This window comes from Diceros bicornis, chromosome 23 (assembly GCF_020826845.1).
Source record: "Diceros bicornis minor isolate mBicDic1 chromosome 23, mDicBic1.mat.cur, whole genome shotgun sequence".
NCBI classification, from domain to species: Eukaryota; Metazoa; Chordata; class Mammalia; order Perissodactyla; family Rhinocerotidae; genus Diceros; species Diceros bicornis.
This window is the reverse complement of record NC_080762.1, coordinates 40804559-40876647: the sequence shown is the minus strand read 5'-3', so window position 1 is coordinate 40876647 and position 72089 is coordinate 40804559. Positions and strand designations below refer to the sequence as shown.

The window sequence follows — 72089 nt, the reverse complement described above, 5'->3', positions numbered from 1 at the left end:
AAAATCTCACTTTAAACTAGAATATAACTTTTAAAATCCATATTCACTAGGTATTAAACATTTTTATAACAGAAATAGAAAATGACTTCCTTATACTCTCAAATTATTTTTTTCTTTTGATAGCAAATTGATCTGCGAATGCAATTAGCCGCACAAAAAAATCTGCTTTTAAAAGCCTCTATACACACGTTTTTCTATTTGATGTCCTCAGAAGAGATTATCATGCTTTATTACAACACTTTTACTTCCCTTGTACTTTCAAGTCTATTATCTAATTTTATCTAAAGCACTCCTGATAGGTAGGTAGAGAAAGGTCATTTAATCTCCATTTTATAAATGAAGAAAGGAGAGTACAGAGAAGCTAAATGACTTGCCCAAGGCCATGTACATCTCTGCGGTAATTCTGTACCAGAATGACTTTGGAAGAACCAGGCACGGTGCAGACAATGGTTAATCTAATCCCCCAGCAGGGCAATGGACAGTTAAGACTGATGACTAAAAATAAGCTAAAACTAAATATTTCATAGAAAACCAACCCTTTACGTATCATAATTTAATAAAGCTGACTAAAGAAGTGCCTCTCTAAATACTGTCTGTCATTTGCAAATAAATGGCTGCAGAAAAAACAACAAAAAACGGTTGTGATAATAGGTATAGAAACAGCACAAAAAGATGACTGACAATGCATAAATAGTATATGAAATTCTCAGTCATGTAAAACTGCATAATTGTCCTCTGACTTTATATTAATAAAGCAATGTAAGATTTTTTTAGGATTTAAGTTTAACATATTAGAATTCATTTTCAACTCCCAGCAAATTAAACATTTGAAATAGATTAGCCTTTTAGTACTTTATCTGTATTTCACTGTAAAGACAGAACACAAAACAGCTCCCATCTCTATTTTTATTGTCCTATCTGTATGCTTTATTTCAAAGAAAAATCCTACAATTTTGTTGCAGGTAAGAGATATTAGATGTCAATTTTTTATGTGTATCAAGATGCTGGGAAGAAATAGCTCCAACACTGGGTGAGGAATATATATGGAGATGACTTACCAATGGCTGATTTCACAAAATAAAGTGGAATAAACAAAGGTTCAATAAACAAGGGGAAAAAATCAGTAGTTACATAATATTTAAAAATGTGATGTTTGAAAAATTTTGTTTACCTTGAGAAAACATGAAGCATGAATCAAATAGCTTTGTGCTTTTGTAATATGGAAAATCAAAGACAATATGTGATTAAAGAAGAATAAATCTCTTCATTGTTTTTACTATGTCAGAACACTTCTTCCTGTTCCTCTTGGCCTCTTTCAACACTCTAAGGGAACTTGAGGAGTAACAAAATTTAAAAAGGTTTAGGTGGGAAAAAAATCTTGAGACTCATAAAAGCTATCACTAACTACTGAGCGCTCTGAATTTATTAATACCACTAAGTCAAATAAGAATCCTAGAAGACTTAAATTATTCATTCAGCAAATATTTCGATGTCATAAACCATTAGATGTTAATATGACACTTCCAAAATTGAATGTGAAGCCTACTCTCACAGAGCTTAAAATCTTTTTGGATTAACAGAATGAAAAAAATAATGATGTACATAATTAAATGTTAAAAATTGTGATAAGGCTATAAAGAAAAAGTTCAAGTGCTAGAAAAACATAGGACATGAAACTAATCTTGACTGAGGAGACAGGAGTTACAGCAGGCAAAGAGGAGAAGGATGGGGAAAAGGAGAGTGATTGAAAAACCTTTCCAGTAAAGGGAAAGCATATACACAAGCCCTACATTTATAAGGAGCTTGTGTTTGGAACACTGGAAGAATCTTAGGAGATGAGTTAGGAAAGGGTTATAAGCAGGTTGAGTGGCAGAGTCAGATTTCGTGTTTAAAGATCACTTTGACATCCTTGTTAACAGTGAGGGTACAAGGATAAGTGGGAGACCAGCTAGGTGCCTCCTGCAATAGTCTACATGAGAGATGATGGCCTTTTGAACTAGGGGAGGAGGTAGTCAAGACAGGTTGAAAGAAATTGATTTGAAATCTATATTGTACATCTTTTGACAAAGCTGGCCTCATAAGAAAAAGGAAATTTTTCTTCCTAGAATAGATGAAAAATGACTAAAAGAAAAAAGTGTGGAAATTTTAATTCAACAAAATAAGTAAAAGGTGAGATATACATATTACAAATTTTGAAGTACTCTAGATATTCTGAGTATGGAATTATATTTTTTTAAAAATATCATGGGTGGCCTACTCAAAATTTTCATTCATGAGCACTCTTCACTCCTATGTTCCTTTCTCTACTAATTTTTTCCTGGGATGGAAGCAAAAATTGATGCTGGAGCAGAAGAGGACACTGCATTTACAGCTCCTTTGAAAAAATAATATTGATCACCAAGATTTAGGGCACTTTATCCCACACACAAAGCCTAAATGTGTAAGAACTTTGAGCTACTTCTTTCTAGCATTGATGGTGCCCTCTCCATTTGTAAAGTGCCAGGCATCTTTCCTGAATTTTAGGGCTTTCTCCAAAGTAGGGGGCAACCTCTCCTTTCATCTCTTTTTACTCTCCCAATACATCAGCGCTCTGTGTGCAGGCATTACACAGGGGCCACCAGCCGCACCACACTCTGTGAGTGGAGCTATGGTAAGATTGAACAGAGAATCTGCCCAACAATGTAGGCTTTTTGCATGACAATTTCAACAAGCACAGGAAAGAACTGTGCAGAAATGCAGTTCTGCTATTGGAATTGTCCAAATACCAGCTCCTCTCCAGATCCCTTAGGCTAATGGATGACAGAGCTGATAATATGCAAATCTACATCAACCAACCATTCAGATTAATAACTGAGAACAATAATAATTCACATTTATTGAGTACTTTGTTCTTGGCACTGTTTGAAGTGCCTTGTCTGTATTCTTCCTCATGGCAATGCTATGAGAGAGTTACTATTATTCCTATTTGATATGTGGAGAAACTGAGGCAGAGAACAATTAAGTAAACTTCTACAGACACATAGGTAGTGAATGGTGGAGCAAGACTTTAAATCCAGTGGTCTGGTCTGAGCCCCACTCTCCACCAGCATCAGGAAATGCCTCTCTGAGGAAGGTTCGATGAGCATCCCAGAAAAGGTAAAAAAACATGATGTGGGGGGGGGGGAATAGACTACTGTAGATTTTAAACAGTATTTGGTAGTGGAGTGGGAGAGGAATGAATGAAAACATGAACTCAAGGAAATAAGAATCTGTTATTTGTCAGAGTTCTCCAGAGAAATAGAACCAATAGGATATATATAGATATGTGTATATAAGAGGAGACGTATTATAGGAATTGATTCACATGGTCTCAGCCTCATGGAGGCTGAGAAATCCCACGATTTGCCTCCTGCAGGCTGGAGACCCAGGAAAGCTGGTGGTATAATTCAGCCCAAGGCTGAAGGCCTGAGAACCATTTGGCTGCTGGTATAAGTAAGTCCCTGATTTAGAAGTCCTGAGAACCAGTAGCTCTTATGTCCCGAAGTCTGAGGGCAGAAGATGGACAATTATTATTCCTTCTTCCTGAAACACCCTCACAGACACACCCAGAGATGTTTTACCAGCTATCTGGCCATCCCTTAGCCAGTCAAGTTGACACATAAAATTAACCGTCATAGAGTCCAACAATAAAAACACTAAGATCTTATTAAGAACTAAAATTTAAGGTGACAGAAATAAAGAAAATGTGTATGAAAATAAATAACAGAGTTTAAAATATTAAAAACCATACAGAGCAGCACATCAAATCAGCACTGAGGAGGCCTTTGAAAGGTTTGTTCAGAATATAGAGGAAGAGGGAAAATAGATGATAATGTTTTAAGATAAGATGACAGCTTTGGAAGGGAGATAATCGAGATTTGATATTCTAATAATTTTTATTATAGTGAGGTAACAGAACAAATGACATAGCATAGAAACAATATTCAGAGATACAATAGAAGAAAGGTTTGCTGAACTTAAGAAGCATCTAAATATGTAGATCACAAGAACTCATCATACATGAGGCAAATTTAAAGTAAAGATATATATATATAATACGACATATATACAACTATGTTAACAGTTTTAACATTTCAGGAAATAAAAGATCTCATAAGCACTCAGGCAGAAGAAAAGGAACAGATTACTGAACTAACAAGAAAAACCAAATGGTAAAAATGAGTTTAAATGTTCATGTTCTGTAGAGCCATTTTTCAAAGAATGATTTTAGAAACCAGAATGATTGAGCCTTTATCCAAAGGACATGTCATCAGAGAAATGTGCCCGGCTTTACACAAAGAACTTTGGGGAAAGACAGCATACGACACTCATAAATCTGGCCAGAAGAAATATATTCTTTAAGTCTGTGTGAGAAGATTTTTTGAGCCAACCTTCTAGTTAGATTATCTTCTTATTTATGGGACGTGCAATTCAGGCCAAATTCTGACATTCAACACTCACAGAAAGTTCTCATGGGAGATAGGAAGGTGCTTTCTATTTGTAACTGGAGCAGAATTTAGCAGAACTGCTTTGTAAGTTTGTAAATACTGTATGCAAAGACAGAAAGTAAAGGGGTGTACTCACAAAACATGGAGTTGCCTATTTTTAACTGTACATCAGTCAAATCTTGTTCCCATTCTATTAAAATCAATAGCATCTAATAAAATTGCTTACTCTTAAAAATGTTTACAAATGCTTAATACATAAAGACTCACTGAAAGAAAACACTATTTAGGCAAAAGTTAAATGAATCAACGTTATGTTTCAATCTATGAAGAAAACAGGAAAAGGAAACAAGTGAAGGAATACACATTCTACTCCATCTTTTTGGGCTGGGAATTTGATTCCATTGTTGACTTTCCTGTTTTTTTCCCATCCCAAACTCATGTGGGCGTTTTTTAAGCTTCTATGGCTGTTCCTCCTCTGCTCTTTATAAATTCTCTTCTGCGCATATCTTTATGGCTTCCACCATTAGTACTGTAGACACACAGACACACACACACACGCACCACACATCAGCTCCCTTAGATCTAAATAGCCATTGGAGATCTCCATTTGAGCCTTTTACCATCAAAATAATGTACATTGACACAACTTAGTTCACTTTTTTCCCCCTGTCTCCTCCTGTGCCTAATCAACTCCCTACCACACATATGCCTAGAAATATATTTATTTTAACATTTTTAAAATGATTATACCTCTTAGAAAAAATTGAAACTTTTTCTTATCCTTCCTTCCTAAGAGGAATCAAGTTAAACAAAGTAATGATTTAACTTGATTTTTTAAAATTCTCCTGTCTCTTCCCATCACCACCATTTTGCATTAACCCACCGTGTGTTCCTTTTTTCTATAAAAAGAATTTTATGGCTTTTGGTCTCTAGAAATTCCAATGGATCTCAAAATGATGGACTCACCCTCTAAGCACCTGCATATGAAGCTAAGTAGAATCTATCCCTTGCGCCAGGTCCAAATTCTCCACTTGACCTTCATCTGCTGGCCCCATTTTACCTCTCCAATCCAAATCCTCCCACTACCCCTTAACAAGTAGTCTCCTCTTTGTCCCCTAAGTCCTTGTGACATTTTCACGTTATGAGAGTTCTATGAGACAACAAAGGCAAGCTGCTTAGCAATGGGCTTGTCACATAGGAAGCACTTAACTAAGTTTAGCTTTTATTTTTCCTTAGAGTTAGTGCCAAAAGGACTTCAGATATGCTAGGCTTGTTTCCCCACTTACTTCTTGACTGAGGTCGTGTCTCACCACACAGTATCTTACTAAACACATAATAGAAATTTATTTTCAATTTCTTCCCTTTATAAAGAATCTAATTAGCTAGATTTAAATGTGATTAATTTTTTGATCCTCTAGAGTCTAAAATTTAAAGACTGAAGGGAGGTGACTTCCAATTTCCCAAAGAAATAAAATTAAGTCTTTGTTGTATATGACGTATATACACACACACACGTATACACATATATACATACTCTCACATTATAAAATATATATTTTATATCGACATTTAGTTACACAATCTCATTTAAGATTTTTCCTTTTTCAATCCCTTTTTATTACTATTTTCTCCTTTAAAAAAATGAATACATCTCACCCAAAGATTCAATACACATTTTCACTAAAATACAGTAGAAAATGGGATTTATCTTCCCTAGAGATTACAAATCATGTTCATGTCTACACTAGAATGTTTTGATTTATAACTGAATTCAAAGAAATAGATTATAAATATACAGTAAACAATGAGGAAGAATCTAAGCAAATATCATAAAACTCTAAACCCTTAAAAAACTAATGACTGTCCAAAGCATTTCAGAGTGGATAAATGTAATCATACAATTACATTGATGGGCCTTTAAAGCACAGCTCTTTGTGGACCATAAACATTGAGAATGAAAGAAAAACATAGCAAAAACATTGCATCAATAATGAATGATGAGAACCAAAAGGCACTGGAGGATTGCATTCACAGTATCATTAGTATGCAAGTCAGTTTCCTAAACTAAGAAATGGAATAAAATAACAACCACAGGCAAGGTCTTTGTGAGTGCTACAAAATATAAATGATTTTTCTGTGTTTATTTCATTTGAGGTATGTAAGTAATTTTATTTTTCTGACTGAAGTTATGAAACAAGGCCATCAGCAAGTTATAAGCAATATATATGTATACAGTATTTTATCAAGCTATTGTTATCACTTTCTATGTATTGTGTTGGTATCACATTCCTCATTATTCAATAAAACAGCAGCAAAATGAACAGATTTTATACAGGTACAGATTTCAGTTTAAAAAAGTGGTTTATGTAATGATGGCTAGCTATGACTAAGGAAAAATAGTAAACAAATGACCAGTTAGTGACATGTTGCATCTTCCATAACTGGATTGGTTTTGAGGCAGGTTAATAGAGCGTGAGAAAAAGGTAAGTGGGTTCTGAGGAGAATTTTCTCCTAATTTAATCTTTACGCCTTACTGTTTGACCTTGGGATAGCCACTTTCCGTCCCTGGGACCAGGATTCTTCATCCATAAGATAAATCTGTTAGAATGGATGATCGTGGGATTCCCTTCTATGTAGAATGCCTTATTTTGATGTGGATAGTATATGATAGAAGTTTCTAATAACTATGGATTTCAAAAACTTGGGAGCTTAAGGCAGACCTACAGAGCCTTTTTTTTTTTTTTGGACACGTGACTTTTAAAAAATGAAATACATGAAAACACTTTAAAATCAGAGCACTTTACATTAAAGAAATGCAGATTTCATAATTCCTTTAAATAACTAGATCTGGAAACGCAGAACACACAGTCCATCACTCCAGCTCTCAGCTTTAGGTGATGGAAGAGAGACTTTTCCTATAAAATGGAGGTAATAGTACCTACCTGGCAAAGTCACTGTGTAAAAAGAAATAAGCACAAAAATCTCTTAGCACAGTATCTAGCACATATGAGTTCAACAAGTAACAACTTCTTCCTATTATTATTATTATTATCATTCCCATGAATTAATAATAAGAAAGTGTAAAAACGTTTGGAGTTTGGGGCCGGCCTGGTGGTGCAAGCAATTAAGTGCGTGCACTCCACTTTGGCAGCCCGGGGTTCACAGGTTCGGATCCTGGGTGCGCACCGATGCACTGCTTGTCAAGCCATGCTGTGGCGGCGTCCCATATAAAGTGGAGGAAGATGGGCATGGATGTTAGCTCAGTGCCAATCTTCCTCAGCAAAAAAAGAGGATTGGCACTGGATGTTAGCTCAGGGCTGATCTTCCTCAGAAAAAAAACAAAACAAAACATTTGGAGTTCAAGTCTTCCATTTCTTTATAACTACTATAGTACTTATAGAAGCAGTCATGTTTACAGAACACAAATGTGATTTGCTGCAGATTTATGTTTTATTATGATTAATTGGTAATATTGAAGTAGAAACCCAATTATTAGAATTAGCTTCATATCTGAATGAGGGGTACATACATCCTAAACTTTGCATAAGCATTAGAGGAATATGTGATACTATGATGTATTTTATGAAAGAAAGATAACTTCTCAGCTAAAGATGGCAGGATATGATCTCTCTTAGGCAATTATTCCACTGGGGAGTCTGTCTCAATGCCCTCAGGATGTCTTTCTGGTTTCTGATGCATAGTATTTTTCATACGATCCAATTAAAAACACAAGAGAAGGAATCCTCTAGAATTTAAATATAGGAGAATAGTTCACAGCTACTCAACTCCTCCAAAAGAACACAAACTAAGAAACACCTTTTGTACGTCATAAAGGGAAAATGTGAAATGGTAAAGGGTAATGGGTCCAAAGAACTTTTGAGAAGTTTCTGATGCCTGAGGATTTTTATTTTTTTGGATCATACATCTTGCCTGGCTCTTGCTCTTCTGTATCCAGTTTGCATTGTGTGATAAAGGTTCTGTGCACCTCGCTCTGGCTCCTCATCCTCATCTGAGTACTGAGGCATTTGGGAATGCTTCCCTGCTGCGATGCCCTACTTTGCCTTGGACCCCCTCCACTGCACCAAATTATGATAAGTTGAAGGAACTTAGGTGCTCCTGTTACACTGGCCAAATGAATAGCTTAAAGGAAACCACACGCCACTAATTGCCATATGCTGTGTTTTAGTTCACTAAGTTATGGCTTAACAGCTCATACCACGAAACCTCCTGAGTCTCAATTGCCTGAGGTTGCTTGGCACGAACAAAAAAGGAAAGAAAAGCTTAAAGTACCCCCTGAAAAACTCTCAATTCAACAATTTTCTAATAACCCATACCCTTATACTTAGTCACACCATTAAATATTTATTTTCATCAATTCTAGCATTTAATTATCAGCTGATTCTTTTTATTCTTTTCTTTTTCCCATTTGTTTTTCTGAAGACATGGTAATTTATTAGAAAATAATGGTATAAATAAAACAACTTCTCACACACGGAACATTGTGAGAAAGAGAGGTACACGTTAGGTTGATTAGACCTTCAAAAGTCCTTTATAACTAAGAAAAAGGTCACATGGTATTCCATTAGCTTACAAAGATTTTCTTTTCTACGTGTTTATGATACCAGACAAAAGATTTTTTAAAAGAATCTGTTTTTAAAATTCAAATGAGCTACTATGAAAAGCTTCTATTTAGTGATATCCCCTAGAATGTAAATTCCACAAGAGCAAGGGCTTTATACGCTCATTTCCCACTATGTCCCTTGAAGAGTGCCTTAGTCCATTATCAAAAATTATTGAATGAATAGATGAATATATGAGTCTTTCTGGCCTTGATGCTCAATAATATGTTAAATTATGATCAAGAAAGACTGATTTTATTCTGCTCTTGTATTCTCTAGTCACTGTAGTTGCGAGCAATTCTGGTAACCTCTGGTAAATTCACTTACAGAAAGAAATTTAACCTCTTGTAATAGTTTCCTGTGAATGTTGTAACAAACTGGGTGTCTTACAATAGAAATTTATTCTTTCACAGTTCTAGAGGCCAGAGGTCTGAAATTAAAGTGTCAATAGGGCTGTGCTCCCTCCCTCTAAAGGCTCTAGGAGAATGCTTCCTTGCTTCTTCCAGCTCCTGAAGGATCCAGGTGTTACTTGGCTTGTGGCTGCTTAACTCCAATCCCTGCCTCCGCCTTCACACGGCCTTCTCCTTTTCTCCCTGTATGTCTCTCCTCTTTGTGTCTCTTCTAAGGACATTTATCATTGGATTTAAGGTTCACTTGGATAATCCAGGATATCTTGAGATTTTTAATTACGTCTGCAAAGACCCTTCTTCCAAATAAGCTCACTTTCATGGATTCCAGGGGTTAGGATGAGGGCATATATAGGGGGCCACCATTCAACACATTACACTAGCCTAGTATCAAGAATAGTAAAGCTGTGCTTCAGCTAAACAGACAGTAGGCTTGAAACAGCACTCTAATGGAGTTCTAGAACTTCACTGATATTGTCTCAGTGCTAAGCTGGAGATGGAGAGAGAAGGAAAAGCCCAGTAGCTGAGCTCGGGGATCCTACTCTGCCTTCACGTCCACATCACACACATCTCATCTGTCTCAGCTTTTCATATTTTAGGCTTCTTTTTAAAATCTGGTTTGGAAGGTTCTAATCAACAAATATTTTGAAAACTAAGAATAATAACTTTATGGAGACAGAGTTGATACTCCTCTTTTCTTTGTCCCAGACCATACCCATGTCAAGTGACTCGACAATTCTGAAATATGCAGGGGCTTCTTGTAGTTGAAGAACAATTTTTTTTCCTTGAAGTAAAACAGGTAACAATGTTTAAGTACACTGACATACTCTAAAGTTGATTAACATCCCTAGGGATTTGCAGATTTGTACCTTTAGGGAAGCTGGAAATACTTTTTTCAGCTCCATTTCCCTTAGAGTCTACAGAGGTACAAAAGACTTATGAAAACACATACAGTGATTAAGGTCTTAGCCTCCATTTTTAAAGGGTATGGAGGAGATAAGATTTTTAAATTGCTCTTTAGAATCCTTCATCACCATTCCCTGGCAGCAAAGGTATCAGTTTCCCATGTGGAACATGCCTCACTCACTAACAATGCCCAAGGCAGCCAAGAAAGTTATCGTAATCAGATAAGAATCCTTCCTTTCAAGTGGCTTTAGAATATTATAAAGTGACATGGAAAAATTACCAAGTCAATATCCACCACAGAGATGTAATAGAGACCATATTTTCTGATAAAAATGCAATGAAATAAAATGAATACCAGAAATAGAAAACAAACAAACAAAATAAAACACATAGTTTGGGATGAAAAAAATCTCTATCATTTAAATTATGCTTGGATTAAAAAGGATATCAAAACCAAACTTTTAACATGTATAAGAACTGTGTTTAAAACATTATAACTCAAAAGTTTCTTATTTTAGAGAAGACTTTTCAAAGTAAGGACTAAAATCCAGAAGCCTAAAAAGAAAAATAAATTTCGCTACATGGAAACCAAAATTTTTTATATAGAAATATTAAAATAAATACATAAATATGTAAAGTCAAAACACAAATGGCAAATGAGGGAAAAATAATATAACAGACAAATGGCCAGTTTCCTTATTACATAAAAATCTTTTGTAAGTGTAAAAAGATCAACACACAAATTAAACAAAGAGGAAATAGTATGAACACGCATTTCATGAGCAAAGAAATAGAAATGGTTTATAAACATATGAAAATAAGCCTAATTTTAATCATAATTTTAAAATGCAAATTAAAATCATAATGACTAGTAAATTTTACTTGTTTGACTGACAAAGATTACAATGCCTAATGAGACACTGTTGATAAAGAATATGGGTATTGGGCCGGCCCAGTGGCTTAGCAGTTAAGTGCCGGGGCTCCGCTACTGGCGGCCCAGGTTTGGGCCCGGGGTTCGGATCCCAGGCACCCACAGACGCACCGCTTCTCCGGCCACACTGCGGCCACATCCCACATACAGCAACTAGAAGGATGTGCAACTATGACATACAACTATCTACTGGGGCTTTGGGGAAAAAAAAAAAAAGGAGGAGGATTGGCAATAGATGTTAGCTCAGAGCCGGTCTTCCTCAGCAAAAAAAGAGGAGGATTAGCAGAGATGTTAGCTCAGGGCTGATCTTCCTCACAAAAGAAAACAAAAGAATATGGGTATTCCCTAGGTAGTAATGAAAAATAACCCAATGCCTTTGGAAAGTGATTTGGCAATATCTAAAACACGCAAACTTTTTGATCTAACAAGTCAAGTTGTTGGCATTTATCTTGAAAATATGAGTATGCAAATATACATATTTGTGCATCAATATATGCAAAAATATCTTTCTCTGTGGCATCAGTGAGATAGGTTTGGGGGCAGGAGGGAGATTGACACATTTTTGTTCTCAGTTTAAATGTTTTTTACCAACTGCATGCCTTATTGTCGTGGTATAAATAAACAAGCAATTAAATGAATAAGCAAATAGACAAGTAAGTCAGAAAAAAGTGAAGAAACAATAACTGCATCTCTTGTGTGTGGAAAGCAAAGTAAGACCATACATTCAGTGAATTTCAGGGAAAAGGCTAGGGCAATATAAAGTCAGACCTGGCAGGGCAGTAGGAAATAGTCTCCTCAACTGGAGTAGCTTAATGGAAAAGATGGAATTTCACAAGCTATTTAAATAATCTGAGAGAGATTTGAAGATTCTTCCCCCACCACAATACACACACACACAGTCATGATGTCTTAAACACAGAAAAGACATGTAATCCAAATTAATGTATAAATGTCTATAAAAATTATATTTTTTTGTGAGAGTTATAAAAGCTGTCATTCAAATAAAAGAGGAATGTGCTTGGATTATTGAAGATTGTCTCCTTTCCTCTGCCCCATGTCCAACACACAAAACAAGAATGACTGAACTTGACTAATACTGGCCGTATAGAATTTTCCATGCTAAACAAGCCTTTGACAAATGGCATGTCTTTCAAGGTAGATAAATCTAGACCCAATGTTAGCAGGCACTAAAAACATCAGCCCATCTTTATCTTTGATGGCTCTATGTTCAGCAGGAAAACGTTCTTTTTCAGTTGAATGCATTTAAATGATAAATAAATAGCTGTGAACTGAATCCTAGAAGGAAAAAGAAAAACAAAATCAATCACTTTTGATTTTTTGATATGACATATTAAAGATTTTCTTGAACTTCAAAACAATATATACCATATGCTTTATAAGCTATAGCTGTGGAGACGAAGTTCTTAGTAAATAAAAATGAAAAATAAAATAAAATAATGGAAATAAGATGGCTTCTAAACAGTGAATTTTCTATTCAGAATCAGAGTTGAAAGTTACGTTAAAGATTAGCTAATTGCATATCCGAATTTTTCTGTTGAAATCTACGCTGAGTTGATTGTCCAGTATGATTGAATGCCTAGTGATGATCAACAATCAGGGCCCTACATGTAACACAGTAGAACCACAGGTAGCCCATGTTATATAGATTACATATGTTCCTTGATCCCAACAAATATAGAAATTCTGAAAATACTAATAAGGGTTAACATGAGAAGTAATATAAAATTAGGGACTAGAGTCTGTAATTTACTTGTCAATTGATTTTCCTATTTACTTAGCCCACATCAATATATTAATTTATACATTTAAATATTATAATAGCTTATTATAGTTTCAGCAAAAAGAATCTCTGTTGTTAATAATAACAGATCTGTTGTGTCTTTTGTATAACTCTGCAGGGAGTCCAGATGGAATTGGAAAAAGAAATGATGGAGATGGATTTAATAAAAAAGGGAACACTGAAGATGACTGGTGGTACTGGACAAGGGAAGGAGAGAAAAAGAAAGAAAACAACAGTGAAATAACTAGATAATTTTATCAACTACTCATTTTGGAGTTGAAGGAACAGCCTCTTCAACATCATTTTTTCATTTCTTTGGCCTCAGTTTTCTTATTTGTAAAATGAGGGTGATCACAATTTTTGTTATCGTTCTTGTTAGTAATTAAATTACACGTCCCTCAAAATATGTTGTGAGCTTCTTACAGGTATTGAATACTTGATAATAAATTAATTCTTCTTATTATCATTATCATTATCATCATCATCATCACTACTGAGAATCTCTCAATCTTCTCCCTCACTTAAACATAAAATATCCCGAAAACCATTGAAAAGTTAGTTTATTCAGTCCAGCTGTCCCCAACTTGTCCTGAAATACTCAACATGGAATGACCATCTACACTAAACAAGTGGATTAATTTTAAAAACTCAAAGGAAAAAAAACCTAAAATTTCATTTTTTCTTATTCTGCCCTAAATCCTCCCTAGTCTGCAAACAAATCTCCTAAAAAAAGTCTGCTTTTCTACTTATTTTCCTCTTCCTTTTCATTGATTCTGACCAAATGGAATGTGCCGTTTTGTTTTTTTTCAAGAATCAATGCCTAACACTTCATAAGTTTGTGAAAAAATATCAACTGATGAAGAAGAGCACCTTTTAAATTTTTCAATAAAAATGCAAAAGGACAAAGTTGATCCTTTCTACAGGCCGGCTGATCTGACCCTGCTTATTTCATAGGAAGTGTAGGAGCCCATATCCTTCACCCATTCTTTCACAGCACGCCCAGGAGACAGGCAGCAATTACTGAAACCATGTGCTGGTGCATTTCATGCACTAAAAGAAAAAATTTAAAAGACCTGTTTTTATTTTTTCAGCCCCCTCCTTCAAGATATTTAAACATAAGCTCATAGTTTCCTGACAAAAGTTCAAAGTTTGCTTTAAAATGACAACATAGTAGAGCTGGCCACGTGTGTGTAACATTTTGAGTCCTCTTCTTCCAGGTAACCTCTGGTAACCTCTGTCTAAGGTCCTGGCTCAGAGTCCCAGACAGGGTTTTCAATAGCAAAATGAGTCAGTGTGGCTTTCCTGCTCCCCACCTTACCTGTCAGGGACAATTAGACAAGAAGTAAAATGTATACTCATGTGGAAGAGCCCCTTGGATGAGGTGCCCCACCTAAGTGCCCTCAGACCTGGTATCTCTTCCCTTGGAGGCATTTTCCAGGGAGTCTCAGGAGGGGACAGTTCTGCTGGTATTTTTTCCAGAGGAATATTCTGGCAGTTTTCTCTGAATTCTCCCTTTTAAAAGCTCTTTCAAGACTTTGAGTTACATAGGGGAGAAAATTCAATTAGATAATAATGATCTTCAATATCCACTAATCCACATTTTTACCAAGGCATGTCTGCCCAGGCTGAAGGTAGCCTTCACCATTTCATTGTTCAAGCTTGGAATCTCTTGATGGGGAGACAAAGCAATTAATACGTTGAAACATTGAGTAGCCTCAGACTTTCATTTTTTCATTTACTGAAGAGCTTTTCTTGAATTATCCCATCTCTGTCTGTCTCTCTTCATTTTCTGGGTGCCAATCTTTGACCTGATGTTTGAGGCTAGGAAGTGATGAAGGAGGAGGGGTGTCCTTGGCTTTTTGACCCAACCAAAAACAGAATGGCCTTCTTTATGCAGCTTATGTGAAATAGGGAGTTTTGACATTTTAACCACAGAAGGAATCTTTTTCCAGATTTTCTAGAAATGATCTGAAACAACTTAAAATTTCTTGGAAACACAAAAGCATGAAACAAAATTATTTACTTTGAAAACGTTCTTTGTTTATTTATTTGGGTAACTATGGACCACATTGCTTCTTCATAGTTATGTACTGCAGAGAAAAATTCTACATGTTTGGATGTACAGTGAATGACAGCTGGAACTGAACCTTATCAAATCATACTTTGTTTAGAAAACTTAAATAAGAATTTACTAAAAATGAAGAGTAAAAAAGGAGAAAACCTCCGAGAACAGCACACAGCTAGATGTTTCAAATACTCATGCTTTTCAGTGCCTGTAAACAAAAACACTGTGACTAGTACTGTGTATTCAGCCTTTGTCTATAAATGCTAAGTTTATTATATTTCATTCTAATACCATTGGACTGTTGGATGGTTAAAGCCATATCTCCATATGCTGCAAATTATCAGGGGAAAAGAACGTACTGAGACCAGAAAGCCTAGAAGCTGGTGCTTAGAAAAGCAGGAGAGAGAACTTCTGACTCTCTCTGGGCCCTGCTTTTTATTATAGGAAAGGAGGAAGACAGAGACAGACAGGGACAACAGATAGAGAGGAAAGAGGAAGAGACAGAGAAGTTATCCTGGACCCTTGCTACTCAGAATTGCGGTTCCTGATGTAGTAATGTCATCCTCTTACAAATACAGAATCTCAGGTCATAGGCCCTAATGATTCAGAATCTGTGTATATACACAAGTGATTCACATGCACATTAAAATTTGAGGTGTATTGCAAGAAGAAGACAAGTCAGGTATATTTTATTGCGAAATTAACTAACCGTGTGTTACGCTATGGATCAATTCCTTTTTTTTTTTTTAATTCTTGAGACTTTAAAAAATCTGATTTGAATTTCATAGGATCATCTCAAATCTTCAAACAATGAAAGAAAAGGTTATTGTTCGGAAAAAGCAGCTTCCTAAGGTCATGATGGTGAAGCAGCAGTAAATACGGGGGCAGTTCAAGAGCCCAGTGGATCTGAGAGAATAAAAGATGAGGGTCTGAGGTTTGGCTGTTCTTCTTCCTGTGGAGATTTTGTTTGACGTTGAAGCAGAACACATTAAGGTTTGATTTTATTAAAGATCACCTCACGGGTGGTCTTTAACGTCCAGGAGTGTTCAGGCTTTGAGTAATCAAAACACAGATAAAATCAAGATAGATTCCAGAATGCCAAATTATTTGTTCTTTTACAATGAGAAATACAGCCATCATCTTCAAGTAGGCAAGGTCAGTCCAGTTGAATATGAAGCCAATGTACAATTTTGAAAGAGGTTTGTATATACCAGATTCCTCCAAAAAGGAAAGTAGACAACATCGCAATTAGGTAGTTGAAGGGAAGTCCTTTCTTTTGGATAACTTTTGACTATGGTGCCAGAGACACTTAAGACAGTTTTGATTAACTTCTATATCTCCTTTGGACTCCTGCATCTCCATAGGACAGTCCTACAGGCACATCCATTTTTGTATCTTTTTTTTCCATTCACCACTGAGCTGTGCTGTCTTTTGTTAATGCCTTATTTTACTTCCTCTGTAGATATGTTAATATAATTTTCTAGGCCACAGGTTTATTCCAATAAATGTAACTTAAATTTGGGGGTCAGCCCTGTGGCATAGTGGTTAAGTTCGCGCACACTGCTTTGGCGGCCTGGCGTTCGCAGGTTCAGAGCCTGGGCACGGACATATGTGCGGCTCATCAAGCCATGCTGCAGCAGGTGTCCCACATACAAAATAGAGGAAGATGGACATAGATGGTAGCTCAGGGCCAATCTTCCTCAGCAAAAAGAGGAAGATTGGCAAAAGATGTTAGCTCAGGGCCAATCTTCCTCACCAAAAAAAAAAAAAAAACCCCAAAATTGGCTTAGATCAGTATTTGTTAAAATAAAGTCATAGTTACCTGCATCAAAATCACAGAGATGTTAAATAATTCAGCTTTCTGGCCCCACCCAGAACCACGAAAGCAGAACTAACTGGGAAGGTGCCTGGGAATCTGCATTTTTAAAACCCCTCAAATGATATTTATCTATGCAACTAAAATTTTTAATCATTGGCTCGGTCTCTACTCTGATTGCTGAATTATAAAAAACCTATACCTAACAATTTAAAAGTTGCTTGAGGCTGGTGCTTTTAGTGTAGGCTGACTTTTCCGACTGAAATTCATCATTTAGTTTAACTCTCAGAGGAATAATTTATTTGAGGTTCTTAGAATATTCTTCACTCTGAGGCCTTCAAATAGTAATTACAAGTATATGATCATTTTACATCACCAGAAAATTTCAAACCTGAATCTACTTCCACCTTTTTAAAACATGTCCATATACTATCCATACATGATAAAATGTAATCCCTCTATACATTCTTTTACCAACTGTTTCAAGTAACTACTGTATGTTAGACCCTTTCAGATGTAATTTTTAAAGATTTTTACTAAAGTTTATACCTTAAGTTATTTCGTATCCCTTTTCGTGAATTTCATTGACCAAATCTTTTTTGAGGATCTGTGTCATATATCAGAAATTACTGTATGTACCAAAAATTCACTGATGACTAAAACAGGATGCTGGCAATAAGAATTTAATGCATGATCTAGTTGCTATTTATAGCATATTTGAATGGAAAGAAATTTCTCCAAAACACAACTTTGTAAGAACTTTGGTTTCACCTAATTCTAATCAGCAAATCTTGCAAATAATAAGTGAGGTTAAGTTATAGCTGTTTCAATTTCTATATTTAGCAATATCTGTAGGGCTATTCCTAAAAATGTCTAAAAATTGTTTTAAAATTTGTTAGAAATGACAGGCAGCAACTTATAAAGAGAAGTGCATTCAGTTTACTGGGCAAATTAGAAATGATCAGCAATAAATTATAAATACATGATTCTAATACCAAGAGTTGTCTCTTCAAGACAGAGAAACTAGCCATAACCCTTGACCAGTGTAACCAAGGGTAAGTTCTACCGCTGTCTGGGTCCTCATCTCTTTTCCTCTTTTCCAACCCAAGAAATCCCTGCTGAACTGTTGCTTTTCGCAAGTAGTCAGGGTAAGGCTGGGAGAGGGCTGTAAGACGAAGTTTTGGTATGAAAAGTCATATCCTGCTTGGGATCCTGGTTAAAACGGATTTCTACTTTGAGGAGAGCTTGTATGCCAACATATATCCTAATCAATCCTACCGATACATTCTCTCCACTCTTCCCCCAGCTCCTCTCTGGAAGGCATTTAGGATAACCTCAGGTTAATTACATCAGGTCTAATATTCCCAGGGCAACCCAATGTTAGACAGAATACATACAATAGAAATCCAATTACAGTTTAGCATTCCATTTGATTTACTTATTTTTAAATTCTAGCAGATGTTAAATGGGTTCAATAAACTCAACAATAATTTAAATTCTCTACATTATATTTAAAATAGTTCTGAGGAACTAAGTAAAATGTCAATTTCCCCCTGATTTGTTACTACATTGCATATTGCTTTCTGTGAGACTATTAATTTTCCTGCCTCACAGCCACTGTCCTCATCAGTCCGCATTTATGTCCCCTAATTCCTTCAGATGCGGCTCCGAATGGGCTGAAGCTCCTTCTGACATTCCCAAAGGCATCGAGAGAGCCAGATCCTGACAGGAAGCCAGGAAGATGGACCAGCCATCCATTTGTTAATGTGTCACACTCGAATTACACATGGCTGGCTGCAAAATTAAATTGCTCTTTCAGGATATCAGCAGAGACATAGATACAGCATTATAGCTCTGTGTTCCTATTGTTTTCGGATCAGAAAATGCTTTACTTGTGTACCCTTGCTAAATTGTGTTCACTGAAAGTGCAGATTGAAAAGGGTATTGATTGCAGCTTTCCCCATGCCTGGAGTGGTTCTGTGGTTTCAGAATTGAACATTTAGAAGGAAAAAGTGTGTGTTTCCAGACTTGGCACCTGGAAAATTCCGGAAACCTTTAAAGACAAGGACTGATAATGAGATGATGTTGTTCAACTTCCTGGTAGTGATCTGTGCAGCTGTGCCCATTCTCCCCTTCCTAATCTAAAGTGCTGCATTCAACCTTAATAATACTTCCCTGTATAATACTCAGGCCTGCAAATACAGTTGGTGCATCCGTAATAATGGCTGCTCTACCTACAGCATGATCAAGAGATGGAAAGCAGCGGCCTAATAGCTAGCACATTTTGGCAACAGATCAGCACTGATAACTTCAGTGATTCAACTTTCCCTACGCGAGGTAAATACAGATGAAATTGCCATCACTTGCAAGGGATTTCAATTATGCTTGAAACAAGGTCAAAACCAAATTATTTAAGAATGTGGAAATAAATAAAGACCACCCAAATGAGAATAAAGGGAGGCTATTTATTCATAGCTAGCTATAGCAAGGGAGTTAGTCACCATGACTTGCCTTTGGCAGAGACTCCAAGGCAGGCAGAGGGATGAAAAAGCTTAATAATCAGAGTGGGGAAAAAAGGCTTCAGGTGTGCTCTGTTTGGAGGACATTGGCATGGGGAGGTGGGAGGCAGGCTAACTAGAAGAGGGGCAGCCTAGTAGAATATTTGGCTTTCTCTGGTTGGTCCTGAGTCGGAAGCAGGGGCAAAAAGCAGGGAAGTTGGCAGTCATTGAGCAACTCCTGAGCATCCTGGGCCAATTGCTGCAGAGGCTGTGGTCTGGCTTCCTGGACTAGTTCCACAGAGGTTGTGGGTCAGAGTCCTATTGTTATATACGATACCTGACCATTGTCCATTTGTATATTCAGCCTCTCAAGAGTTTTTTCCATTCAGGAATTAAATTCAAGCAGGCTAGTTACTGCCGTGATAGCAGCATTGTTAACTCCTCTTGTCCGAAGATGGTGGGTAAACATAACGTCAAATACTTCTTTTTAGGGTTTAGGATCACTCATCTCAGAGGCTCATGATATCAACATATTGAAAATGAGCAAAGTGTTCATAGTCTCTTTGAATTGTCACTACAGAGGCAAGCAGTCAAAACAGCTCTGAAAATAAATGAAGTAATCTTGAACTGTGAGAAACTGCACTCACCAGGGCTTTAGGGGCCAGATGATGTGCTGCTTTTTCAGTAGGTTGTGGAGGGCCTGTCTATTGTAGGAAGGACTACCAGAGTTGAGAGGAGGAAGGGATCAGTGCGAACTAGCATGATCAAGGAAGACTTTCATGGGGAATGTGTGGGTGAAGCAAGGCCATCCAAGACGACACCTGGGCAGGGAGAGATCACAGTTTATGTAGTGCAGATAAAATTGGTCAAGTCGTATACTTAGAGATGAGATGGTAAATTTGATACAGATTCCGCTATGGCAGAGTAATGGGAGAAAGAACAAAATGAAAGAAAGGCGTAGAAGATATCATAAAGACTGTGAAATGCAGTGCTATTGACAGAAAAAAAAAAAGGAAAGAAGTTGGTTTAGGAGAATGTTGTATTCAAATTTGGATGTGTTTTTTGGAGGTGACAGAAGCAGGATATTCAAAAGGAATTACCTTTAGGCAGCTGGACATGTCCTACTGCATTTTAAAATGGGATATCATGGCAAGTATATATTTGAAATACCCAGGGAAGTAATATTCCGAACTTGTAAATACATTCCTTTAAGGGAGAGATTATATAGAAAAAAAGCACAAAACTCTTGAAACTTGAGTAATGGTCATGTCACTGACTAGGTGCCTGGAGAAACTCAGAGTGGGGTTTGGAAGCAATTAACTGCTTTTCCAGGTTGTTTCTTTTCCTTTTCTGTGTTAAGGAGATGTAACCACAGGCCATCCTGAAACTGACCAAGTGAGGCACTCAAAGGAGATGTAACCAGCAGCCATCCTGAAACTGACCAAGCCAGGATATAACCACTAGCCATCCTGAAACTGACCCAGCCTCACCACAAGAGCTATGCCCATGACCTTTGCCTTATCTTTAATGCAAAGATCTCTCCAAGAGGAGTTTAGGTCTCATTATGTGGAAGCATGTTCTCCAGCTGAGCCTGTCCAAGCCAATACCTGCCTCTCCCTTTTGAATGTTCATTCCCCAACCAAATAAAGTTCCTGTTTTCCTTTGTTCGGGGCTCCATGACTTTGGAAATGATCCCTCATGGCCTCCTATTTGCTGCAAATACACTTGGCGAGACAACTTCCACTGGTGTAGAGCCTTGTTTAACTCACCAAGAGGCGAGCCCACTTGATTTGGTATCAGTCACACAAGGTGAAAGGAGAAATAAGAATTTGTGAAGGATTCAGAAAGGTAGGACTAGAAATTCACATATGGTAGTAGTACCAAAGAATCTTGGGAAAGTCCATAAAGATGATGGGGGTAGGGGTCATGTCACATGATTTGAAGTAATCAGGACGAAGAACCACTCCAGAAAACACTGTATAAAATGCCCTGACATAATACTTTGAAATGTTCTTTCATTAGCTGATAAACTAAAAATACTATATTTTAAACACAAAATGAATTTTAAGAGTATCACTGTAAAGTTTACAGCTTTGCCTCACATGAAAATTGAATACACAGAAAAGGAGGACTGGCTGTCTCTGTTTAGAAGCCTGCAAGCTAAATTATTTATACATAATTAAAATGAACAAATCAACTGAAGAAGTTACTATTCACACATCCCCAATAAATAAATAGCTGGTTATGTGGGAAGATGGGAAAATATATTATAAATACCAATGATTTCAAACCAGTAGCAATTGACTTCAATTTTTTTTAATGTATAATTACTGATATCAGAGGCAATTTGTGTAAATTTTACTGAAACACACTGAGTTGGGAAGAATTATGAAATGTATAAGCACGGAATAATTAGATTATATATTGTTGAGAGAACTAGTGACACAATTTTTCTAAGAATGAATCTTCTTCCCACACCTTTCAAAAAGGGACACTCCTAAGCATTGAAACTCTGGCTATTTTGTTAGAGCCAAGCGGTTTGATTTTTATTTTATCTCTCCCACCAAAATCTACATAATAAGAGATTAGGAAGGAGTTTAAAACAAACGCTTCTTCCAACCCATTCCAGGTATCTCAGACTCTTCATTTTTTTTTTTTTTGGTAAGTATATAGATGACACTCATAAACTAAATATGATCACTACATGAGAAAAGCTATAGTCTAAATCTGTTGGTGAATATGAAAATTGGTAGATAAGAAGCAAAAGGTGTCACAATTTCAAATATGCATACTTACGACCTACTATTACACTGTTAGAAATTAACCGTGCAAAATGGTTTGTGTGACTTGCTTATGCAAAGTAAAATGTTGAAGGCATCTTAAGCATCTAATAATAAAAAAAATAGTCAAATAGTAAATTATGGCATATCTACATTATTCAGTAGTTGTCAGCTATTTAAAAGAATGAGCCACTTAGAAAATAAAAGTATGATACATTGTAAAAATGAAAACACAGGCCTGGACACCCCTCCAGGCCCCCGTAGAACTCCCGTGATCCCGCGAGATCAGACTTCCTCCAGGAAGAGCGGGAGCGGCAGCGTCGCCTCAGGCCCCGTTCCGCCGTCCTCGCAGCTCTCGGATGCAGAGTGCGTTCAGCCCCGTCCTCTCCCTGGTAGCGGCTGGAGAAAGGTATGTAGGCTATGATGCCGTGTCAGTAAATATTATTATACATACGCATAGAAAATTGAAAAGTAGGCCTTGGAAAGATACTTATCAAACTGTTAATGGTGGTTTCCTCAGCAGTTCTTTAAGGATGGTCTAGGAAAGATTTGAGGAAGTTCTGCTTGTTCATTTATGCAAAATCTGTATTAGTTTAATTACTTACATTTTTATAATTTGTTTTTATTATTGTCTTATTCCTGTCTCTTGTTTACAGTTTTTTGAGATAATTTTTATGTATACTAATATAGAAAACTTAAGTGTTCAATTATGAGTTTTGACAAACACGTACGTCCAGGTAATCCACACCCTTATCAAGATAAGGAGCATTTCCCTCAGCTCCCTACCCTTTCTCAAACAATTTTCACCTGTCCGAGGCAACCACTGTTCTGAATATTTACACTAAAATTTAGTTTTGCTGTTCTATATATGAAATCATACAGTAAGTACTAATTTGTGTTCAATTTCTTGAGGTCAGCATAATGTCAATGAGATTCTTCCATCTTGTTGCATGTATCAGCAGTTTATTCCTTTTTATTGCTGAGTAGTGTACCATTATATGAATGTATCCGAATTCATCAGTCCACTCGCATGCCGATAGACGAGGGTTATTTCCAGTTTTTGACTGCTGAATAAAGCCTCTTTGAATAGTCTGATATAAGCCGTTTTTGGAGGTATATTTTTATTTCTCCTAGGCAAATGCTTTGGGCATATTTCTCATTGGAAATATATATATATATTTTTCCTCCAAGTGGAACTGCTGAGTCATAGAGTAGGTGGATATTTAATATTAGAAATAACTGATAAGCAGCTCTCCAAAGTGGTTTTAAGATTTTACACTCCAAACTGCAGTGTTTTAGAGGGTTGTAGTTGTTTATATATTTATGAACATTGTTATCATCAATTTTTTTAGCATTAGCCATTCCAGTGGTCTTAATTTGTATTTTCCTAATGATTAGTGATACTCTGTACTTTTTCATGGGCTTATGGGCCCTCCTTGAGTCTTTCTTATGAAGTGTTTATTGTCTGTTTCTTTTGGTCTTAGGAATTATATATGTATTTTGGATAAAAGTCCTTTGTTACATATACATTTGCAAGTATTTTCTCGCAGTATGTGGCTTAGCTATTTATACTTCTTAGCAGTGTCTTTTGACAAAAAAAGATTTGTTTTTCATGAAATCTGTTTTCACTTGTTTTTCTTTTAAATTTATCACTTTCTGTGAACTAAGAAATATTTGTCTATTACCATGTCATAAAGATATTTCCATCATGTTTTCTTCTAGAAGCTTTATAGTTTCAGCTTTTATTTTAGGGCATGATCCATCTTGAGTTAATTTTTCTGTATGAGATAAATGTCAAAGTTTTTTTTTTATATTGATATCCAGCATCATTTGTAGAAAATATTCTCCGTCTCCCACTGAATAGGGGAATTGACACTCTATTTCTTGATATATTTGCTTATTCTTATGTCAATCTCATACTGTCTTTATAATAACTTCATAGTAAGCCTCAATGTTAGGGCCTATTTCTTTTCCAACTTACTATTTGTTTGTTTTTCAAGATTGTTTTTGACTATTAGAGGACCTTTGAAATTCCACTTATATTTTAGAAATAGCTTGTAAATTTCTATTTAAAAATATACTGGGGTTATGACTGGGATTGCATTGAATCTATAACTTTATTTGGAGATGTCAATTTAAGAGTATTGAGTCTTCTAATCTGTGAACGTGGATATCTTTCAATTTATCTAATCTTCATTAATTTATCTTATCTGTTTTATTGTTTTCAATAGGGATATTTTAGGGATATTAGACAGCTTTAGTTAAAATTATTCTTAAATATTTTATGTTTTTTGGTGCTATAAAAATAAAAAGTTTTTTTTCCTGAATTTCACTTTCATTTGTTTGCTTGTAGTATATGGAAATATAGTTGACTTTTGTTTACTGATTTCGTGTTCACTTATTCAGATACCCATGTGCTACATTCCAAGCACGTGCCCAACATTCTATACCTCTTGAGTTTGTGCTCTTTATAGCACTGGGGGTTTCACATCCATATTGCTATGACTTATGGTGCATTTTTTCCTGTGGTTCTGATTAAGAACTTAGTTGACATGGTTGAAAGAATATCAATGCTATGCTATTCCAGTCTTGGTGAAACCTTCCCAATTTAATAATTGTGATTAATTACATTGCAATTTTTTTTAGGTACATCCTATATATATATATATATATAAAACGTATAATACACACACACATATATAAATATATGCATACATTCATATATGTACATTCATATAAACATATACATATACATGCATATAATATAGTTGTTATATATACAGTTAAGTATATATATGTATACGTATTCATATACATATAGATACACACACATATGTAATAACCACTCAGTTAATCAGTAATTGTGATTATGGCTTACTGGGTAGCTCTGGGAAAACTGCTTAACTTCTCTGTGTTTCACTTACCATGTAAATAAAAATAACTCTGATCTATACTGGGAGGTTTACTAAGGTGAATAAAGATAGTTAAATTTCTTAGGGAGAATTTGAGCTAAATTTTTATGTACGTATCATACCAGTTGATATCGAAATATAATTTCTTACTCTCTCCCCCAAAGTGTGGCATTATTTGCTGTTTGTTTCTTCTAAAATAGTTCAGTGAGAACTGAACTTTTTTAAGATTGACCTTTATTAAGATTTATTTTTAAAGGCGGGAACATTAGAATTGCATATTGTTTTGGCCTGGAATAGAGCTTTGGTGTTTTATATTGTTATTATTTTGTGTAAATACCTTGCATGGTAGGGAGTCTTAGAAGGTTTTGATATGATTAGCTGTAAGGTTGTTTTCATAATGAAACAGAAATGTAAAGTCAAAGGCTAAAATCCTGGTTGTAAGGTTTTTCTGCTTTTGTTTTCAAACGTTTTTTATTTTATTAAGAGGATTTGTGCTTGCCCAAATATCTTGATGTCTAAGTCTGTCAATTGCCTTTTGTCAGATTCTAAGACCACATAATTATAAATGGGAAAAGTTCTTATCTGAATAGCTTTCTGATCATCAGTTTGTTTACTGTATGGGTAACCATTCTGAATAATGTAATGAATATTGTATTTCCTGCTCTGCTCTTCCTTTCTTGCATGCTGTGATGATCCCAAAAGAAAGCAAAAATGTGTTGATGTAATTACACGTTCAGGGTAATATCTAGATGAGTTGAATGCAGTTTCTTATGCGTCTAAGGATATAAGCCTCTCAGTTAATCACAGTTGGAGTTATCCAACTGGTTATTTTAATTTCTTCTTATGCATTGGAGATTTTTTTCCTCCTTTGTTAGTCTTAGAAATAGAAAATATGCTCAGTGGACATCTTACCTCTTAACTCAAAAGGTATATCCCATTCTTACCCTGGTGTAAAATTTCAGTCTCTTTTTGTGAAAAATGAGGTAGTACTTTTAATATGCAGCTAGGCAATCAGTACTGAAACAGAGACCTAGATCTTTGTGAACTTCACAAGTCATGACTCAGTTTTTAAAATGCAATGCCATCATTAATATTAAACACTTTGGAACCAAAGTAATGTTATCTCTGTGTCATTTCTTACCCGCTGAACGTTGTATGGTTATGAGTAGATAGTAGATGCAGACTGGGAAGTGACAGTGTAATGTCATTCCCTGCCCTCCACCGTTTAGTGTGGTTGGCTTCTCTGGGTCTGTTCTGTTTTGGTTTATTCACTTTTGTTCTATGTCCCCTCTGGAAGGTTTGTAACCAAGTATGGATTTAATTATTGTTTATGCACAGACCAAAGTCTATTTTCCCTGGTGGTTAGTTCCCCACCCCCCACCCCACTATATATTATTGTTGTTTCTCTTTTAACATTCAACTATTTTTCTTTAAGATTAAAAGTGAGAAAATATGTCTTTTTTCATTCATGGAAATATTAGCCATTTATATGGCTTTTCATTTTTGTGGGAAGATGTAAATCCTGTCTGATATCATGTTATTTCTGTCTGAAGAACTTCCTTTAACATGTCTTGTAGTGGAGGTCGGTGGCAGTAGATTCTCTCAGCTATTGATTTTCAGAAAGAGTCTTTATTTTGCTTTTAATCTTAGAAAGGTATTGTTCTGGGTATAGTATTCTTTGCTGGAAAGTTTTTTTTGTTTTGTTTTGTTTTTCAGAATACTTAAACACATTGCTGTAATTCTTTTGTCTTGCAAAGTTTGTGACAAGAAGTTGGCTGTAACTTTTTTTGTTCCTCTGTACATAATATGTCTTTTTTCTCTGGTTATTTTAAGGATGTTTCTTCTGGAAATTTGATTATGATGTGCTTTGGTGTCTTTATTTGGAGTGATTATTTGAGCTTCTTTGTTTTTGTGGGCATATAGTTTCCATCACGTTTAGGAAAGTTTTGGCCGTTATTTCTTCAAATGTTTTTTTCTGTCCCTGCCTTTGTTCCTTTCTCTCTAGACTGCAAAATATTAGACTTTTTGATCTTGTTCCACAGATCACTGATGTTTATTTATTTCAGTCTTTTATTTACTCTGTGGGTTTTATTTTAGATGGTTTATATGAATGTATTTTCAATTTCACTGATCTTTTCTTCTGCAGTTAATCTAATTTGCTATTATACTATGACTCTCTTTTTCATTTCAGACACTATTTTTCTTCATGGACATTCCATTTGGGTCATATATCATTTTCATGTTTTTCTCTTTCTTCTTAAATATACGGAGCATATTTATAATAGCTATCTTAAGGTCATCTCTGTCATTCTGAGGTCTGTTTGTATTGATTGAGTTTTATTCTGGTTATAGGTCATATTTCCCTGCCTCTTGATAACTAAAGTGTTCTAGACATTGTGAATTTTACATGTTGTTCTCTGGATTTTCTTGGATTCTTTCTACCTAGTGTTGAACGTTGTCTGCCATGCAGTTTAGTTACTTGAAATTGTTTGATTTTTCAGGGCTTAGTGTTAAGCTTTTTCAAGGAGGGACTGGAGTATCCTTTAGCCTAGAACTGATTTAACCTCACTCCTAAGGTGATATCCTTCTAGGGGCTCTTCCCAGTGCTGTGTATGCCCTAAGATCTTTTCACTTTGGATAGTGAGAACTTTAAAACTATTCCAAGTGCAGTTTAACTACTGGGTTTTTTGGCTACTGCTGTCTAGATTCTTTGTCTGGCCTCAGGTAGCTTCCTCTGATACAGGCAATGATTATTACTTAGCCAGAGATTTGAGAAAACTTTTCTTCAGATCTCCAGAACTCTCTTTCTGTAGCTCTCCTCTCAATGATACTCTGCCTCCAAAATTCTAGTTGCCTTGGCTCCCATGACTTTCAATTTCTGTTTCCTCAACTCAGCAAAACTGTTAGTCTTGGGGCTGGCCCTGTGGCATAGTGGTTAAGTGCACGCGCTCCGCTGCTGGCAGCCGGTCCGGATCCCAGGCGCACACCGACGCACCGCTTGGCAGGCCATGCTGTGGCGGTGTCCTATATAAAGTGGAGGAAGATGGGCACGGATGTTAGCCCAGGGCCAGTCTTCCTCAGCAAAAAGAGGAGAATTGGCATGGATGTTAGCTCAGGGCTGATCTTCCTCTCTCACACACACACACACACACACACACACGCAAACTGTTAGTCTCTGGATGCCCCTTCTCTGCACTGTGACAGTTGCCTCCAGACAGTAAGCTGGGACAATTGTGGGGCTCACTCACCTCCTTTGTTTCCCTCTTTTCCAGGAAACAACGCTGGTGCTTTCTGTCATCCAGTGTCTGGAAACGTTGTTTCATATATTTTGTCTAATTTCCTAATAGTTTAAAAAGAGAAGGAAAATCCACTCCATCATTTCGGAAGCAGGCATTCTCCAAGAATTACATTTTAAAATATGTAACTGGGGCCCAAGCAGAGCTCTTATTAAAATTACGTCTGTCTCATTAACTTCCGTTAAAGCTGGAAGTTTGCTCCACTGCTTTGTAAGTTTTTACGTGAGATTTTTCAGAGGTTTTAATAAGTCCCATGTAGTTTTACTTACAGACAAAACTTTTACATTGAGATTGTGCTGCCTCAAACCTGCAAACTCTTTATCTGTTCTGAATGTTGGCACTTAACTGGTTTTTTTCTGAAGAGTACTTAAATAGAACTATTTTAAGGCAAACAGAGCAAACAGTGCCAAATATTTTAAAACTTTTTTCTCTCCTTAAATTTTCCTCTGAAAACTAAATCAAGAGCTGAGCATGGGAACATCATAATCTACACACCATTTTTGACTGTTCTTCTGGCTTCCCTGCGTTTCTGGGGGTATTGCTATACTTCATGCTAGAGCCCCACAGCCAAGCTCACTGTGAGCTTGATGCGTTGCCTTTGTATTAGAAAACGAGCTGTCACTGTGAGGATGGCAGACAGTGTCTTAGTGCTGAGCAGAAGATGTTCTCTTCCTCCCAGCTAATGCTGCCCCTGCTCCAGGGAGCACAGCTAAGAGTGTGACCCAGGCGCCTCTTCAGGTCCTTTGTATAACTGTATGTGGAACCCTTGTCCTTAGCTTTGTAGATGTAGAAAATTTGTTGAGGAAGATTTCTTAAGGTAGTCTTCTTAAAAAATCCTAACACTTAAAAAAATTATAAAACACTAAAAATAAATAATAAAATAGCATAAACCTATGTTTTAGTACTACATAGTTTCCCCGTGTAGAATGCCAGTTTTTGGTTCCTGGGAGGAGATAGGTTGAAAATTGTCTACCCACAGCCTACAGAAAACTGAGTCTGGGCCTGCAATAAACGTTCTTGAAATCTTTGATGTCTCAGGAAACTAGGTGTGAACCGTTGGTCACAGAGAGCCTCAAAAATAATGAGTAGCACCAAAGTGTGTGCAACACTTTGGTGTCAAAAAAACAAAATTATGATGGAAATATTGTGTAGTGGTTGAGGACATGGGCCTTTCTAAACACCCTGATTGATATCCCAGCTCTACTGCTGCTTTTATAACGCTGCCCATCTCTAAGACTTACTTATGATGCCTTCCAAATCGAATTGTTAGAGGAATTACATGAGGTAATTGGTTCATATTGTGCTTAGTACAGTACCGGTCACTGCTAGTTCAATAAATGGTAGCCTTGTGAATAGAAATCATCATTGTCATCATTGTGATTATCATAATCATCATGGTCATCATAAATGCTAAATAGATGAATTCAGCACTATTTGTTGAATGTTTAATATATCTACCACTGTGCTAAGCACTGGATTAAGCTCTTCGAGTTAGGATCCAAATCCAAAATATAAAATTGAATATTTACAAATATGTAGACATACACATACAGTTCAGCAAAACTAATTTTTTTTGAAATCGTAAACAATGTCATAGTAAACTATTTTTAATAAAAGAAACTTGTTTGAAAATTTCAGTAAGGGATGTCATATGTCGATGGAAATTTTTTAGCTAAAATTAATTTTGAGGATTTTGTCTTTGAGTATTATCTTCCTAAATAGAGACACTCTATTTAAAGTCCGTAAGGACAGAGTTTGGAGCTCTGGGAATGGAGGAACATGCCCTGTCACTCCTTTTCCTGAATGAGGTATGGGGAGTAGACCACCCACGAAGGTGGCATATCTGTTGAGAAGGGCTGTCAGGCTGTGTGACTTGTATTCCTCTCTTGGGCCCAGAAGAACAAGTGATCATGTGATTGATAAGGCTCATTTTGGAGTTATGTTTTGTGTGTGTGTGAGAGGAAGATAAGCCCTGAGCTAACATCTGTCGCCAGTCCTCTTTTTGCTGAGGAATACTGGCTCTGGGCTAACATCCATGCCCATCTTCCTCCACTTTATATGGGACTCCGCCACAGCATGGCTTGATAAGCAGTGCGTTGGTGTGCGCCCGGGATCCGAACCGGCGAACCCCGGGCCGCCTCAGCGGAGCGCATGCACTTAACCGCTGTGCCACCGGGCCGGCCCCAAGGAGATAGGTTTTTTTCTCAAATGTTTGAGAGTTCACAATTACTTCTTCCCTAGGAATGGAGGAATACGTTCTTTTGCCCAAACCCTTTTCCCCAATTCTCTACCGACAACTTTTCCTGGGGCTCTGATCCTATTAATAGTTATCACTTATCACTGCAGTTCACACTTTTCTTGCCTTTCTCTCTCCATGATCCATAGCCTGAGGAAGAGTGAAACTTTGGATGAACTTAAACTTTATTCATTTGTGACAAAATTATTAACACCACGCAAATCATGATAAAAATCTAATTAGATACCAAGATTGATTATACTTTTAGTTCTGCCTTCTAGTTGATTACAGATCTTAATTAAGGCCTTGCATGGTGTTGAAAATATAATTCGTTGTATACGTAGCCGAGAATCCTCGAACACCGTCTCTGTTTTTTGTCCTGCAGAGTGATCTGGACAATCTTTCATAGATGGGTCTAACTTTTCTATATGGGTGTAACTCTCTAGGACCTATGTCTTGGGATGTCCTCGTGGGGTCAGAGGAAAGCAGGGTCTTGTAACTACCCATTTACTTCCTTTAGTCACCCTCTTCCTTTTTATTTCTGTCTCTCAGAGCCTAAGACCCATTTCCCCCTTCTCTATTACTCCCAAATACTGTGGTCCCCCTATTTTATCCTTACTCCTTAAGGTGTACTGTTATTGGTCAGAGCTACTGATCATAAAAAAAGATGAGAAGATCCTTTGAGACAAGCTCCCTGCAAAATTGCACCTGCACTAGTGAGCACACCTGAGGATTCCCTTCAGACTTATTCACTAAATCCAAATATCTCCCCATTCTGATTTTTCCTGCAGCAAAACCACATGATATGTACCAAGCTGTTGTCTTATATTTTGTGTCCTTACTCTTTGCTCCTGAAATTAGTCTAGAACTTCAGGTAGTTGATAAACTTTTAACGAGTATAAATTGCAATGAACTACCATTAGAAAACAACTTGCACTTCTTCAGAACTTTGATGACAAGTAGTCACTACTAATTTTATGATCAAGGCAAGACTTACATAGGAAGTCTTGCATAGGGAAAATATTGATTTTATATTAATAAAATCTCTTCTCACAAAATTTTTAAGGAAAAATAAGAATCAATAAAATATGAAAGAAGAAATAGGACAAGAAATGTGCAGGACCTGAGTTAAGATCATTTGAGAGAGGAATGAATCTTACTGTGCTTCTGGGCACCTTAATTCAAGTATCACTTGCCCTATTACATACTCTTATCACTATCTGAATTTAATTTATTTTCTGCCTTTGACCACTAAAATATAAGCTCTGTGCAAGCAGGTACTTCACCTATCTTGTTTACTCAGCACCTAGCATATAAACCAGGTGCTCAATTTAAAATAGTGTTGAAAAACTGAATCTTTAATATGTAAAGAGTTCTTATAATCCAATAAGTAAGAAAAACATCTGCTGTAGAAAAATAAAGTCATGAAGTGGCAACTCCAATATAAAGAAATACAGCTAGCTAATAACTAGCTTACCTTCAAGAACTAGTCGAAAATACAAATTAAAAAATTATAAGGCACAATATTGACTGTTTTTTAAAAATAATTTAGTAATATGGATCAAAAGAGTTTAAATAGTTTATGTCTTTTGACCCAGAACTATATTTCTAATGAAGGAATAAAAGATGTAAAAAAAACATATGTATTCTCTGATATGAAAACTTGAAAAAACAACCTAAATATCTAGCAGTAGGATATGTATTAAACTATGCTATCTCCATAGTAATAATTCTATGCAGACCATTAAAAATTGCATTCTTGGGGAATATGAAAGGATTTTGAAAAATCCACAGAATAATGTTGATTGAGAAATGCAGAATGCAAAATTGTCTACATAGAATTATTTTAATTTTTATTATGCATAAAGATTTGCAAATATGCATGTTTGTATAGAAAAATGATTGAGAAAACACAGAAAAAATTAACAGCAACTGCCTCTGAGTGTTGTAAATTTTGTTTCCCTTATGCTTTTCGGTATTTTCTGTATATATTCTACACTGATAGATGCACTACTTTTATAATTTAAAAAGGTAATAATATTGTTATTGTTAAATTTGGAGACAACACTTGGTGATTTGGAAATATCAGAGTATGGATATTAGGAATACTAGTTCGAGTAAAGAACCACCTACATTTTTATTATAAACAATAATTATTTTAATGGATAGAAAAGTAAGCCTGAAACCACTTTTGCAGAGAGGAGAAGGCCTCAGATTGTGGGAGCATGCTCTAAATATTTTCAAAAGTTCTCAATCCTTCTTGTTAAAGGAGTATTGTTATTAGGTTTCTGAAAACAACTATGACACCCTTGGGGGAAAACAGAATTTTGAAAGGAATTACATATCTGTGTAATAGCAATCTTCTAAATTGTTCTATATTATTCTGAGGTTGGCTAGCATTCACAGAGTTAAAGAAAACAACCACAAAAGCAAACATACCACGAAACTAGTCCGTCAACATGCAAGAAATCAAAGACACCCTCTTGTTACTAGGAGCAAAAAAATGGCACAATTAAAGAAAATTCCCCATGTAAAATCATGTGTAGTACAAATTCTCCACAAATAATGAAGGTTACTTTTCACAAACTGAAGCTATAGTTGTAGCAGCCTCAAGACTCAAGCTAAATATAAGCACAAAAACAGTATACTTGTAAATGCAGCAATCAAGCAGTAGCAGCACAAATTATGCATAAGAACCACTTCAGTCAAGTGAGGCAGAATGTGAAAAACCACCAACTCTCATCATCTTCAGACCTAGGAGACAGCAAGTTAAAAGAAGATAGAAACAAAAGTGGCAGGATCATTTTGAAAAATCAATTATTAATGGGTGAGGCAAATAACCTTATATAAATATTTATCTAATGGATAGCTTTCCTAGGGGTTAGGTCATCATCATTAGTCTTAGTATTACCATAGTCTACTCTGCTTTGGCAGGAGAGTAGCCATGTGAATTCTTTACATAAATACCAATATTGTGGTGGTAGTAGAGTTGCCAGATTTAACTACTATTAATATGTATCTAGATACCCTAGGTGGAAGGGAAGAGGGAGGGAATAAAGAGAGTTGGAGAAATGTAAAGAAGATGGTTATAGACATGGGCTGCTTTTATAAAGTCCCAAATTCTTTGTTGTAGTATTCCTATAAATGAAAGTTACCCTCTGGAACAGCAGATCTGCTAACCACCACTCTTGCTATTATGACGACTGCCTTTCTAAGGCTCAGCTGTACAGTTTCTCTTGTCCCTCAGATTCACTTTCAGCTGTCATTGAGAACCACTGAAAGATTCAGGGACAGAAGGTTTGGGTGGAGAAGACGATCCGTGTTCAGAAACAGACTTAGAGCTACCTCCAGCATATATCATTCAAGATTCCAGTGATGGAACCATGCTGCTGGTATTGAGCTCTCAATTTGGGCATGAGAGGGAGGGTGGAGGGAGAGGAGCATTGGGAGCAGAAAACACGTGATTCCCATCATTTATGTAATTGGAATTTTTCTGCCAAGTTGATCTCACGTTTTTTTCCCCCTTTGTCTTCTGTACCTTCTCAAACAAATATCTTTTAATTATTCCGGGTTTCTACCCATCTCCTTTTCTTCCAAACAATAACTTTCAATAAATAGTAATTAAATTAATGAGGAAAAAGGAATTCCAGTCATCCTAATATTTATGACATTAGACATCCCAGGGTCATCTAACTGCTGACTAGGTGTTTGGGAATCTCCCTTTAAGAATCACTTAAGTGTTCCTATTGCCTTAAAATCTCACACTCTCTTTATTAACTTGGTGAGAATAACATTGTTTTTTCCTGTACCATACAAAATCAAAGTAGCCATATTTCTACTTAGCCATTGAAGAAGAGAAAAGTACCAAATTAGGAAGAAAATTAGAGTTTATGAAGCCTAATCAAGCATTTTTTAAAATTAGGGAACTCAATATTAATAATATACACTAAGATAAAATAGGCAAAACAACATAATAGCAAATCATTCAACCAGTACTTACCATTATGTTCCAGGAATGTTCTGGATGCTGGGAGAAAAAAAAACATAAGACACAGTTATTACTGTAATGGAGCTTGTAGTCAAATGAGAAGACAGACCTGTAAAATTCCATTATGGTGAAAGCTACCAAAGGGAGTGGGAATTCCAGTAAGGGGGTCAGGGAGAGCTTCAAAGAGGAGCTGACAGCAGAACAGAGGGAAAGCATTCCAGGCAAAGGGAATAGTGTTAAAAATATTTATGGTGGAATTGAAACCACTGTTTAGTTCTTAAATATCATCTTTTTCTCTATTTTGATTCTTTTTCTTTCTTACTAGACAATAAGATTATTACTCATTTATATTCTGGCATAAAGTTATATTACGTAGCTTCCAAAAATTGTAAATGGAGTCCCTATTGGAATGTCATTAAATTTTATTACCTGGACTTGGAGGTTAAGGAAGAGAACAGAGAATTGAGGACAGAATGATGAAGTAGAATAATTCATACAGTATTCATTCGTCTCTGGTTAAGACTCCACTGCCCAGTAGCTTCAGCTTCTTAGCTTTAGCCCTTCACTTTCTGCCCCTGCAAGCCCAGCTAAAACCCAGGTGCTTCAAAGTGTAATTTGTTTGTTTTTCTGCTAGTAAGTTTCTCATCTCAAGATTCCTCTTCTTCTAAGCCAAGTCCACATCCACATATTTTTTGGTTGACTCCTCCTAGATCAGAACAAAGTGATGAAGTTGTCTTCAAGTTTATATTCCCATACCTTTTCCTTCCTCAATTACGACAACTCCCAGCCCTCTCAGATGATCTGTGCCCTTTAGGTTTAAGGCGTGTGCTTCCTCTTCTTAGGGTCTTCCTCTCCAAAGTTTTCTCTTTGATAATGGAGTCGAAGATTCTGTCCTGAGCTGACTGCGTCTTATGCACAGAAAACAGGAAAGGACAGGTAATTTGGATGTAGGAAATCTTCCAGTGCTCTACTAACTTATACCATATGCCTGAGCTATCCATATATGATATATATCCCTGTTCTGTATCTATCTATATGTATAGATTTGTATATATCTATACATATAGATCCGTGCTTTAAGCTCCAGCTATTCTTGTGTCTGTCGTTCAGGAAGACCTTTGGATGCCAGTAAACTCTTCTTTAGCTCGCCTCTCTGGCAAGATAGGTGAAAGGGAGAGAGAAAAAGGGGGATACGTTTCAAGTGGTAAAAAGTGGGTAATACTGGATGCCTTTCCTCTTCATCATACATTACTCATACTATAATATATGGATAGAATTCAAGGAGGTGTAGACTGTGTATGTGATGTTCATGTTTGTTTTTATTTGTAGAGTATAAAATATACAGAATATAAGAATAACAAGCAAACTAAAAAAAATTTGGATCATAATGCGTTCCCTGATTCACAAAATAATGCCTTTTGTTACCTCCTGATACTAAACTATGCTAAGTTAAAAGTCATAGGAACTATATCAACAATGCTCCTTTTCTATGTTATTGATACAATTGGAGAAAGCCAGGATGGTGACTTTATTAGAAATGGCGAACTAAATATGATAAAAAGATAGAATCAACACACATTTACAAAACTGTAAACAGTTTACAATAATTTCCATTAGTCGTTCATTCAAAGTGTGTTCATGAATATGTAGCTTCTTGCAGTTTGATTAAACCCTAGAGGCCAAATAAAAGCAAAGCATGGGATAACTAGATAGAAAATGTTCCAGTGTTTCAAATTGATAAATTTTGAATCAGATTATTTTGGTCTTCACTGAAGTTTGTATTTTTTTTTTTTTGTGAGGAAGATCAGCCCTGAGTTAACATGCATGCTAATCCTTCTCTTTTTGCTGAGGAAGACCGGCTCTGAGCTAACATCTATTGCCAATCCTCCTCCTTGTTTTTTTTTGCCCCAAAGCCCCAGTAGATAGTTGAAATGTTATAGTTGCACATCCTTCTAGTTGCTGTATGTGGGACGCGGCCTCAGCATGGCCGGACAAGCCGTGCGTCGGTGCACGCCCGGGATCTGAACCTGAGCCGCCAGTAGCGGAGCATGTGCACTTAACCTCTAAGCCACGGGTCTGGCCCATAAAGTTTGTATTTTAAAGGCAAACTATTTTATCAGAGATTTATTTTATAGAAGCAAAAGACAGATTCAATAGAATCCTATCTAGATTGCCAAAACCAAAAAACTATCTTTAAGTATCAAGAGACAACACATTTTCAATGAATAGATTCAAGGTCTTATTTTTTGCTTGCTTGCCATGGTTGGTGGCAGATATGTGACTAATAAAATCTGAAATCCTGAAGTTGCTTCTCAATTTTTTTTAAATAGCTACGTAGTATTCCCCTGTACAAATGTGCCCAAAGCATTTAACCAATATTTTACCCATGTAAGTCAGCTTTTTCTTATTTTTAGCTATTATAAACAAATCTAACATGAACATTTTTATGCATACGTATTTGCTTACATGTATGAATTTTTTAAGATGATTTCTTAGAAGGGTTATTACTGGATCTAATGACATCTGCGTTTTACATTTTTACAAATTTTACCAAACTCAATAATGAACATTTCAACATATTTTAGCCAGTAATACCCCTGCAACTGCTACTTTGCTGAGGTGACATTGAGTAAAGGAGTTGATTGGAGAAGGGAAGAATAAATAGGAAAATAAGAAAGTAAACAGAAAGATAAGAACAGGACAAAAAAATTGTGGCAGTTCGGAGGATTGGGGTCAGAAATGCATGTTGTACCATGAATTTAGATGCCAAATCCGTAACCCAAGCCTCCATACTTTTCATGAGTCTCAGATGAACTATTTGCACATTTAGTGTATGTGTTTATGTGGATATCTCATTGACAGTGAAAGTGGAATATCCAACACAAAATGAAAACACCAACTTCCTCTTTCAATTGCTTATTTCATCGTAACAAATGGCACCACCCTTTACCTCAAACATCAGGACAGAAACCAGGGTTCTTCCCTTGACTCTTGCCTCTCCTTCTCCCTTCTCTTTACAATCCATCACTCTCTTCCATCATTCTTCTACCCAGATATTTCTAGAATTTGTTCAGTTTTCTCCATCCTGGCTATATTACCCTAGATTAAGATAGTCAAATTTTTCACCTGGATCTCAGCTATAGTTTCTTTGTTTTTTGCATGCTTGTAGTTTCTTATTCTCTTCTACCTTTTGCTGGTTTGGTAGTTTTAAACTTAATTGTTTCACAGTTAAACTTGATATCATATATACTTAACAAATTCCCAAATTTATTAAACATTAATCCTACCCTCTGAAAGATGCAAGGGCCTTGAAGAAAACTTAAATTTTGTTGAATCTCTTCCTGACATATGTAATATATTGGTGTAGTATTTTAAATTCATTTTAACTTCATAAATTTGACATTATTATTATTTTATGTAGATAATATTTGTTTTACTTAAACTGTATAAGTTATATATTTACCATGTTTATTATTTTCTGTCTCCCCTCACTATAATGCATGTTCCAAAAATGCAGATTTTTTTGTTTTGTTTTCTTTAGAACTGTTCCTGCTACATAGCAGATATTCAATATGTATTTTGAGGAAACAAGTGCATTTGCTATATGTTTACCTGTTCCTTGGCTCATTATTCTTTTCTGCTTGCAGCTAACATTTTTGGGATAATATTTCTTCGTAATACATGCCTCATAAGTTTGCCATGGTGAGGATTTGTTGATGATAAAATCTTCTGTGTTTGTTTATCTAAATATAAATTAACTTATTTTTGCCCTATTTCTGGAAGTTATAAATCTAATTTGACAATCTTTTGTTTTCCCCTCTTAGCACTTAGAAGATATTTTTCCACTGTCTTCTGGCTTCCATTGATGCTATTAAGACATATGTTGCTAATCTAATTATCCTTTTTGGTAGGAGAATCTTTCTGTCTGTCTGCCTTTAATGAAATATGTCTAGTTGTGCATTGATATCTCTCTCGTTCACTGTCTCTCTCTCTTTCCACCCTTCTTCTCTCTTTCATAAAATTCTGCATATCTGCTGTTTGTTTTGGATATGAGGATTCATATTTTTATCATTTCTGGAAAATTTTCAGACATTATCCTTGAAGTATAAATATAACCTCTGCTCCATTCTCTTTATTTTCTCCTTCTGAGACTCTAGCTGGACATATACTACCTCTTCCCTTTCTGTCTTCCATGTCTCTTCCTGACTTCCCATTTTCTTGCCTCTCTTTGCTGTATTCTGATTAGATTCTTTAAATTTATCTCTTATTTGCTTTTTTTTTGCCTATAGCTGTGTGTAACTTTCTGTTTTACTCATTATTTTCCATTTTTTAAATTGCATTTTTCTTAATATGTACTTGATCATTTTTAAAAATCTCTTATTGCTTGCTCATTTTCGTGATTCTATCCTTTATTCCTTAAATACTTCATTTATAAATATTTGATATTTTGTATTTGATAATTCCAGTATCTTATGTCCTCGTAAGTCTAAATCTGTTTTTATTTTCTGCTGATTCTTATTTGTATGGCTTAATTATTTGTGTTTGATGTAATATTATATTTGATTTTAATCTATGGAAATCATGAGGGCCCAGCTGGGAATAGTTTATTCTAGAGAGATTGTTTTACCTGGAAGCAAGGGGGTGATGTGGACCAGGGACCATCTTAGTTCCTTTTTAGTTCCAGATCCCAGGCTTAAAACAGAAGGCTGAAGTTAAGATTCTTCATCTTGTCAATGGCTCAAAATTGGTCTCTAGAGCTCTGGTATTGTCACCTGCTCTCAGTGCATCCTTTTTTTTCTTGTTCGCTTAGAGCTCTCAAATCTATGATCCACATTTTTTCTGCTTACATTTTCTTTTGTATTTATCATTGGTGATTACCCTTCCCTCCTATGAGCCTAGAAATTCCTTAAAAGTCCCTGAAAAGAAGGCTAGCTCCTGATATAGTTTCTTAATGGCTTTTTATGTCTTCAGTTGTGTATCTGTCTTGTCCATTTTTCATATTGTAGCCAGATTTGTTTATTTACTAGAAATTCCACCCTCCTCAGTTTAGTATCCCACATAACATTGCTTTTCAGATAAAATTAAAAGAAAAAATTCTTAACATGTTCACCATATCCTCAATAATTTGGTTCCCTCTCTACTCTAGCATACACATGTTCCTTCAAGTTTTTAAGTGTGTCATGTTGATTTCCACTTGTGTACTCTGTTCTCTGTACTTTAATTTGCCTGGATACATTGGTCTTGAAGGAAGTAAAAATTATATTAAAAATTAAAAAGTTACTACCTTAGAGACAGGCACCTCCACGCCCTAAGGATTCCTGGTATAAGGGGGAACGTTTATCGATCCTGACTGACTCTATTCATGAAAGACCCACCCTAAACTGTTCGGGGAAGAACTGAGAACAAGAGAGTGCTCCAGAGGGATAAGTTTGGGAGGGTCGGGGTGGAGGGGGTCCAGATGGGGACGCGTGTGTGTAACCTGATAATCGCTTCGCGCCATAAAATGTAACTGTTTAAATGTTTTAAATTAGCCAATCATGTAAGACTGCGCCAACCTTTTCCCGCTTTGTGCTCCCAAACCCTATATAAGAATTTACCCTTTAAGGTCCGGGGTCGACTCCTCTGTCTCCTGTGAGAGATACGTGTCGACCCGGAGCTCCGCTTAATAAACCTCTTGCGTTTGCATCAAGCTCGGTCTTCTGTGTCTGTGGGTCCGCGCCTTCCCGAGACTGGAGTTGGGGTTTCCTTTTTGGGATCCTACAGTCTCTATGAAGTATATTTAGATATGCAGTCCATGCTTTCATTCAGTATTTAAGATATTCAGTGGACGACATCATTACTATGATATAAAAAAACTTTAAATATTTGTTTATTTTTAAATTGTGTTTTCTCATTTAATTTCTTTGCTTTAAGTTCTCAAGTAAAAAATGATAATTTAGCCATATTGACATATAATAAATATATAGGTATATCGATAATATGCATTAAATACACGTATATAATCTACCTGTCTCTGTACACATACGTGCGCACATATATTCACACACGCAATGAACACTTGGATGTGGCATAATACATTTTTTGGAGGGGCCGTGTTTGCAGTGATGCAAATTGCTGTTTCAGTTGTCAGTATCAACTGTTAAAGTGATTGAAGTGATTGATCAGCATGAAGAAAAAGAAATTGACATCATTAATGTGTCTCTGACTCTGAGATCTGTGGGAAGTTAACAAAAGGAAATTGAAGCTGCAAAACCTATTTAAAGATGTCAACACACACACTGGGTCTCTGTTTTTATGCATAGCAATTGATGTCCCCTTAGGCTAAACCTACTCAAGCTTTCATCATAATGGTGATGTACCTACAATGGACCTTAAGAGCTTGCAGTGGTGAATCTGAGGGGAAAGAAGAGCTCTTCATTACCGAGGCTGTATGTGACAGTTCTTTGTTCTCTTGCAGCTGGTGGATTTGCTCCTCACTTTGCAGCAGGACAGTAGAACTCTCGTGAAGAAGTGGTGCTGTTTTTATTTTCTAATCTCACTTTCTCTGTCCTCAGCTGCCTTATTTCCACCTGACATTCAAACGATAAAAAACACCAAGTCACCACCAATGCAGCAGAAAAGGAAAAGAAAGGCTAATGTTACCCTAAAGCACTATTGCAAACACAAAGAAAGCATAATTCCGTGTCATGGGTATAACCGTGTCATGACACAATCCCATGAATTACCTTTTTGAGTTTTTGACAGAAGAGAACAAAAAGTGGCTAATGAAGTCAAGAGAGGCTTTAGGAGTTCAACTTATGCAACCTTTGGTATGACCGTGTCAGGACAGGTCAGTCCTACTGTTTCACTCACAAGATGCAACATACTTGTGACCTCAAGGAAAAATTAGACATTTGAAAAATTGTAGACTCAGGAGTTCTCACACTCTGTTATCATAACTTTCCTATCTGAATATATATTTGGTTTTTCTTTAATTTTAATGAGTGTCATATTTTAGCACAGTCAGTAATGTGTTACATTATTTTATTTTCTCAGTTTATGCACCTTTCTTCTAAATACAATAAAATAAATATTTCTTGGCTGAAAGAGAAAATTAAAACTGAATTTGCAAGATACCATGTAAATTTTCTACATCTGTGTCATTGTCCTGTGAACTCAGAGCATAGACCTTGATGCAATACCAAGGAAACCGGCAAACAGCCATTGATGATTAAGCAGCTAGTAACAATGGGGGATCAGAATTGGCCTCCAACTCCACTAACTAACCAAAGGAGTTTGGGATGGGAGGCCTGCCCCCAGAATAGGACATCACCATAGACATCTCAGGTAGCTGGGTGGGTCTGTGCTAAGCCCATTCTTACTTCTGGTTGCCCTTTATAAAAGACATTTACATTTGTAAAGAAAATCTCCGTTTGCAAAGGTATCTTCTTCCCTGTACCAGGAGGAAGGGGGGTGATGGCCTTACCTAGAATTTATCAGAAGTTAAGATGAGGACTTAAATCTGCATGATAAACTTACCTATTGTTAACTGTGCTGTTTAGGCAATATACTATCTGACTCCCACTGGGTTCCTATAGGTAATATCCCCCTGGAGCCGGGGTCACTGTGGTAATGGGTGTTTGAGCTATTTTTGTAAGGAACTGAACCCCTTGTCCACTTCAAGCTGGATTGAGACCACCAGCCCATCAACTGGGCCCTTGCTACGGCAAGACATTGGAACTCCACCCTCAGGGCATGCTAATGCCGCCATTCTGTGAACACGCGTCCTATGAAGAGGCATGAAGCCTGACTACACTTGCGCAGATCATCAGTTACCTCATTTCTCCTCACCACCAATCATTTCAGACCACCTTGCCCCCTTCCCTGTAAATACTCCTGAGTCCCTATTTTCGGGGAGGCGGATTTGAGACTTGTTTTCCCGTTTTCCTCACTTGGCTGCCTTGTGATTAAACCCTCTCTCTGCAGTCTTGTCACCTCAGTGATTGGCTTTCTGGGCAGTGGGCAAAAATGGACCTGGTGCGGTAACACCAATTGTTATCCATGTAGCTTCACAACAATTCTGGGCTCTTCAACAATAGGACCCAAATCAGTTCCTGTTCCCAGTGCTAATTTTGAAAGGTAGAAGATGGTTAGTCACTTACAGTGTGACATTTAGAGGAAAACAGAAAGTTATCTTCCCTAAAATATGTTCCTCATCATTTTATCAATATCTGAAATATGACATCAAATTAACACAATATAAAATTTCTAAATAATTAATGTTTCTATAAGATTTAGAATCTTAAAATTGATTTCACAAACTGTATTTCAGAACTGATAAAGTAAGCAGGACGGGTCATTACAATCATTTTTTTTCAGAAAGGCAAGTAAATTTTCAAGGTTACATAGCTGGTAAGGGAAAAGCTGGACTCAAATATCAGGCCATCTGATTCCAGAAGGTCCTTGTATTATACTAAAAAATTATGGAGTTTTAGGTTTAAGTCATTTCTCTGTCTTAAAGTGCAAATAAATCTGAAAAGAATAAACCTATTTAAATCCATTAGCAGCGTAAATGATCTAAATATATTCTTTCAAATTAAGAAGATAGAAAGGAAGAAATGAAGGAAGGAATATATGGCAAGTAGTGTGGATAGAGCCTTAGAATGGAGAGGCTAGTGAGGACCAGAGCACTGGTAAATTCGTCATGACTTTTGGTTGCAAGTAACTGAAAATTAACGCAAACTAGCTTTAGGTTAAAGGGAAGCTCCCAGAATATACAGAAAAGGTGAACAAACAAATATCTGAAATGGCAGGAAACCAGAACAGTTCTGGAACCAGAGCAACTGAAACTAGAGAATCAACACATAAGGATTCTCTATCTCTTCTTGTTTTCGGCTTTCTTCAGCTTAGCTTCATTCTCTCTTCTGTGGATAAAATTCTTTATACTTGAGGGCATATGGCCACCTGTAGTTGTAATTTGCATTCTCAGGGTTTCCTTACTAGAAGAAAAAAATAATTTACCCACCAATTCTAGTTCAAAAATTCTAGGCAAAGCCACTGACTTGGTTAGGTCACATGCTCACTCCTTGGTCTAATCATAACATTTAGCGGTAATGTAAAACATTTGGCTCACTTTGACTCAAGCGCTACCTTTAAAGCCCATGAATTGAAAATAAAGTAACTCAGTTATGTGTTCCACCTCACTAGCATGAGTGGTAGACATAGCACAGGATTGGCCTCAGAGGAGGTGTTTGTGAGTTGAGGCAGCTACTCTAGTACAACTGGATGAGCTGGACAGGAGGGCAAGCCTTAACATGTGATGTACATCGTTTTAGACATTTAGGAATTAGTAAATGGGCCCCTTGGGGGATCTGTGGGATTACAGAGAAACAGAGGTAATAGAAGAGAATGGTGGGAAGCAGTTGAAGATAAATTCACTACTTATAAAATCATTTCAAGTGTCGTACTGACTTTAAGGAATTAGCTGAAAAGCAGAACAAAACAGAGCAGGGTTAGAGAAAAGTAGTTTGAGAAAGTTAGGGCACTGTGGGAGTTCCTGTGTGGAAAAAAAGTTTCTCAAATTCTATGGATCATTACAAGTAGAGATGAAGACCAAGAAGGTCAGATGAGAAAAAGCAAAACATGAATACACTAGGACTAAGTATAGGAGGGAACCAGAATCCAGGAGGAGATAAGTTCCCTGAAATCTTGCCCTCAGATGGAGAGTCCTCAGCCATCAGAGTGTCATGGTGGTAAGAACTTTGCTTTTGGATTCAGAGAGACCTGTTTTTGCACATTGGTATGGATGTGAGGTAGTGGGAACTCACGTTCATTGTTGGTGGAAGTATATATTGCCAACTACTTTAGAAAATAGTTTGCATCGTCTGACAAAGACAAAGCTATGCAAACCCTATATATATACTCTGGGTATATACTCTGGGGAAACTCATGCAAATATTCATCAAGATATACGTGCAAAAATGTTCATAATGGCATTTTTCATGATAGCTAAAAGCCAGAAACAACTCAAATGTCTATAAGTACGTAAATTATAGAATACTGAATAATTTACAAAAATGAAAATAACTAACTTATAACTACATGCAGTAACATGAATGGATCTGATAAACAAAATGTTGAGCACAAGAAGCCAGACACGAAAGAATACAAATGATATGATTTGATTCATAAACATTTCCAGAACAAGCAAAACTAAACTGTGTTATTTCGGGATGTGTACGTAAATAGTAAAAATTGAAAAAACAAATTATCTCAAAATAAGGATTGGGGTTATGGCTGTGATCAGGAAGGGGTACACTAGGGTTTCTTGGATGCTGGTAATGTAATTTTTCTTTATCATTCATGAATAATTTGTCTCACATTTATCTTGTTTATGAAAAAGAACTCAAGGTGTTGTTTTATATGATTGTAAGTTAGAAGGCCTCCAATATTAAGGTGCTTTTATAATCCACATTCATATCTATATTATATATTCTCTATTTTCCCTTCTATAATCATTCTCCACCTTTGTCCATCCTGGGAGTCTGACCTTTTTGAATAGATAACAGTCTCTCTTGCCTTCTAGCTTCCTGCGAATTTGACCAATGACAGTTTCCAGCAGGAATGAGGGCAATGTCACGATACTTTTCCCCTTAATTTTTTATGACCACAAGCTCCTAATAAGTAATTCTCTCCTACAACTGCCCACTTTTCTTTACTGGTTAATTGCTGTTCCCTTCCTTTGCCAATGGGAGCAGTAATGCCACCCTCTGTTTCTAGCTCTAGAATATTGCATTGCTCCTTAATGGTTTTCCTACTCATACCATTATAAATAGACCCTCCACTGAACTCGACTCAAATGCTGTATTTGAGTGTGGTAATCAGTTTCCTGCCAATCAGTTTTCTGACTGATAGAACAATACCTTTTCTTTTTCTTTTTCTTGGTTGAATCAAAATGAAAAAATGTTTCTAATCACTTTAGCAGAAATTCCAGATTCCAATAACACACATTGTTAATGCTTTATGATTTAGCAATCCAGTAGTTCCTTTACTGATTTTTATGTTCTTCGTAAGATCATGCAGACCTTGAGAGCAGGACCGTCTTGTGGTTCTCACACATAGCATTTGGCAGAGTGCTAAATAGTACATGGTAGAAGAGTTCAGCATACACTTGCTGACTGATTAATCTATTATGTTTGATCTAAGATGGTTTGACAACTAACTAGCAGTTGAGGCATATGTTTCTCACAAATAAAAAAGTTTCCCCCAAGTCTATCACTTAATAGATGGCTTCTAAAATTTTCCTTTATGATCCTCTCATTTGTGTAATTATACGTTGATGTTTACATGTTGTAACAGAATAATGCTATTAGGCATCTTTTACATGCCATTAATATGGAGAAAATTATTATTTTTACTTATGCTATAGGAAATGACAGGAATGTAAGTATAACTTAAACATCCATTGTGAAAAGAAAGTGATATTTCCATTATTTTATCAGGATATAATAAGCCAATATTTAGTCACAGAAGCCCAGATAGTATCAAATAACTGTAACTGAGTAGAAACAGGTTTTATTTCTACTATGTGGGGTATTGAATAAAATTGCGTGTTGGGACTTTTAAATTAACTTTTAAAGTTCCTTTAGTAAGGCCGAATTGCTGCCAATCCAATCCCCAAGGCAATGTTATTTAGCAGTTCTTTGTGTTTTAGTTTTGTATTTGCAGAAATGCCACACTACGAGCTGTAGTTCCGATTTGTTCAATAGGACTTTGTTTCCATATTCAGGCAGTCTAACAGAGACAAGGAAAAGCAGTCTTCAAGCCAGTGACTCTATCTGCCAGATGTAAATATTGCTGTGATTTGTGTGATAATGTATTTATTTGATTTTGTTCCTATCTTTCAATCAGGTTATAAATTGATGGATGGCAACATCTATGAATTCAATTTTTTTTTTTAACTCCCCTTTGAATAGTTGCAGAACTAATGATTTGGGGAAGCTAATATTGATTTGTGGTTTCTACTGTGGCTATCACCTCCTTTCCATCTCCTTCTATCTCTACTATAATATAGTATAATACAGTTCTTTGAAGATTCTCCATACAAAACTTTACATTTGTACAACTGATTATAGAAAAAGTAAAGGATTTGGATGTGCTCATGTGAATTAAAAAATAATGAAAGAGCAATTTGAGGGAAAAACCCAAAAGATTGGAATTTGCCATAGTCTGTCTTCTGAAATATGAACTCTACTTAAAGGATATTAACCTTTCATTATGATTTGTTCAGAATTTTCATGCACTGATTAAATTTTTAAATTCGAATTTCATTTTGAAAACAATTTCCTCCCCATTTCCAAAAAAAAAATCATAATGAAGAAAGAAATGCTACTTTCCTCCAGTCAAAGTACATTAGAATTCTCTCAGCAGTGAATGGCCCAGAGGGAATCATGGAACACCACAAGGATTGCATATATTTCCTCTTGGTGGTCAGATGTTGAACTTCTAAGTTGTCCTGTGTGTCCTGGAATCTGGGCCAGAGTGAAAGATTTGAGAACAAAGCAGAATATTGCCAAGTCATGCAGCTTTTAAATCTGTCAAAATCTGGCATTCTCTTTTACAGCCGTTTCAATGTGAAGGCACAGGTTATCACAATAGGATGCTAATAGTATTCTGAAGTAGCTAGTAATGAGTACTTCCAAATAGATATTTAAGAGAAAAATGGACAAAACCAACTTCTGAAATAAGAAGAAATGCTAACACACTTAACTAAAAGCCAGGAAGCTCTTTCTTTTGCCAGCTTGTTCTTTTTTTTAATTAATTTTTTTTAGGCAGCTCACTCTTCAATGACTTTTTGCTTTGAAAGATTAATAAGAGGCAATATATTGTCATATGTTTCAGGAACATGTTGTATAGAATAATGAAGAATATGAAGTAATAAATGATTTTCTTTGAAGAACAGCCATGTAAGTACAAAGATTTTTTCCCTTGCTTGTTGGCCATAGCTAGCAAGATTGTGGAGGGCAAAGTAATTAGGTTGAAAATTAGAATCAACTTCATCCACTTTGAAAAGAAATTAAATGTTTCTATTCTTATAAATTAATGTTATACACTTTCCCACTTTTCTAAGTATTTCAACAAAACAACTTTATAATCATGGTTGTGTGTGAGTTAATATTCATGTTTCAGTATTTATAGGTAGTAATTTATTGCTAGATAGCGAACAATCTCTAAATTGTTTAGCTAGTGATTTTGCCAGTCAGCCAACAATTTAGACTGTCCTCATCCGGGAGATTTTTCTGGTCTTATCTGGACTTCTTCATGTATCTGCTGCCACCTGCTAGGTTAGTTAGGTAGGTCTGCTTCTGGAGGTTAGCTGGCTGTTGGCTTGGTTCTCCTCTACAAGGTCTCTCATCATCCAACAGACCTTCCTTTCATGGTGGCTGGGCCAGTTTCCAAAAGGACAAGCAAAAACATGCCACCCACCTTGAAGGATAGGCTCAGAACTGGCACATCGTCGCTTCCACCACATCCTGCTGGCCAAAGAAAGACTTATGAGGTTGGGGCATATATTTACCTCTTAATGGGAAAATCTACAAAATTGCAAGGGCATAGGTAGTGGGAGTGCAAGGGCATAGGTAGTGGGAGAGGAATAATTAAGACCAATTTGCAATCAAACAACCCCACTGTATAATGACATAGTTAAGGCCTTTAAAAATAGATTAATTCTCAGGGCCGACCTGGTGGTGCAGTGGTTAAGTGCGCATGCTCTGCTTCGGCCGCCCGGGGTTCCTAGGTTCGGATCCTGGGAGTGCACCGACTTGTCAAGCCATGCTGTGGTGGCTTCCCACATAAAGTAGAGGAAGATGCACACGGATGTTAGCCCAGGGCCAGTCTTCCTCAGCAGAAAAGCGGAGGATTGACATTGGATGTTAGCTCAGGGCTGATCTTCCTCACAAAAAAAAAAAAAAAGGTTAATTCTTCCTTCCTTTCTTCCTTCTCCCCTCCCTCCCCCTCCCCCCTCCCTCTCCCCTCCCTTCCTCCCTCCCTTCCTTCCTTCCTTCCTTCCTAGATCGGCCCTGAGCTAACATCTGCCAATCCTCCTCTTTTTTGCTGAGGAAGACTGGCCCTGGGCTAACATCCGTGCCAATCTTTCTCTACTTTATGTGGGATGCCGCCACAGCATGGCTTGCCAAGTGGTGCATTGGTGCGCGCCCGGGATCCGAACTGGCGCACCCCGGGCCGCCGCAGCGGAGCATGCACACCCAACTGCTTGCACCACCAGGTGCAGTCACACGATCATATCTAACTTCAAGGCAGGCTGAGATATTTAGTCTAGTTGTGTATCCAAGAAGGAGGGGATTCGGGTTTTCTCCTATTTGTCATAAAAATAAAGAATTAACATCCCTGTTTTATTTGAATTTTCTTACATTCTTTGGCTACAACTACCGTCATTTAGGGACTCTCCTTCAGAATTTCATCATATTATATCTAAATTTTGTGTCATAACCTTTAGACCTCAATTTCACTCCATATTCTGACTAAAGATAATGTTTAAGGTTTTGTGACAGTGAACTTTGTGAGTTTTCCTTGGTGTTCTGAACTTGAAACAAATGGTTTCTTCTCTCTTCCTTAACTGTTAACTGTGTTTTTTGTTAAAAAATAAACTTTTTTATTTTAGAGAAGTTTTAGATTCACAAAAAAATTACAAAGGTAATACAGAGTTCCCATATATCCCACACTCAATTTCTCCTATTGTTAACATCTTACCTCAGTATAGTACATTTGTCACCATACAAATTAATGAACCAGTACATTATTACTAACTAAAGTCCATACTGAATTTATATTTTCATAGTTCATACCTAATGTCTTTTTTCTGTTCCAAGTCCTATCCAGGATTCCATATTACATTTAGTCATTATGTCTCCTTAAACTCTCTTCCTCTGTGACAGTTTCTCAAACTTTCCTTGTTTTTGATGGCCTTGACAATTTTGAGGAGTACTGGTTATGTGTTGTGTAGAATGTCCCTCAACTTGGATTTATCTCGTGTTTTTCTCTTGATTAGACTGTAGTTGTGGGTTTTTGGGAGAAAGACCACAGAGTTAGAGTGATATTCTCATCACATCCTATCAAGAGTATATACTATCAATATAACTCACCGCTGATGATGTTAACCTTGATCACCTGGCTATGGTAGTGTCTCTCAAGTTTCTCCAATGTACCATTAACTCTTTTTCCCCCTTTCCATAGTGTACTCTGGAAGTAAGTCATTATGCATAGTCCATTAAACATGCTTTTTAATTAATAAATAATTAATTTTTAAAATGTAGATCCATCTACTTGAAAATTAGTTTAAGTAGCAGAACTATGATATTTCCTATTCTAATTTCATTTAGGTTTTTGTTTTCTAGGACTACCTATATTTCTGAATACCTGTTATAGAGTCATAGTGACAGGTTGTGTCTACATTATTTCGGGATAGTGCATAAAATGTAAATCATCTTTGTGCTTCAAAATACTCAGATGTTAAGTGACCCAGAAGAGTGTATTCTGTTGAAGTTTAGTTTTGGCCAAGGGTGTGCCAGAGAATCAGTGGATGGGTCAGGATTTATTGATTATTTATAAGGTGAAGTTATGTGGCGGTTAGGATCTTAAATAGGACCTAGCAACAAAGAAGGTACAAAAAAGCTCCATCTAATTTTTGTGATGTATTTTATGTGTAAAATATAGTGAACTGTAAAAATAACCTGCTTAAAGGCAAAGGACAATGGGATGAGAACTGAAGGACCATGAGAAAATATGGCGGGGAGATTCCAAACATCTCATTGACCTTAAGGTGCTTAACACAGACAACAGACTGCCTTAAATTCCCCTCGTTTTACTCTGAGGATATGTGAGAGTTTGAGTGTGATTGTTGTTTGTGCCTTTAAAACAAACCATTTTATTAGACTGCAGCCTTAAGAGCGGAGTATGATTTCTGGAGGAGAATATAGAACTGACAAGTGCAAGCCCAAGGCCTCTGGTTTTCCAAAGACTAGAAGTGTGGTGGGTTACCAAGTCAGGGCTTCAGTCACAAGGAAACAATTCAATTTTCCAATTACTAAACTGAAATAAAATTTGAATGTTAAAAAAAAAAATTAATTGTAGGAATGTAGACTAGAGGATGCCTAGAATTTCACGTACAGAAACCTCTGATCTTTTATGTTAACCACAAATTCTGTATGTCAGTATTGTGAAATAGGTGCTAGAATTTAGTGCAAGTTAGACAACATTAATAGAGAATAGAACAATGTTTCTCTTCCTCTAGTCTGTACTAGTCAAACCACACCAGAGAAACTGTGCTTAGTTCAAAATGTTATATCATTAATAGTAATAATAATGATAATAATAACATATTATTATACTTGTAAGGTACTTAATAGTGTAAAGTTCACTTTCCTATACATTATCCCATTTTAGGACAGATGCTAACAAAATTTTGTATGTCTAGGAGGGCATCTTAGAATAAGTGATGTGGAAACCAAAAAAGCAAACAAACAAACAAAAACTTTTGGTAGCAGTTTCAAGGCAGCAGTTTGATTTTTCAAGTGTGGTCCTTGGACCTCTTAGGGTTCCCAAGATTGATTCAGAGGATCGAAAGGTAAAAGGAATTTTCATAGTAATCCTAAAATTATTTGACTTTTCAATATATTGACATTTTCACTGATAGTGCAAAAACAATACTGGGTAAAATTTCTAATGCTTTTGCTGAATCAAAGCAGTAGTACAAAACTGTACTAATAGTCATTGTATTCTTCACTGCCAGGCACTCACAGGGAGAAAAAAGGCCAATTTCATTTAAAAATTTTTGTCCTTGATGAAGCAAAAATATTGTTTGTGTCAAATATCAGCCCTTGAGTACATGTCTCCTTAATATTCTGTGCAATGAAATGGGAAGTACACGGCATTTCTGCTGCATACCAAAGTGAACCAGTGATTTCCAAATGAACAACACATGATGTTTCAAAATTTCAAAATTATGCGTGAGTAAAAGACCCATTCAAAGTGCAAGTTAGACCAATAGATTTTAATGGAACAGAATAAAAACGTTTATTGGACAGTTTTAGATTCCACATTGCAACCTTTAAGAAACTATTTGTCAAGATTGGGTGTAGTATCAAAGATTAATATCCACAGTTACCTGAAAAAGCTGTTAAACTATTCTTTCCCTTTTTAACTACGTGTCTGTGTGAGGCTGGATTTTCATCAAAACTACACAGATTGAAGGCGGAGAAGATGAGAATGCAGCCATCTGAAGACATAAAAGAAATTTGAAAAGTGTAAAACAATGCCATTCTTCTCATAAATTTTCTTTAATATATAGTTATTTCTCATAAAAAATATACTAGTTATCTTAATAGGTAATAGGTTTATTATTGTTATTTTATAGGAATTACTAATGAAAGATTTTTAACTTTTCTGTTTTAATTTTCTAATATGGTAAATATCAGTACATATAACTCACATTCACAAAAATTCTTGGAGGTTCTCGACAACTTTAGTTTAAAGGAGTCCTGAGACTAAAATGCTTGAGAAGTGCTTGCTTAAGTAAATCTAACAGAAGAAGAATGAGGCAACATGGTAGCTGTCATTAAGTGTTTGAGAACACCTTGGATGTCTTGTTTTTACCTGCTCAGCATGCAATTCCTGTTTTTCTGATAAAAGCATACCAGTTTTCCTTTAACAAATCATATTACTCTTCTGTTTTAATTGAGGTTTAATCTAACTCCTAGCTGCAGGGGTAGATATTCTACCTAGGCATTGCCAATAATTACATTTTCTTTTTTTTTTTTGTGAGAAAGATCAGCCCTGAGCTAACATCCATGCCAGTCCTCCTCTTTGTGCTGAGGAAGACTGGCCCTGGGCTAACATCTGTGCCCATCTTCTTCCACTTCATATGTGACGCCGCCACAGCATGGCCTGACAGGTGGTGCCTTGGTGTGTGCCCGGGATCCGAACCTGGGCCGCCAGCAGCGGAGCGCGTGCACTTAACCGCTACGCCACGGGGCCGGCCCTCCAGTAATTCCATTTTTTATAAGCCCCATTTCCTCATCTTGCAGCCAGAGTGATAAATCAAAAATGGGTATGAGCCAATGAGACTCAATTCTCAGACTTGTGCAGGAAGCTTTGGAGAAGAGGCAGTTTGGAGAAGAGGCTGGGGTTGATAAACCAGTAGGCTATTTGGCTACAACTGCGGCTTGGCATTGTTGTCATCATTTGGAGACAACTTTCTCAAAACAAAAGCAATGCAAAGGAAAATAAAGTAGAAATATGGAGAGAGACATAGCTTTGATTATACCATTTGAGCACCTGGCTCAAGCCGTGTCAGTTTTATGAGGCAGTAAATTCTCTATTTGCTAAAATTAGTTTGACATGGATTTCTCTTACTGGTGTCTGAAAAGATCCTGTTGAGTATTACTCCAGAAAGAATAAGAATCATGATTGACCAGGTTTATTCTTAATATAAGGAAGAAATTTCAGACAATCTGTGCTGTTTCGGTTATGGCACAAACTGCCCCATAGAATTATTTTCTTTTTGAGTTGGAAGGAAACTTAGAGATGAAAGGGATAAACACCTTTATTTTAGGAGTAAAGAAACTGACATCCGGATTTTTTAATGTTATTTCCATATACTTAATTAGTGGTAGATTAAGAAATGAGCTCAGTGTCAGTTAAGTATTTGTAAACATCCAATGACCATTTTTCAGTGATAATGGATTCCAGAAAGGCTGCTTGGGACCTATATAATTTCAAATATATAAGTCATATCAAAAGAGACAAAATAAAGTGGGGAGTTAAAGGAAGTATCCAGAAAATCTAAAAGGATAGGACCAGCTGTCAAGAAGGAGAGTGGTCGTGACAATGTCTGTTATTGTTGTTTACCATAATTGAGAATTAAAATACAATGATTTTGTTCAACAGTCAATTCTTTTTCTTAGGTCTACACAAAATTACTTTTATATTATTTCTCTTAGTCATTGAAAAATCAGTTCTAGGGATTATTTTTAAGAAAGTTTTCTGAATATTCTCAAGAAAATTATCACGATTAATACAATATATACTATAATGCACATTTAGCTAATTTAGCAGTTTTCTCAAGTTTATTCTCTTTATTGAACCAGATTTCCCAATATATAAGCTTTTCATTTATTGTAATTTAGGTGGAAATTTAGGAAATATTATTTTACTCTACTAGTGTAATGTGTACTGTGTTAAATCAACATCAGTGTAACTTGAATTGTGTTGGGTATGTGCACACAAGTCACTTATTACTGGGCTAAAATATGGGGTAGTTTGAAGATTTTGCCCATTTGTGCACTAGGGAGTGGTTTTCTAGCATACATTATTTTATTACTATTCTGTTGTCTTGTACTTTTCCTTTTATGCTCTGACTTGAATGTAGTTTTCTTTAAAATATGAAACAAACTGGTTCATCTTTTGACAAATATACTTTTTTCCTTTCAGATACTGATCATTTCAGATATTCTAATTAAACTGTTACTAAATTATCTTTATTCTCTTGGAAGGAAGGGCCTTAAATTCTTAAAAGCCCAGTATAGACAATTTCTCCAATCACTAAAATATGATATCCTGTAAGTACAAGTATGCTAATCTACAAAAAAACCAAGTGAATTTCCTATTTGGAAACATAACACACATAACAAATTCAATGAAACAAGAAAAATAAGGCTTAATACCTTAGGGCACAAATTTAATTTATTTCAGATTTACCCAGCAGTGCTGTAATTCTGTTGATGAAAGGTGAGGCTCAACTTCGAAGATACCGTTATAGCAAACCAAGTTGAGAAAAGAAAAGAAGAAAAGCCAAATGAAAAGGAAAGGGGGGGAAAAAATGTCAGTAATTCCATGTATTCAGCTATTTCTTCGTTTATAGCAATGTTGGTTCTCAAGCTTCAGAGTCACTTGAGGACCTTCTTAAATATTCAGGTGCATAGATTGTGAACATTCTGATTAAGTTTTAGTCAGAGCCTAGGAATCTGTGTTTTTGACAAATACCTCAGGGAATTCTGATAGGTATCATTCAACTGTTACATCAGGCAAATCAAATTAGTCCATATATTAATTCCAGTTAAATTGTGTGAATTATTTAAAGCAGTTTTTTAGCTTTCAAAAGAGGGAGTAAAGTGCATTTGGGAAATAACTCCCCAAGTGAACGTCAATTCTGTATGTTCGATTTGCCAAAAATCCCTCAATGAAAATACAAGGAAAAAATCAAACTAGATGAGAGAAAGAGAGAGACATGGAGAGCCTCTTTTGCCTGAAAAACGGTGAAACACCTTTTTCTCATCTTAGTGACTTCTGTCTAGGGCTGAATCCCTGATAAATTGTAGTTGTACTGTAATTGATTTCATTCTTAACAAAACATCAAATCCTCTTGGGAAAAAACAAAGGAAAGTAGATTAGCTAAGGAAACAGAAAAAAATTCTATTTCAATGATTAAAATTTATGCCTGAGGAATTAAGCAGTCTTGATGGTTTCCTGGATTTACAGCATTTCATTTGTTACTGCCATTAGCTTTAACTGCTTTGGGAAAATTTAACAACAGAGCTATAGCATGGCTTACAACCATCATGAGCTTCAAAGATTCAAGAGCATGCGAAACATTTCCTTGCAAACTCTGCTTTAATAGGATTACATGGGTAACGTCTTTAAATATATTTATTCCCTCTACAAATCAGGTAGGATGCATTTTAATGACATATTTAAAATGTTGTCATTTTATGGTTGAAGACAATGACACCTAGAAACGTGTACATTTTTGAAAAGAAATGAATCACAAGCCTCAAAAACTTTCTTGAAAATAGGAAGCTAATTCCGGTATGCATAATGTCATCTTCATTGAACAAACTGAAAAGTAGAATTTATGAAATAGTAGTGCATATCAGTTCAGCAGTGAATTTGGAAAAATGAGATTAAACACAATCATACAAGCATAAAGCTAAAGTGATGCCCCTAATCTTTCATAATATTAGCTGTGAAACGTTTTTCGCTTCTGAAAGGACAATTATGGTACACAGTTGGATTGGTATCTCTCTGAGTTCTCATGCATAAAAAATAAACTGCTAATACATAATTAATACAGATAATGAAACTGGAAACAAAATCTGAGGACTTGTTCAGATTAATGACAGTTGCTTGAATTGCACATGTTCTTATAATTTATATTGAATTTTGACTGAATTTCCTTAGTATCTTCCTATTTAAACATTTTGAATCTAAAAAATTATGATATCACTTGAATTTAGGCATTCTGTTTGTGTGTATAATTTTAAAGTCAGAAAACTTGTTTGAAGTTTCTACAGTCAGCCTGAGGTGACTTGGATAAAGTTGTTAAGTAATGAACAAAGTTGTTAATATTAGTCTGCATATGCTCATCACTCTTCTGAGGGACATTTATTCAACTTTGAGTTTCAAAGCTAATTGAAAATCATGGTAGGTTGATAAATATTGGAAATAAGGCTAATATTGTCATAGAATTTATTCCTATTTCATTAATTTTGTAATGAAGAAATATCTGAATGCTTTCTCTCTATAAATAGTACATTTCTCATTACATGACTGAACTACAATATTTATGGAAAATTTGCCACTATTTGAATAACATCCCTATTTCCTTATAATTAAAATCCTGCTCATAATTAGAATTGGAGGAATCGTTACTCAGGAGTTTTAATGTAAAGAAAGAATTATTAGGACTAAATAGAATAAAATATTTTTAGAAACAAAACAGTAGTTAATGTGTGTTTATTTTAGCTTTTTCCTGTTACTAAATTATACTTTTAGAAGAGATATCTATTCATTTATTTAACCAATGCTTAAGTTCCCACTTGTATTGGTCAGCTTTGCTGCTAAACAAACAACCCACATGCTCATTGTTTTACAATAACAAACATTTAGTCCTTGCCTCTGTAGGTGTTGATGACTGTTAAGTTATTTGTGGCTGCTGTGACTCAGCTTCATTCAGGTTGGCTTTGCTTAACAAATCTTCCATTTTAAGACCAAAGCTGGCCCGGCGGGCCGGAACCGGCCAAGCGGCTGCCCACTGGGGCTCTGAATGGCGCGGCGGGGCCGGGAGCCAGGGACCCGCTGAGGAGAGCGGCGGCCCCTGACGGCTGCCGGAGGGGCGGCTGTGCGTGGATGCGGCGGGAGCCAGAAGCCTCAAGCAGCTGGCGCCTTCTCTGCCCCTGGGCGCCCTATGGCCCCGCTGCCCCAGTGGATCCACTTAACCTGTCCTGGTACGATGACGATCTGGAGAGCCAGAACCGGAGCTGGCCCTTCAATGGGTCTGATGGAAAGGCCGACAGGCCCCACTACAACTACTACGCCATGCTGCTCATGCTGCTCATCTTCGTCATTGTCTTCAGCAACGTGCTGGTGTGCATGGCCATGTCCCACGAGAAGGCGCTGCAGACCACCACCAACTACCTGATGGTCAGCCTCGCGGTGGCTGACCTCCTCATAGCCACGCTTGTCATGCCCTGGGTTGTCTACCTGGAGGTGGTGGGCGAGTGGAAATTCATCAGGATTCACTGTGACATCTTCATCACTCTGGATGTCATGATGTGCACAGCAAGCAACCTGAATCTGTGTGCCATCAGCATTGACAGGTACACGGCCGTGGCCATGCCCACGCGCTACAGCTCCAAGCACCGAGTCACTGTCATGATCACCATCGTCTGGGTCCTGTCCTTTACCATCTCCTGCCTGCTGCTCTTCGGACTCAGCAACACCGACCAGAACGAGTGCATCATCGCCAACCCCGCCTTTGTGGTCTACTCCTCCATTGTCTCCTTCTACGTGCCCTTCATCATCACCCTGCTGATCTACATCAAGATCTACGTCGTCCTCTGCAGGCGACGCCAGCGGGTCAACACCAAGCGCAGCAGCCGGGCTTTCCGGGCCAACCTGAAGACCCCACCCAGGGGCAACTGCACTCACCCCGAGGACATGAAACTCTGCACCGTTATCATGAAGTCTAATGGGAGTTTCCCAGTGAACAGGCGGAGATTGGACACTGCCCGCTGAGCCCAGGAGCTGGAGATGGAGATGCTGTCCAGCACAAGCCCACCCGAGAGGACCCGGTACAGCCCCATCCCACCCAGCCACCACCAGCTGATCCTCCCCAACCCATCCCACCATGGCCTCCACAGCTCTCCTGACAGCCCTGCCAAACCAGAGAAGAATGGGCATGCCAAAGACCACCCCAAGATTGCCAAGATCTTTGAGATCCAGTCCATGCCCAATGGCAAAACCCTGACCTCGCTCAAGACCATGAGCCGTAGGAAGCTCTCCCAGCAGAAGGAGAAGAAAGCCACCCAGATGCTCGCCATTGTTCTCGGCGTGTTCATCATCTGCTGGCTGCCCTTCTTCATCACCCACATCCTGAACATACACTGTGACTGCAACATCCAGCCCTTCCTGTACAGCACCTTCACGTGGCAGGGCTATGTCAACAGTGCCGTGAACCTCATCATCTATACAACCTTCAACATCGAGTTCCGCAAGGCCTTCCTGAAGATCCTACACTGCTGACCCTGCTGCCCACTTGCACAGCAGCCTGCTTCCCACCTCCCTGCCCAGGCGGGCCTGGCCTCGATCCCTGGGAGCCGTGGGCAGGAGGGCGCAGGGCGGACTCGGCCTTCTCTTTGCCCCAGCAGGCCCTGCAGTGTTAGCTTGGAACCATGCCCCTCACTGCCCACATGCTCTCACTCTGCCAGGGTAGTGCCAGAGAGCCAGGCACCGTGCAGCCCTTGGGCTGGACCCCTGGCTCAGGGCAGCTCACACAGCCCCCTCCCACTTCCAGGCCCCTTTCCTTGGCACCAAAGATGCAGCCGCCTTCTTTGACCTTTCTCTGGGCCTCTGGGGTTGCTGGGGCCGGAATCAGGGCTCAGAGGTCAAGCTCTCTGTTGGGCTCAGCCTGGTCTTCACAGGCCTGTGCTGGAACTGGCGGTGGGGAGGGATGGACAGTTCACACCCCACAAGGCCCACACCGAGGAAGCCAGAGCTCTTGCCAAGGCCCCAGGCAACTTCAGTCCTGGGAGACCCATGTAAATACCAGACTGTGGGATGAACCCCAGAGAAGCCCAAGCCAAAAATCTTTGCTCCTTCTCCCACCCGACAGGGGCCTCTACTTTCCACAGCAGAGGGTCCTGACCCGCCCCACCCACTCCAGCTTCCCGTGTGGTTTCCACACCCCCTGAGGGGAGGAACCCTGGTCTCGAATGGCCCCAGGAGGGTCTGTGTGGAGAGAAACCCCCACCCTGAGCCCACTCTGCCGCCTCCTGACAGACTCGGTGCCTCCTTTATCGTAGCAAATGTTGGCCAGCCCGGGGGCAGGCGGGGAAGGTGGGCTTGTGACCATGTCTGGGGCCTGGGTCGGGGGTGTCTGAGCTTCTTTAGGGGGCTGCCTCCTGTCACACTCTGCCATAAAACCACTTTCCTTTTCTCTTCCTCTTGCCTCTTCTCTTCCTCTTGCCTCTTCTCTCTCCCATTCCTTTTCCCTTCCACTGCCTCTGCTTTAGAGGAGCCCAAGGCTAAGAGGCTGCTGAATACCATTTGGCCTGACCTGGCCCTGCCCTGAGGGAAGAGGGGAAGCTGCAGCTTGGGGAAGCCCGCGGGCCCCAGACTCTGTAACATCACTACACATGCTCCAAACTAATAAAACTTTGACAAGAGTCAAAAAAAAAAAAGACCAAAGCTGAAAGAGAGGACCCTATTGAGGACCTGCCCATTCTTCTGACAGTGGGAATTAACATGAGACTCTGATAAACCCTACTATCACATTTAAAGCTTCTGCTTAGCTGTAGTGTGTGTCAAATCCACTTAGAATCCATTGATCAAAATAGGTCACTGATTAAGCCTAATATCAGTGGGATGGAAAGTGTACTCAAAGGGTGAGGGGGACAAGGGGGTGTGAATAAATATTTACAAACACTAGTAAATCTACCACACCACTCTTCACATGGCCATTGCCCTCAAGAAAGTTTCATTGTGGAATAGGTGTTTGCAATGAAAGTGGATATGTATTATTCAAAGAGGCCTCCATTTAGGTTCATTCTGTCATACCATTTGAATTTGGGACATGTTTGTTTAAGAAAAAATGTAAATCTTATTTCTATCTGGGATTTCATTTAAGCTATATATTCTATCAAATTCCCCATTGCAAACACTTTGTATTGCTGATTCAGATTTTCATAAATTATTTTAATTCTATACATGGGAGGCAACCCAAATTTAGAATCCTAATCAGAGAAAAATCAAAGCTGGTTTACAGTAGTCCCCACTTATCTGCAGGGGATATGTTCCAAGACCCCCTGTGGATGCCTGAGACCACGGGATAGTACCGAACCTAATATATACTATGTTTTTCCTATACATACATACTTATGATAAAGTTTAATTTATAAATTAGGCACAGTAAGAGATTAACAACAATAACTAATAATAAAATAGAACAATTATAGCAATATACTGTAATAAAAGTTATGTGAATGTGGTCTCTCTCAAAATATCTTTTTTTTTAAATAATTTTATTTATTTATTTATTTTTACCCCTAAGCCTCAGTAGATAGTTGTATGTCATAGCTGCTGTATATGGGACAAGGCCTCAGCATGGCCGGAGAAGCGGTGAGTCGGTGCGCACCCGGGATCCGACCCCGGGCCACCAGCAGCTGAGCCCACGCACTTAACCGCTAAGCCACGGGGCTGGCCCTCTCTCAAAATATCTTATTGTGATATCTTATTCTTTCTTCTTGTGATGATGTGAAGTGATAAAATATCTACGTGATGAGATGAATTGAGGTGAATGACATAGGCTTGTGACGTAGCTTTAGGCTGCTATTGACCTTCTGACAGTACATCAGAAGGAGGATCGTCTGCTTCCAGACCATGGTAGACCATGGTAACTGGAACTGTGGAAAGTGAAACCATGGATGAAGGGGAACTACTGTATAAGAGTGAAGACTTATGTATTGTCACAACATTAGGGGAAGGCTGAGAGACATTAGATCACTCCTAATTCTGATTGAGTCTCTTTCTTGCTGCTCCAAGATAAGATACCTTGTTGCCTCCAGGCTAGATACAACTTTCTCCCTCATCCAGATCAACCAGCTCGACAAGTACCTTGCACCTTCCGAGGTTCCTTCCTAAGGATAGTAATGGTTAAACTAATTAATTGGTCTATGTGTTGGCATCTAGGTGGAACTATAAATAATAACACTGTCTAGGGCCATATTTTGTGAGGTTAACTGATGGCTTTCTAATGCCATAAACCATTCCTTTCTTCTCAGAGAGTACTACTGCTGTTTTTCACCTGGAAATGAGAAACAAGGAGTCCACAAGAGCTTCCTTCTCCAGTATGGGCCCAAATCAATCTAATAATATCCAACTCTGTCTGATATGCCCTGCTTTTGTCTTCCTTGATGAGTTAGCACCTCTGCTTCTTATTTGATTTATTCCGTTCAAATTATCAAGATCACACCCACATTTCTTGCTTTATTTATTTCAATTAAATTAATAAACTTATAGATATAATTGAAAGAAATATCATCCGTAAAACCTGATGAACATCATCTTAATAAAAAGAATATTTTAACTCTCTTCTCTGGCTCACAAACCTCAACTAATAACAACTATCCTCTATTTTGGCTTATGTAAAGGCCGTCATATTGGTGACTCACCCACTGATGTAGGGATTCTCCCCCTACTCTATTTACAGAGTTGGCAGGGCTGGCTCTCACATACCAGGACAGAGTGATGGGACAGGGGTTTGCACCTAGTTCTACATGCATAAGCTTTATTGATGCCAAGTAGACTTGCCAGAGTCTCACAGATTACCAAAAACTTCAGAGCCATCAAGTTTTGTTAGTTATCGATTGGTCATGCCTTCAAATTGACTTCATTATTGTTAAAAATATGCCTCTTGCTGCCTTATATATAGTAAACAAAAATATCTTGGCATATCATGTCTCTCTCTCTTTTCATACATTACAAATATATTCATACACTTACATTTTTTTTTTCACGACGTAAAATTGGTTGCCAGGTTTAATGGATACAATTTTATCCCTTGACATTGATTTTTTTTAATTTAGTAGGAATAATTGGTCATGTTTAGGAAAATATTGCCAAATATATTATTTTTGTTTAATGGTGTCTTCATAAAATGTTAAAATTATTTTATAAAAATGTTTAATACTTAGGCAAAAATCTTAAAAAATAATTAAGAAAAGGAGAACATAAATGCCTCACTAGATTTCTTAGGAAAAGGAATTAACATTAAAGGCATATCTTATATCAAATTATCAAAGAAAAGCCAATTCACACCATAAAATGACTAATTTTGCCTCTCTAATGATAAAGTATATAGTACTTAGTGCTGGTGATGATGCTATAAAATGTGTGTTACTAGTGTGTTGAATAATTTTAATATCTTTCCTAAAAACGATTTGGTTATACGTATCTAAAGTTTGAAAATGTTTCTACTTTTTGTCCAAATAAATCTACTTTGAGAATCGTATTCCAAAGGAAGTATTTATGTACATCATCTTGACTATAGATGGAATGTTAAGTTAACAAAGCAAGATACAAAATTATGAATTCGTAAGTAGATGGAAGTTGCTCCATGAAACTGGAGGTCACATCATTATTTGTGTATTTAACATTAAACTCATCCAACTGACTAGAAGAAAAGCCTGGTATCAGCCTTTTTTCAGGGTTTACTCTTCTTGCCTTGCATCAGATCAATAATAAGCCTGAGGAATTTTGGATCCTGGAAAAAAAGACAATGTTCCATCTGCCTTCAACTGCCTTTATTGCTGTTACCTTCATTCCTTGCAAGCACAAGTCCTCAAGGGAGAAATATTGATTTCAGTATTTCGGAGTCTAGTTTGATCAGCTCCTGATCCAAGCTAGCAAGTTTTTTTCAATATGGTAGCTGCAGTGACTCACATACCTCTGTTCCAAGCTCAAACTTAGGAGTCCTCCTGCAGAATCTTTAGGTAGAAGTTTCTGTAGCTGATTCTTACCAGCACCCCTGAAACCAAGCCCAAGGCCATGACCTCACCAACAAAGAGAGCTGAATCTCATCAGGCTGAGGTCTACTCTGTCTCTATCCTATTCCATTTCAGTCCTGGGAATCCAAATGCCAAGAGATTGTACTGCTTCCTATTCAACCATTATAGCTCTTTAGGGAGCTATATTGCATAACCTGGTCTATATGACCAGGCCTAGATCCTGGAACCCTTTACGCTTCCTCAGGAGGAATATTAAGACTCATTCTTAAAAGCCCTGTGATTGGACTCCCCTTCATTCATTCTGTTCCACTTAGTCACTATCCCCTAAAAATGTTTGAAATATTTCTTCTAAGGTATACTAGTTTTCTATTGCTGAGTAACAAATTACACAAATTTAGCAGCTTAACTCAGCATCCATTTATTATCTCACAGTTGCTGTTGACACAATGTAGTTGAGTTTTCTGCTCCGAGTCTCACAGACAAATCAAGATTGAGATTTCATCTGAAGCTTGGTGTCCTCTTTCAAGATCATTCAACTTGTTGGCAGAATCAGTTCCTTGTGATTGTAGAATTGAGGTGTGTTTTTGTTTTTCGCTGGTTGTTGCCTGGGGAATCACTTTCAGCTCTAGAGGCTGCCAGCAAGTCAGCTAGGTGGCTCCCTCCACAGACAGTTCCCAACATGAATGTCTGCTTTCCTCCAGGCCAGCAGGAGAGATTCTCTTTGATGCCACCTTCTTTTAAAATGTTCATCTAATTAGGTTAGTTCCTCCAGGATAATCTCACTTTGGATTAACTCAAATTTAACTGATTAGTAACCTAATCATGGGAGTGATAGCCCAGCATATTCACTGATACCTACCAAAATTAGGGGGAGGAGGTTATCCAAAGTGTGCACATCAGGGAGGAGAAATCTTGGAGGCTATATTAGAATTCTGGCTACTCGAGTCTGTCCTGTGTCTGAATCAGTTATTTCATTAGAGTTTGCAAATTTTTTTTTCCTTGAACACAGAAATTTTTATTATATCACTTTATAGAGGGTTATATTCACTAAAATATTAACAGAGATAATCCCTAGGTGATGAGATTTGAGAAGAAGTTTTGCCAGTCTTCATTATATATTTCTATTTTATGTACTTCATTTTTGAGCTTTTATCAACAATGTGCTGGTAAATATTTCATAACTTGGTCTCCAAAAACAAACGCCCTTATTTGTAGCATTTGTTGATCTGTGGTGTAAATACTCCCACCATGGCCATTTCCAAGCTACCAATTTGATGTTACTGAATGAAGAGTTAGCAGGAAATGCACGCCATTCAACTGGCAAGCTCGTGCGGCTAGCTACAGAACACCTATTATTATTATGTTTATTATAAAAATGAGCTCTTTACATTTTAGAGGAAATGGACATTTCCCTTGACAGCATTTGGATATGATAGAACTCTGTATAGGACTGAGAATCACTGCAGTAAAATTTAGAAATGTCTCAAATGAGCAGCACTAGGTTTTACACATATTCGATTTGAAAGACAAAATATTTTTACATTACATTGACCCTTGAGGCAGTTTAAATCCATAGTAATTAATAGTCCGATCATAGGAGTCTTCTGAGAACTCAACTCCCTTGTGATAGTCCAGTGCACTTAAGAGAAAGTGCAAGCCCTTTGGGGGTCAAAGCAGTTTCCCTTTTCTATCAATATAATAAATAGAAATATTATTTTAAAACATTAAACATTCTTACTCATATTAAAGGTAAATTAAAATTTATTTTAAAAATTGCAGTAGTATGACATCTCAAAAGGGAAAAACTGGAGGTAAAACCTAGTTTAAAAATATATAGAATTTGAAATAATTTTATAAGCACATAAAGGTAACAATCAGGGTAGCAATGAGTATAATGCTTAGATATAAAAATCATAAACTAGTTGGTACAAATGTTCAGCTTTTGTTTTAAAGTGTTATTCTTTTTTCTGTGTCTTACTTTTTAGGAAATAGGTTTTAAAAACATGGAAGGAAATAACTAACAGTAAAAGGCAAATTGCAGTTTCATTGAATTTACTCAATGAGTTATATCAATCTTGTGCTAATGTGTCAGATTTACTTTAGTAAAAGTAGTGTTCTATTGATGGGAAAACAGATAAAGAATCAAAGAGTAGTAGGTCTGTACTCCTAAGTAGAGACATCATCAAATCCCTGAAGTAGAAGCTTAGCTATATGTAATCATTTGTAAATTAAAGAGATAAATTTCAGGAAATGATAAGATCAAATATTTCTCCCTGAAGGGTAAACAAGTTTATAGAACTGTGACTGGCATACCCGGGATTGCTTCCAGGAATGGAAGTATAATCAGTCATTATATTCAAAGCACTCTAGACTCTACAACTTGGTACGATCTATAAACAGGAAGTAAGTTGGGGAAAAGTGGATAAACAAATGTCCAAAAGTGAATAATGAGAATGTTAAGTCAGGAAGGACCAGAAAAGAAGCTACTCAAGGGAACTGAGAAGAGAGAAAGAGATGACTTATTTCAGATAAATGTTGGTTTATTCAAACCCTTTATAATTCCATTGGGAGAAATGGTATGATTGGATCAGTTAATATTTACTTAAATCATATATAGATTTCTAAAGTTTTAAAAATGGACATGATTGAAGTTATCTGTGCTGTGATATATATCTGGTCACTTGAAATTGGGAGGAAACTTTTTGTCAGTACCATGGACTGACGGCCATTCAGGCAACTGTAACAAAAAATGCTCAGTCTTATCTACTATGAAGACTATTTAGTGGCATTAATTCAAGGTCATCTCTGAGTTTTCTTTACCTTGAATTTCCTCTCCAATTGCCTACTTTTATAAATTGAAATCACTTTAGCATTTCCCTATTGTAAATGCCCCCCTCTGTCACAGGAAAATGGAATACACATTTGAGGGCTTTAGCTCATTGGTCCAGCATCAGTTCAGTTTCATTGCTGCTTTCTTTTAGATCATTTATTATCTGCTTTCTTAGGCCAAACTTGTATTTCAGTTAGTGGGTCTCAGCCATGTCCTCTAAGGCCTGAGCCATTTTGTTGGTACTGGGCTAGATATCTTTCCCCTGAAAGCCAGCACCTATTGTTGTGCTTTGTTCTCCTGAAACTCCTGAATGATGTGCTCTGGATGCTTTCTGTGAATTATACTAAATATTTATTATAGTAACTTTCTGTGCATGTGGCCCATCTAATTGTACCTTTCATATTATTCATGTTTGAACCATCCCTTCTCCTGCCTCTGCAGGTTTATCTGGCCTTCAGGTGCCATTTATTCTTGGTCTGGCATAATATAGCCCCAACCAAGGATGGAATACATCATGAGTTAGTAGTATATCACAATTTTCTTTATCAATTTCCCCCCACCAATTCTAGAAACAAATCTTGGATTCAGGATAGTAACAGTGGTTGGGGTATGTTCACATTTGCTCTTCACAGCACATTAAAATAAGTAGATTTACTAGGGAATATTCTGACCAAGCTCCTTTTAATACAGACACATGTTTCAGAGGCAAAAGTTGGTATAAAGATTTTAAATAATCTCAGGATGACAGGTGAATGATCGGGATCTCATGGCATGAAAAACCATTATACTCAAAGTGTCCTCCTTGAATACCAACAATATAATCCCAATATTTCTAACACTGAACAAAATCCTGAAGTTGGCGAAGTTACGTTTGGCTTGTTACTCCTTTTTCACAAACTTTCAGCCCTCAAGATACCTACTGCTCATGAAACATCTATTCTATGTCTCATTCCTTTATTTTAAGGCTCTTAAATGCAGAGAATATGAATCCCAGTAAAATAACATTCTTCCATGGAGTCATGAGGGGCACTGGAATGAAGGGTAGAGAAATATTCAAACCTAAGAGATTGGCTGGCATCCTGTACTTCTGCTGTCATTCGCTGTACCTTTTCTATTGGTTGTATTCCTGATTAATGGTTTGTGAAGATCTGTGTCTGTTTTGTTTACTACTTTATCACCAGTTCCTTGCGTGGTATATGACGTACAGTCTGGTATACAAAGAAACGTCAAGTCCAACAAGTCCTTTAGCCCTAGTCCAAGAAATTTTGAGAATTCTTTATGCCATTAGTAATGAAAATAAAAAGTTCCTATAAAAATGAAGCTTGAAATTTGGGGGGAAAAAAACTTTATCAAAAACTTCATCAGCAATTATTTGTGAGGGGATACATAAAATATATTTGATAAAGTGAGAATTTGCTTCATTTTTTGATAAAGTATTTTATTTCAGAGGCACAAATATAAAGAGAGTCGAGAAAAATCCTCATGTAGTTAGAAAACATCTAGAGAATTAGAACATTACTGAACTCTGCAGGGTAACAAACGATAACCCCAAGGATATAACTAAATGTGAATAAACAATACCTCAGACAACTTTTACAGTGGCACACCAGAGAAAAGGAAGCTCTGATTACATTTAATGTACTTTTATGGAACAAATGCATAGGAATGTGTGATATGGGTAATTAAAGCCAATGAATGTTTATATGCCACTGTTTAGCAGATCTGAAATTGATAGAACAAAAGTAGTGGGCAAATAAGTTAGGGTCTTGTATGGCACGGAGAAAAAGGAATTAGAATGAGATTATACTTTGAGAACATAAAGTTGTGTTAGTGAGGCCCAGTACAAAGTTTATGGGCTGAAGAGAGAATATCATCAGTTGGATTTTAAACTGTTGGACTCAAGAGACAAAGACCTTAAATTGTTTGTTGTGCTTGGTACTGCCTATGGCTTTGGAAAAGAGAGATCAATAAAAGAAGCAAACAACCAGGGAAAGAATCAGTGGGGTTGTTAAGGAATCTAAGTAGAAAGTTAGTGACAGATAAAGTTGATAATGCTGTATAAAAGCTAAGAAAAAATTTCAGCTTCCACGTCTACTAAATTCACACGTGTAAAGGTCTTGAAAATAATGTGGTATATCTTGTGTGCAGCATACCCAATCTCTTTTCACAAGCCAAGTGAATATAAAATGTATGGTAGTAAAAGTATCTTAGCTATGATTACTGTGAATCTTGGAGGAAAGAATATAAGAGCAATGGCTGGTTCGCTACCATCAACATCCTTGAAAGAATAATGAGCTCAAGGTCTCTTCTCCAACTGGCTTCAGTTCTGTAACTAAAACATTGTTCCTGTTACAGCTGGCAGCTGATTCAAGCTGTTCATTGCTAAGTTACCCATAAGGACACTGGTGCCCGATGCCCTGGTGGAGTCCCAGGAATTGTGCATGCCAAGAACATTTTGATTCTATGGAGGGAAGGAAGTAAAAAATGGATTGTAAAATATTGTGCTCATGGTGAACAAAGCTGAATGACTCACAAAATACTCTCATGAGCTGTCGATCCAAACTACCCGGGGAGCCAGGGACCAAGTAAAGATATGACCATTCTCAGAGGCACAGTTGAGAAATATTAAGAAGTAAACTTCCTATCTAACTTCAAGGGAATTTCAGCTATCTTGGCCTCATAGTGTACAGCTCTGCCCTTTGACCTCTTGGCTCTTGAGTCACATAGGCCATCTTACTATTCCCCAAATGCTCTGAAGCCAGGATATGCACACCAGCTTTGCCACCTGCCTAAAATAATTTTCTGAAGATCTGTCTGATTTGGATTCCCCTGTTCCTCAGGTTTCAGTTCGTGAGGCCTCTCCTGATTGTCATAAGTAAAATACCACTTCCATTATACTTTTGAATATCTAATAGACTACATAGCCACATACTTATTTCTTTATTATCTATTTCCCACACTAGAATTAAATTTTGGGAGGGCAAAGAGTTTTTTTGTAGTTTTGTTTTTTGTTTTTCTATTTTGTTCCCATACCAGGGATAGTATCTGGTATATAACATGTGTGTTTATTCAATAAATAAATGGATGAATGAATCTATCACCTACTTAGCACAAGAGTGAAAGTACTCACCCTCTTCATCCCTTCATTTGGTTCAGTTTTCTAATAATAAATGTTTAAATTAATAATATATGATTTCATTAATTACAAAGGAATTAATGAAATAATGAAATCATTAAATACAAAAGAAAAAACATATAAAGAATAATAAATCAAATACCATTTTGCCTTCTACTCAAATAGATATTAAAACATCATCTCTATCTTTAGAGTAACTTGTGTCCCTCTCTTCAATTACATTCCCCTCTCTGCACCCCAAAATAACTACTACTCTGACTTCTGTGATTATCATTCCTTTGTTTTCCTTCATAGTTGAACATATATGGATGAGTTGCTAAACAACATATTACAGTTTTCGTTTTTTCTGGTTTATGTAAATGGAATCAGATAATACGCATTTTCTGCAACTTGCCTTATATTACTCCACATGCTTTTAAGATTTGTCCATCTCTCCATTCTTGGATTCCTCATATATTTTGTTAGCATCTTTTTATGCCGCATATCATTCTGTGCTCTTAGAATATGTCAATGAACAAAGCAGACAAAGATTCTGTCATCATGGGGATCATATTCTAGCAAAGGAAGACAAATAGTAAGTAATAAACATGAGTAAGTAAAATAAGTTAAATATGTAGCATATTTAAGGTAGAATATATAGAAAAAAAGGAAAAAACAGGGCAGAGTATGAGGAATCAGCAGGATTGTGCAGGCGATGGTGGGGGGGGTTGCTGTATTAAATAGGGTGGCCAGGGGAGGCCTCATTGAGCAGATGACTTTGAGCAAAGACTTAAAGAAAGTAAGGAGAATAGAAATACGGATTTTTAGGGGAAGAACATTCCATGCAGTAGGAACAACTGGAGCAAAGACCTTAAGGCAGGACCGTGACTGGCGTGTTTGAGGAAAGCAAGGAGGCCAGTATGGCTGGAGTGGAGTGAACAAGAAGCAGATCAGGAGATGAAGTCAGAGATGTAATGGGGACCCAGAACCCAGAGAGTTCTGTAAGCCGCTTTAAGGACTTCAGCTTTTTCTGTGAGTGAAAAGAAGAACTACTGCAGTATTTTGAGCAGAGGAGTGACATGGTCTGCCTTATGTTTTAAAAGTGTTTCTCTGTTGCTACAATGATAATCAATGGTAGAGGACAAAGATGAAGGTAAGAGAGCAGTTTGGAAGCTATCACAGTAGTAAAAGCCTGATGGAATTTCTTGATAAATTGGATATGTATGTGAAAGAGAGAGAGAAATCAAGAATGATTCCATAGTTTTTGCCCCGGGTAACTGGAAGGATGCAATTTCCATCCACTGAGGTGGTTATACTCATCACAATCCCATTTAACTTTGGCCTATGTAGAAAGCTGATGGATCATAATGATAGTGGACTATCATAAGATCAATCAAGAGGTGTCTCCAATTGCATTTGTTCCTTAATGGAGAGAGTGAACATAGACCCTGACACCTGGAAAATTAGCTATCAAGCTGATTGATGCATTTTTTTCCTCAATACCAGTAAACAAAGAACATCAGAAGTCACTTACTTTCAACTGGCAGACTGTCACTGCACTGTTTTGCCACAAGGCTTCATCAGTTTCTGGGCTTGGCTCCATAATTTAGCTCAGGGGGACCTTAATTATCTTTGTTTCCTATAGAAAATCATGCTCTTCTGTTACATTGATTGTCCATGCTGATAGAACATATTGATTGGTAAGTAGCATGTATCCTAGATACGTTGAAAGATGATACATACATACCTGACAATGAAAAATAAAATGAAGGACTTTTAGGTGCTTGCCCCTGAAATAAATTTTCTGGTGGTTCAGTTGTCTGGAGGGTGTTGGAATGCCCTTTCCAAAGTGTCAGATAGTTGTGTCTTGGGGCCCCTCACTGTGAAAAAGGCACAGTGTCTGCTGGGCCACTTTGGATTTGTAGATGACATATGCCAAAATTTAGTGTGTTGCTCAATTGATATACATATTTGGAAATGCTACTCCTACTTATTTACTTAGTAATCCATAATATTGAGAGCTTTGAGTGGGACTCAGAGCAACGTAGGCCCTCCAGCTGGCTCAGGTTGTAGAACAAAGAGTGTTGCCACTTGTGCTTATGATCCACTGAAATCATGAGTGTTCAAGGTGACTGTTGTCAGATTGCAGTGCTCCCTGGAGACAGCGTCAAGTGCTGATGAGGAATTGCAGTGTAGAACAATGGCACTTGGGAGGAAAACTCATGCCCTGTGAATAAAAAACCTGATCTGCTCATACTGAACTGGATATTATCACATCTACCAAGCCATCAAGTTGGCATGCCCAGGACTATGTGGATTAATCATACAGAAGAAGCCTAGGGAGTAAAAATATTTGATTCCAGGGGTCGGCCCGGTGACATAACGGTTAAGTTCGTGTGCTCCGCTTCAGCGGCATGGGGTTCGTGGGTTGTGTTCCCGGGCGTGGACCTACACACTGCTCATCAGGCCACACTGTGGCAGCATCCCACATACAAAATAGAGGAAGATTGGCACAGATGTTAGCTCAGTGACAATTTTCCTCAAGCGAAAAGAGAAAGGTTGGCAACAGATGTTAGCTCAGGGCCAATCTTCCTCACCAAAAAAAAAAAAAATTTGTTTCCAATATGAACACTTAGTGTGCATTAGGAGACACTAAGTGATCAGGTATAGAGAATAAAGACTTATTTTATGGATATTCTTTTTTACTGTCAGCTTCAGTGCCTGCTTGTTGGACCTATTAAGGAAGAGCCCAAAAGAGATGTTTTTCATGATTTTTTCAACAAGTTAGCCCCCTTCACTTCATATTTGATCTGGCTATAACCACTGCTGAATGCCTTATCTTTCAGGGGCAGAGAGCAGTGTTTAGCCACCTGGTGACAAGTCAATTATATAGACCTTGTCTGTCATAGATAGAATTTGTCCCTAGTGGAGTAAATACTTAAACTGGATATGGATTTGGTTTCCCTGCTTGCTTCTGCCAGAAACAACTCTTGAGGAATTAGAAAGCTTTATTTATTGTTACAATATTCTACACAATATTTCTTCTAAGGAGCTCAGCATATAACAAGAGAAGAAAGGCAGTGGGCTGATGCCATTTAGTGAACTTTCCCTGTTATGTACTCCATCACCCAAAAGCAACTGACCAAAGAGAATGGTGAAAAGGAATATTAAGAACTCACTTATGGCTCACAATAAATACCTTGGCAGGTTAGGCTAGTGTGCAAGAGAATGCAGGTTCCACTATGTGATGCTTTTTCTTCCCTAGCGAAATTAAAGGGATCTAAGAACTAAAAGGTGAAAATGGGAGTGGCACATTTGACTGTTTCATCTAATGACCCACCAAGGCTGCTGAATAAGTTTCTGCAGGG

General features: G+C 37.2%; 1 protein-coding gene across 1 annotated transcript; it reads left to right on the top strand.

Annotated features, from left to right (window-relative positions):
* The first annotated feature begins 19263 nt into the window (after positions 1–19263).
* On the top strand, positions 19264–58295 carry LOC131420621 (D(2) dopamine receptor-like). The gene is given in 3 exon segments (XM_058566808.1): positions 19264–19348; positions 22526–22681; positions 56761–58295. Coding segments are annotated over 3 exon segments (1776 nt in total).
* Positions 58296–72089: the final 13794 nt, after the last annotated feature.